Source organism: Metopolophium dirhodum, chromosome 4 (genome assembly GCF_019925205.1).
Source record: "Metopolophium dirhodum isolate CAU chromosome 4, ASM1992520v1, whole genome shotgun sequence".
Lineage (NCBI taxonomy): Eukaryota > Metazoa > Arthropoda > Insecta > Hemiptera > Aphididae > Metopolophium > Metopolophium dirhodum.
Window position 1 is genome coordinate 6,030,078 of NC_083563.1, and position 72,089 is coordinate 6,102,166.

General features: G+C 31.3%; 2 protein-coding genes across 11 annotated transcripts; one reads left to right on the forward strand and one right to left on the reverse strand.

Moving 5' to 3' along the window:
- The first annotated feature begins 11,548 nt into the window (after positions 1 to 11,548).
- Positions 11,549 to 16,516, forward strand: LOC132943766 (carboxypeptidase Q-like). Of its 3 annotated transcripts, none has more exons than XM_061012857.1 (7): positions 11,549 to 11,706; positions 12,207 to 12,585; positions 14,190 to 14,340; positions 14,494 to 14,743; positions 15,007 to 15,247; positions 15,758 to 15,940; positions 16,073 to 16,516. In XM_061012857.1, the coding sequence occupies exons 2-7, from the start codon at positions 12,224 to 12,226 to the stop codon at positions 16,326 to 16,328; spliced, it is 1,443 nt and encodes a 480-aa protein (XP_060868840.1). In that variant the 5' UTR covers positions 11,549 to 11,706; positions 12,207 to 12,223; the 3' UTR covers positions 16,329 to 16,516. The 3 variants fall into 3 exon arrangements, with proteins under 3 accessions (XP_060868840.1, XP_060868839.1, XP_060868841.1); XM_061012856.1 differs by having other exon boundaries at positions 11,552 to 11,706; positions 12,140 to 12,585; XM_061012858.1 differs by lacking the exon at positions 11,549 to 11,706 and adding an exon at positions 12,134 to 12,147.
- A 4,449-nt stretch (positions 16,517 to 20,965) lies between these two features.
- Positions 20,966 to 34,285, reverse strand: LOC132943007 (glyoxylate reductase/hydroxypyruvate reductase-like). Of its 8 annotated transcripts, XM_061011761.1 has the most exons (9): positions 34,154 to 34,272; positions 34,028 to 34,074; positions 30,745 to 30,829; positions 30,487 to 30,623; positions 28,227 to 28,416; positions 26,976 to 27,127; positions 26,737 to 26,901; positions 24,752 to 24,877; positions 20,966 to 21,198 (listed from the first exon to the last, which is right to left on the reverse strand). In XM_061011761.1, the coding sequence occupies exons 3-9, from the start codon at positions 30,813 to 30,815 to the stop codon at positions 21,074 to 21,076; spliced, it is 966 nt and encodes a 321-aa protein (XP_060867744.1). In that variant the 5' UTR covers positions 30,816 to 30,829; positions 34,028 to 34,074; positions 34,154 to 34,272; the 3' UTR covers positions 20,966 to 21,073. The 8 variants fall into 8 exon arrangements, with proteins under 8 accessions (XP_060867744.1, XP_060867745.1, XP_060867747.1 ...); XM_061011762.1 differs by lacking the exon at positions 34,028 to 34,074 and having other exon boundaries at positions 34,154 to 34,285; XM_061011764.1 differs by lacking the exon at positions 34,028 to 34,074 and having other exon boundaries at positions 34,158 to 34,251.
- Positions 34,286 to 72,089: the final 37,804 nt, after the last annotated feature.

A 72,089-nucleotide genomic window follows, 5' to 3' on the forward strand; every position in this document is an offset into this window, starting at 1 on the left:
GTTTAAGAAGGGTTTTTGTTGATTACACATATAATATTATAAGATCAATGGTATCGACAGTTCTTATATTTTATTATTATATATTTATTATAATATATATTATTATATCCACGTCCTAAAATTTAATCATAAATCAACAAACCTGATTCGTCGTCTGTGGTTGTGTAACATCTTGTCAAACATTTTTTTCTTTTATACTCAGTGCAACGCCAAATTATTTTTTCTTCACTCTTTCGGTGTATACTGAATAAATATCCTTCAAATATTAGTAAATTATTGCCTTTTTGGCTTTTAACAAATTCTAGCATTTTATAATTAAATAAAAATTGTTACTTAAAAAATTTGATTTAAGACTGTTAAATGCTCACGACACGCACTGTAGGACGTAGGTAATGATATAAAATGACACTATAATACCATTATCAAAATAACGAATACCTATTACTAGATTAGATAAAGTGCGATTATTACTTCTAATCGCAACAGCTATTATATTATATTTTGTCGGGGATATTTTGTCGGGGATATTTTGACCGGGATATTTTTACCGGGATATTTTGTCGTGGAACCAAATAATATAGGTGCGTTGCAAAAAAAATAAGTATTATTTATTAAACAGTTTACCTATTTCATATAATACTCATAATAAAACAAACCTATATAAGTTATTTCAAATAGTATAATATGGCCATATCTTTATACAATTTAATTGCTAGACTTTAATTAGATACATAAGGTTTTATTTTGCTATTGTATTAATATTGTAATATTTAGAATCTGTTGCAGTTTATTTTGTATACTACACTAAATTTATGATTACCAAATTTGACTCACCTAAAAACTGTAATATATTATGTACCCACTACATAGTATAGGTATTTCATATTTAATATTTAACCACATAATCGAGCACAATAAATATTGCACAATAAATGTAGACAATAAAAGCAGTAGCTGTGTATATAAATTTGTTATTTACCTTTTAATTATCTGTTTATTAATTTGATTTTATGCTCTTTACTATGTAGTAGGTACATAATATATTGCAGTTTTTAGGTGAGTCAGATTTGATAATCATAAATTTAAATTTAAATTGTATAATGATATTGCTATACTATTTGATATTACTTATGTAGGTAGGTATTGTATATTTAATCGTGAGCAAAAATATTATATTAAATATATAATACCTTTACTACGTAGTAGGTACTTAATATTTTACAGTTTTTAGGTGAGTCAAATTGGTAAACAAAAATTTAGTGTAGCATACAAAATATACCTACCCGTAGTATAGTCATATCGACCAATCGATTAATAATAATATATTGTAATACACTCTGCGTTGAAGTATTCGAAAGTTTCCGTCATATCCATCGTCGACTCGAGCTAGGATATTATTATATAATTTAACTAACCCAACCACCGTATCAACTCTTAACATTTATACATTTATTTTTTAAATATGCATGTGCATACAGTACCTTCTGTGGCTATATCGTGTATCAAATATATAAATACCGATACGAGTAGCTCATGGCGTCACCGAGACCGAGTAGGCAAAAGTCTGTAAAATATAAAATCGAACGCTTCGACGCATATATATATGCCTGTGTATAGTAATAACGACGCCGTCCGCTCTCGCTGTCAATAAATTTAGCGGGGAACGCGGAGAAGTCATCAACGGGGAGGTCCGACGTCTTCAATAGGAGTAAAACTCGAATCTCATTTGATTTATTCAAAAATATTTTATTTACCTGAACCCAGGGTTACGTACTAAATGGTGTGTTATTTTTCTATTAAAAAGACGTTATGCAAATTTTAAGTTCTAAATAATCTATTTAACTGTGTTGTCTTAAGTATTATATTTAATTGATTTATCATCAAATTTAAACATACAAATATTATCTATCCAATATTATCTCAACTGCACATTATTATGTATATTATAGTACAAATGTGTAGGTACTGTATACTCAATGAATGATTTAATGATTATACTTATACACAATTATTATTGACACATCACGTAGACGCTTTATTCATAATATTATGTTAGATACCTACGTGGTACGCATATAATGCTACGTATTTAATTAATAAATTTAATTAAAAAATAAATACAAATATAATTAACAGCTCAAGTCAATAATTATATAGTCGTTAAATCTGTAAAAATTGATTTATACACTCGACGATACGAAAAAAAGCAACGACAGTTTTTTGTGTTCACAATTTTTTTTTTATTTATCAAACAAAAACAATATGAAATATATATAATAATATATTGAATTTAATTTCAAAAACGGAAACAATTTTGGAAACGGTTGCCGTTATTATTTATAATTTTGTATGTTCAAAAAAAAGGTAGAACAAAAAAGAAAAAGCCGAAATTTATAGAGTGAATATTATTAATTGAGATATAAGTAAAGGAAATTTAATTTCAAAAACGGAAACAATTTTGGAAACAGTTGCCGTTGTTATTTACAATTTTGTATGTTCAAAAAAAAAGGTAGAACAAAAAAGAAAAAGCCGAAATTTATAGAGTGAATATTATTAATTGAGATATAAGTAAAGGAAATTTAATTTCAAAAACGGAAACAATTTTGGAAACAGTTGCCGTTGTTATTTACAATTTTGTATGTTCAAAAAAAAGGTAGAACAAAAAAGAAAAAGCCGAAATTTATAAAGTGAACATTATTAATCGAGATATAAGTAAAAGAAATTTAATGAGAAAAAAAAATACGACGGACAGGAGTGAGGAGACGCAAATAACTAGGAGGGGAGGGTACGGAATGGCGATTTGGTGCAGATATGCAATCTTGTGGCCACTGGTCACCTCTGCACGTTCCCACGACCGGTCCCCCAGGTTGACGGGTGTCACGGGCGCGTTTGCTCGGACGCGTGACGACCTTGCCCAGCTGGCGAGGCCAGACCGAGACGGCCACGGGAGCGATGACGGTTGACGGCGACGAGCGGCGGCTATAGTGCGCGATGTCGTGCGCGTCGACGGTTGACGGTGACGACTCTGACGACAGACGGCGAAGACCAATAGACACGTGGAGAGAGTGAACAGAGATTTTGTGCTGCGGAACAGTCTGCGACGCGGCCGACTTGGGATTACCGCGGGACGAAAAGGCGAGAGTCATCGGATCCTTGACTCCCGGTAATTTTCGCCCTGGCGTCGTCCCTTCAGCCGCGTCTTCGTCCGATGACCGCCGCCGGACCATATGAAACAGTTAAACTAAACCAACGTAACCTAACTTAACCTAACTACCCTAAGTTCCCTCGGGTCCGGCGCCGCTCACGTCCGTGTTCCTAACACATAAAATCTCTATACCACTCACCCCGTGCCGAAGTCTCCGCCGTTGCCGTCGAAACGAGTCGTCATCGCCGTCGTCATCGTCGGTATGCCGTCGGGGCGGAATCGTTGCCCACGTCGGTACCTATGCTATAGCCGCCGCGTCGTCGTCGTTGTCGTCCGTCGCTCCACGTGACCGTAACTGCAGCCGGGCGCCCGCCAAGCCGCCAGAGGGTCTCGCGCGTCAACTACGGCCGAGCGCGCTACGCCCGTAAACCCGTCGTGCTGGGGGGGTGGTCGGAGAACGTGCGCGGGTGACTTACCGCCGCGCACCTTCCGTGCTCTTTTCCGTATCCTCCCCTCATTTGCGTCGCCGTCATCCTGTCCGTCGTCTTCGGCCCAAGTGGGCTGTGCTAGTTGTGTTAGCTTCGGACGGTCTTACTGCACCCGCAGCAGAACAACACGCGAAAAACGCGTTTAACACTTTTCCACGTCGACTTTTTACGTGGAGAAACGCGTTCTTCGCGTTCTACTGCGGGTTCTTCCTTGCCGTTCAGCTCACCGATACTATCATCTATCACAGCTAATTCGTTGGCCGGCCCCTCAATGTCTTCATACAATACATCTTCTTCGTCCACGTCGTCGAGAGGTCCGTCCTCGGTAGTCGGAGCTGGGTCGACGGTTTCCAACTCCAAGGACGGCGCATCGCCTCCCGACTTCGCATAACTGCAGGCTGATAAATCTTTTGAAGTGTCGTATTCTTCGACTGTGTAGCCGAGTGGTGCTGTCTCGGGGATCGGAGCTGCAGGCTCAGATTCCGCGAGAGACAGCGCATCGCCACTCGGCAGTTCACTGTGCAAGACACTCGACTCCTCAAAATCTTCTTCGTTCTCGTCGTCCATTCCGGTTGCCTCTTCTAGTGGAGCCACTGGAGCATCGTCCTGAACCGAAGTGGTTTCTCCAGGCTCGGACCCTGAGGACTGCACGTCGCCACTGGAGGCCATATCCGTAACAATGGAAGACAGAAGATATTGAACTAGTCGTAAGAGATTTTCGTCGTCGACTTCATTTTCATAACGGCGATCCATTATACCAACTACAATTAGTTGGAGTATTTCGTGAAATGCATCTTGTATATCGTTGCTGTTACTATTGTTGAAAGCCATTTTTTATTTGAACGTAGATATTTGTGTCAGATATAATTGAGAATTGCTAATGAGCTAAATACAAGTCTCTAAACACAGAGACCGGTCAATTCGAAAATCTCCCAGGCGACGACGTGTACCTATATATTATTATATAGCCAGATAGTACGTTCTATTACTTATTTATCTCAAAAGAAGTTGTTATTGATATCAGGAAGACAGAAGTACAGGAGACATTAGAATCAAAAAAAATCAGTAGAATTTTGTTGATGACAAATGACTATACAATTTTTTTTTCATATTTAAGGCATAGTAAAAATGATATTTATTGATATTTAATGTACCTACTTTACATTGTTACTGTGGGAGGGGTTAGCCGTGGATAACAACTTTGCAGTGAAATTTTCAATCGGCCACTCCTAAAAAATCTTGAGAACGCCAGTGGACTCCAACCTTAATCAGAAAGACATATGATACCTATACCTACAATTACACACTTCTATAGATAATCATATCTTGATAATGCATCAAACATCATTCATCATTAGAATTTAGAACATTTAGCACATTCAAGACCATCACTGTTCATTCATCCATCCCTAAGTAGTTTATCATCTCCTTCTTCCTCTCCCTGTCTATCACTGTCTCGAAAATATTATACTTAGATAGATAATAGCAACTCAATATCTTGTAAAATACAATAATGTACACGATCGTAGTTATATTCTTCTCTCCCACCACACCCCGGAGAATACCGCAACCCTGTGCCCGGCGATTTATGTGTCACGGTGGCGCGTCTCCCATCCATTACTATATTTTATTATATCCACGGCCGTACAACAAGTACACACATTATTATAATACATATAACACAAGTCTGCGGGCGCTTTCGGTGTACACAATCGTTTCCGTTCCGCTACACGACCGAAGTTTATAGATATTATAATATAGTATAATATGTAAAAAAAAAACCACAAACAGACGTCTGCGGAATACGATGCAATTACGTTCATTCGTATTTTCCTGTTGCCGTATTTTATAAAATTATATTATATAGTGATCTCGACCCGTCTCCGTGTTATTATTATTATTATTATTATTGTTATTATTACTATTACTGTTTGTATAAAATGCAGTGCAATCGCATCGACTTGTTCGCGGCGAACGATTACACGCCGACCAGAGCCATAAACAACAGCAGCCGCCGCGGATCACTGATTTCCGTCTTGTATAATCTCATATTATACATCATATGGTACTTACGTCGTCGTCGTCATCCTATATTGCACTTGCACAAATCGAACCCTCCCCTCGGTTTCTCGACCATCAGGGAATGCCTCGGCCGTCTATTTAATATTATATCCATGTGCATTAACCGCGATTACTTGCTATTAGTGGGCACACATTGTAATCATACCAATTTGTCCTATTAACACAGAAATCCATGTTTAAAACATTTCACGGTGACTTTTAAAACACATTAGAATATTACACATATGTTCATATAATTAATTCATGCGTGATCCAAAAACGCAAACAAACCATTAAACCAATAATCATAATAAATACGTCTATGAGTTATATATATATATATTACGTCTTTCTTAATTTTTACAAATTTATAACAATATAATATTTAGCAATTTAAGTACATATGTGTTCTGGCATAGAGTAAAGTATAGGTACAAGTTGGAATTTCACGGTAAGTAGGTTATGATAAGGTATATATATATTTTATTGGCCTTATGTGTCTGTATGTGACTCAATAATATTCAATCTCAGCCCACAGGGATTTAGGAATATAGAAAAAGGGTGATTTATTTATTCAAAATATGCACATGTTACTTATTTGTTATTTTTTAATTATTAATATAATAAATTAATTAAATAATCGGCATTACAACGGTTTGTAACCCTCAACCACATTGCATATTTCACATACATATTTTATACATAGGTGTATAAGACATAAAATGTTATCGATATCAAATGGTTGGACAATTTTGTTCTGAAAAATTGAAATTGCATATTATGTACTGCACGACAATCCGTTCTTATGATTATAAACTCATACCCCAGTCGGAGAATTGGAATGTGCCTATCATATTATTATCATTGTTGTAAGCGTTGTAAATTGTGAAAATGTTAAAATGAGAGAGAGACAATTTGATTTCTTACTTTATCCGCCAATCTCGAGCTTGAGATGATCATAAATTATGATATAATTATTCATAATGTATATATCCTTGTGCAATACAAACTATACAGTATGTAATAATGTAATATAAGTATGTTTTTCGTTCACAGTTTACAGCGTCATCAGGTTCTACAACCGGCGGTGTTTGTTAGGTATATTGTCTCGAATTTTTGAAAAAAAAAGGCAAAAAACGCGCGCGACGGCGGCGGACGTAAAACGCGTCGTCTCGGCCGCGGAGGGCTAGCCGGGAAAAAAGTACGGCCGCGCGCGGCCAGTAAATTTAGAGGGGAACGCGAATAAGGTCCGAGCGGGGACACGGAAAGTCCTCGGACGGAGTAAAGACGAAAAATCTGAAGAAATTTTGAAAATTTTGAAAAAAAATCGTGAAAAGTGATAAGGAGCGTTGATAACGCAGCGACGGCTCCGCCGCCGCCGGGAGACCGCCCGTCGAATTTTTTCATTGGAGGGTTTCTGTACTTACTAACTTTTTTTAATTTACAGGAAACTTTGCAAAATACAACCGATCTGACCGATCTGTGAAAAGAAATAGAGTCCAATAACAACTACAGTTACAACATTAAATCCATTTTCGCTCAAGTTAGTTACTACTCGAATATATTTTATATAAGATAATTAACTATGATGCAAATAAATTATGTAGTAAAATTGTATTATTATATATAATTGTATACGAAACGGGTTCAAGCAAAGAATTCAAAGAAATTATAGCTTATACGTCTACCGCGGTACACGATAATGACGACATCGAGACAGGTAGGTGCCTAGTTATTATACCTTTAGTGTGAAAACCAGTACCAAATCTATCAGCATAATTTCCTTAGTGTTTGGCTCATAACGATAGTGTTAATACCTAAATGTATTTTGATATCTTATTTTAATCGTTTACAATGTCATAGGCATTTTCAGTATTCAACAACTGGAGAAATAATGACGATATTTTTTGTCAGCAAACTCGGTAAACGATTTCTTACGTTGTCGGCGTTATTAATTTGCTCAATTTGTTATATAATGATCGGTTTAATTGGTGTGTACTGGTCAAACTCAATACCTTTAACTGCTTGGTTGGTGTTAATATTCTTTTTAACTACAATTTTCTTAGCATCGTTTGGAATAATGCCTATTGCATGGGTACTTCTAAGTGAAATATTTCCAATGAAGTGAGCATAAAAAAAATATTTCTTTTTGATTATAGGTACCTAACCTATTTTAATTCAAAAACTTAAATTGTTTTTAATACATTTCAAGAGTAGAAACATCACCTGCAGCGCTGGTGCGGCATTTGGTTACTTATTATCTTTCTTCATGATCAAATATTATCTTGATTTCTCAAACTTTGTGAACTTTTACAATACATTTACTTTATTATTTGGAATTTCGGGTTTATTTGGTACTGTATATTTTTATTTTTATCTACCAGAAACTGAAAACAAAACATTACAAGATACATCTGAATTTTTCAAATAGAATGTGTAGTACAAAATATTGCCATAGTATACTTAAATAAAAATCACAGGACAGTTAATTACGACGATCCACACAGAAGGTGGGGTGATTCAATTTACATAATATATATACGCATTAGGTATATACAATGTATATTATACATACATAATATTTATTATACACTGCACATGGCACAATATGCAACAGATAAAATACAATACCGACTACGTCTCCACTCACCACGTCCACCCGATGTACGATCGGACGCTCTACAAAATTACACAAATTATGCTTTACCAGTGGTGCTTACGTTGCTCCGTACAGTATAAAATCATAAACGCATCGGGATACCTTAACGTTTCGTTTAACCGATGCACATCAATAACAAAGGGATTACACCAAAATCGTCCAATATAAGGATCATACAAAATCTACTCAGCAACAGTGTTTTCCAGAAGAAGATCCGACGCACTACGCCCGCGTCAGTCTACACCTGCACGATGCACTTTTTCACTGTTCAAAGGAGTTATTATTATATCGCCGTTCGTATAGACATATTATTATATATTGTATATTTCATCATCCAAGCATTTGGCGTGACTATTTAATTAATTATCTTGCATTTTTAACTAAATCCATTTTGTTAATTATTTATTCACCTCACGCTCTATCTATTCACCCTTAGGGCCTTAGAATATTATAATAGCCACGACCTTAGACACAATAAAATAGTTCATATAATAACTAGTGTTTCGTCTAGTCGTACGTTTCTAATATTTTTAACCTGTATAAATAATTAAGTCTTATGTTTACAGTTAATTTTTAGTTATTTTAAATGTTTGTACCTATTCATCGAAATTGTGATTTTTGTTTTGTATGACATAGGAACTTTATATGCCTTTGTTCATATTTAATTGTATATATTTATAAGGTAGCTTAAATTTTCATAGGCTGATATAGGTAAATGTATTCAATAAAAAATAGTATTTAATTTTAAAATTATATTGTGTTTCAAGTTGGAGGTTGAAGTCAATTTTGAATTATAAATAGAAAAGACTACAATAAAATACAAGGGTAATTTTTATATTTTCTCTGTTTTAGTGTTAGTAAATTTGGGAAAAAATTTAGATTCTAAGAAAATAGCATTTTTATAACGCAAAAAACTATTTTTTTTTTTTTTTTTTTTTTTTATTGGGTAACCCGCGGCAACATAGGCCATTGGGTGTGGGGAGGGCACTGTAGGTTTTTTATATTGGGTAGGTTGGTACACGTGTGTGTTGTGTTTTGCAGAATTTCTAATGGGGCACCCGTAGGTTTCTGCCGTGCCCCGGGGGGGGGGGGGGGGGATGGCGGCATTTGTTCTCCGGACACCGTGACTTGCACGGAGAAAAATGCCACCCAGTGGTCGAGGATCGAACTCGGACCGGCTGTGCCGAATCCGTCGCGTTAGACCGCTCGGCCACCTCGTCCCCCCTCAAAAAACTATTTAAAAAGAAAACATCTATGATTTATAAGATAATTTCTATTTACAATGATTTATAAATTATAAATATAGAAAACCTTATAAAAACCCTAATTAAATTTCATATTTCCATTTTATTTTTATGTGTATATATATAATATATATTATATGTTTTAATAAGTTGTTTGTGGGAATGAAATCATTAATTTGGATTGACTGTATTTAGGATTTTGTATTAATTGATTATATTAATCCACCGTAGGTGGAATTAAGTAAAAACGACAAACTTGGTCGTAGAACAATCTAGAACATCATATGCCGAATATTAAATAACGCATTGAACAAAGTTTGAGTCATATACAGTTTGTACATTTAACGGGTAACGAAGTGCACGGGATCAGCTAGTAATAATAATAATAATAATATTGATAATAATTTTATTGTAATTTGTAAACCTAATATTTTAATATTTTTGTATGAATTTTAATAGTATACATCCTACTAAGACATCAAGATGTAGAAGTACAAAAATTATATTAATTTAGTCCGTAACTTGTTTTGCTACATGTTCTTATTTTTGCGTGCCGTACTTCTTTAGAATATAATTTTAAAATTCTAAATTATGCATTCAGCAACTTTGATTTGTATGTAAATACCTACCTATTAAAAACAAAATATGTATTTTTCAACATTTGGATTTTTTTTAGAAATGTTATGCACTCTGTCGTACAGGACGAGTATACTCATGACCGTTAACCACTCACAGATAGCGCAGGTTAGACCATATGGCATATATTAGACACTTATTTAATAATTAGTGTGTGCAGTATACTTAAAATAGGTATAATAAATACGTTGTGCAGAAAATTCAATTTACTAACAATTCCATCAATAGACATTTTTATAATAATTAAAGAAAAAAAACCATTATGTTTGTTTAAGACCAAAAATAATACCTTTAAATAAAAGGTTTTATTTTAAATTTAGGTTTTTTTTTTAATACCTTTTATTGATGTAAAAGAAAATTATACATTATTTTTTTTTAATAAACTCAAACGTTTTAATATTTTATAACATAGTATATTAATATATTATAAATTATTATATAGGTGCTTTTATAGGTACCTAAATAAATATTATTTAATATTATTAATATAATATAATAGGTATAATGTTACCCATTACAATAATTGATAAACTAGACAGATCAATTTGTGCTATTTTTACATTTTAAATTGGGTGAATCTGCCACAAGTCTATAATATTATAGTATAAACAATGACATTATTATTGTGATGGAAAATGACCCCCCTCGCTCCACTCAGAATCTGAAAAAAAAAATAAAAAATTGAAAATGTCCGTAGACAGCTCAAAATGAGTCAAAATATTTTGAAAATGTTATCAAGTATAGGAATTCTAATACATAGGTACTAATTACAATTTACATATTATATTACGGATACTTGCTACTAGATACTGCGGATAGTTGATTGAATAAATATTACAAGGTCAAGAATTATCAAAATTCCGAGGTTGACCTGAATTTTAAAATAGTCTTTGAAAAACGAGATTATAACGTATTTTAAAAATGTGTCAACATTTTTTTTTTTTAGGAAGATAATATAATATGTATATTAGGTATTAAAAATTCAGATAATCGTCATTTGGTGTTAATCTTTTCACATATGTAATAGACGGATATACAAAATTATATTATTTACAATAGTCGTGTAGTTGATATTTTTTAAAATTCGGCAGCAAGTCAGCCGAGCCATATCCGATGTGCGTGTGCGTGTTTATTATTGAAATGTTGATAATAATAATGATATAACATCGTCATCGCATAATGATTCACCGTTACATTCGCATTATAATTTTTGATAGGCGTACCTCTATACGTACTATGATCTCGTTTATCTGCTCAGCGAGATGTACGTACGGGAACGAGTCGTCGCCCTTTGTTGAAAAAAATTATAATACATCGACTGCAGTGTTGATGATGTTGTGTCGGCGCAGTAACATAACAACCGCCGTCCGGTCCGGTGCTTCGAGTTTTCCGTTTTTGATTCCGTCGCGGACCGCGCGTAAAACGCTACGGGTAGTCGACGGACCGCGGACGCGCCCGATTATAACACTACAGGTAGGTGGTAGTAGTTATATAGTTAGGCAGCTCAGTCGTAGGTAGGCGCAGGCATGTATACTAATAACATGGGCGTAACACGATAGCACACTAATTAATAAAAATAATGATTGTTTTACATTAAATTAATCACCATGTATAAACATATTAAACGTGTATCGAAGTATTAAACTGATTATAATACCGTGTATATTATTCTATATAGGTAGTATAATTCATACAATATTACTGCAATGTGGTAGGAATATAATATACAAATAGATACGTACATAGTAATATCATATTATAGTCCTATTATTAATTATTATTATAGTTTAGGGAATTTATCAAACTATAATATTAATTTAAGCCAACAACATTTCGCAATTATTGCGATAGGTTTTCTCAAATTTAAAATGGTAAAAAATGCGAAATCGTGCTGTGTTCGTTGCAGGTAAAAAGGTAATAAGTGTGCAATCGTATTGGACCGAATATTATATTATTGTACTTCGCGTTAGCAGCAAACGGCGGAATCCACATGACTTCTCGTCGTTTCCGGTATTCCTGTCCGATCGCCGCGGTGGTTGTCTTGTTACTGGCCCTGCTCATCCCGCCGCTGACGGCAGCGTCTTCCGGTAAATGCCGACTAGTCCGTTCTCTCCGCGATGAGATCGCCAGCTATCGTCCCGTTGTGGAACGCGTGCTCTCGTACGTCCAGGATAAGAACGGTTACAAGGGCAGGACATGGGCCGCCTTATCCGAGTTCACAGATACGTTCGGCTCACGGTTGGCCGGCACGTCAAACCTCGAGAACTCCATCGACTACATGATGAACTCACTGAGGGCCGAAAACTTGGACAATGTGCACGCCGAACGCGTCATGTTCACGGGATGGCAAAGGTATACACTATTACACTATACATAATATACACTATACATCGTGTAATATATCAAACGGTTTTGGGCTCATAATAATATTATACTGCTGTAGCAGCTAATATGGCCTTGCACGTGTTTGCCTAAAATCAACCCTTTTTACCCAAACTCAAAAAAGAGTGATTTGGTTTTCGCTCAAAGAAATATTATTCATAGAAAATTAAAAAAACATTTTGGTTACCACTGTCCACTAATGTCGTAATAAAAAAAAACTTAATTACAGTTAATATTATTATATAACTTTAAAAAAAATGTCAATACAAAATCACCGTCTATCATGAAATGATATTTATTATACAATAAACGGGATACCTATAAAACGGGTTCAAGAGACTAAAGATCTTGGATTTATATACACACTGACTTTATCCTTTAGATCTCATATAGATTATGTTTCCTGTAAGGCTTTAACAATTTTAAGATTTATTCGTCGACATTCCACTGAATTCAATTCAGCACGCCTTGCTTAGTCGCTCTATATTGTTCCCTTATTAGATCAATCTTGGATTATGGATCGATAGTTTGGAATCCATACCTTCAGGTCAAGATCAAACTTGTCGAAAGAGTTCAATCTCGCTTCCTTGGCCTTGCTGGTTTTTTACTAAAAATTGATCACCCCCAGCACGATTACACGCCAGTCATGAGAAAATTAAAACCCTGTTTTCTTAAAAATATACGAGAAAGAGCTGACCAACTATTGTTGTTCAACTTGCTTCATGGTAGGGTGGATGCATCCAGACTCCTGAAACGCATTAGTTTACATGTACCAAGTGTTCAGACCAGATCACATGAGCCATTTTTCCTCCCCACATTAAGGTATTACTTTTCGATGAACGATCCCTTAGTCAGAGCCATGCGCTCGTTAAATAATAATAATATTGATCTTTGGCCTTAATCAAACATGTTTTTTTTCTGTCAATCTTAATTATTACCTAACCTATGCATACCTTGTTGTTATAACCAATTATATATACATTGTCATTTTTGTTTATACCTATGTAAAAAGCCATTTGGCGTATATTTATAAAAATAAAATAAAATAAAAAAAATGGTTGAATATTATTCTTAATAAAGTCCAAACCGAAATGCATGTTAAAATTAGTTGGAATTAGTTAAAAAAATGTTATGAACATTTTGAAAGAATCAAAACGATAAATAAATCATTTTAAAATTACACAATATAAATAGAAAAAAATTCAGATAATTCACATTCGGGTGTTAATAGTTCACAATATAATTTGAAATGTTACCTACATAAATATTATATAATAATAAGATGGGAAGAATTAATAATAATAATTACACATATTCTAAGTATATAAAATAGGTATGTAAAACTGGAATAAATTCAAACTATTTGCCCATCAATTTACATTTTGGTACCTAGTCAATATTATAGCTGTAAAGTGTACACAAACATAAATAAATTGGTACTATGTAGGTACATAATATAACATAACAATATATTTATTATTACACAAAACAATAATTATTGTCAAACATTAATAATTATACTCGGCAATAATAATTGTATATTATAATATTATACTGTTCGATTACGGTTTTAGACGTAAGGAAAACGCTGCGTTAGTGAAACCTAGGTTCAAGAACCTGGCGATGTTGGGGCTGGGTGGCAGTGTCAGCACGGCCCCGGAAGGAATCAGGGCTGAAGTAGTGGTGGTCACCTCGTTCGACGATCTCTCCAATAAATCGTCACAGGTATTATCTATAAGTCATGACCTATATATTATAATATTATCTTTATTAACTGACGAAACGCTGTCTCTACGCGTGTTTATTAATTTAATATATGTAAAAAATAATCTTAAAATATATATTATAAAGTACGCATCTTCATAATACATCTGTCAGGTCAGCGGAAAAATCGTCGTGTACAATCAACCGTACGTGTCGTACTCTGAAACTGTGGTGTACAGGTCGATGGGAGCGAGTGAGGCGTCCAAGTACGGTGCCGTGGCCACATTGATCCGATCCATCACTCCGTTCTCGTTGAACACACCGCACGCCGGCCATCAGAGTTACAGCGAAGGCGTGAAAAAGATACCGACGGCCTGCATCACGGTCGAGGACGCCGAACTCTTGTACAGGATGTACAACCGAGGTCAGGACGCGTCATATATTATTATAAATGGGTGGCCATTATTGACGGGAAACTTGTTTTAGGGGTAGGGGGTTGATTAGGTTAGGAAAAAAATCTCGTAGGATTTAAAAAAGGATTTCTTGAAAGCTTAGAATCAATCCAGAATCGTTTAGTGGAGTTAAAATTTTGTTTCTATAAAACACCATGCATGTATAATAATTAATAGCTGTATGCATATATAATAATAATAATATATCATATCACTTTTAACGTATGTGGTATAGGCACCAAATTGGAGATTTTTTTGAAAATGGACTCAAAGTTCTTTACCAACGCTACATCCAGGAACACTGTTGCCGAAATCAAAGGCACGACAGAACCCGATAAAATAGTGTTGGTATCGGGACACCTGGACAGTTGGGACGTGGGTCAAGGTGCGATGGACGACGGTGGCGGTGCGTTTATAAGCTGGAATAGTCTCGTCGTACTGAAAAATCTCGAACTTCGACCTAAGAGATCTATAAGGTAGGTAGTATATTACACGTAAGTAGCTTAAAAAACATAACAGTATATGATAATATAGATTATGGATTCATGTTGGATTTTATGCTATTTTTTTGTATTTTTCTCGCTTTATTCCATAGTCTAAAATCTAAATATTACCCAAATTCAAATATCCGTTTTATAAATATTAAATTGGATTTAGGCATAGTATATAGGTATTTACGAATTCATATAAAACAATTAATTAGGGATATTTCATTTTGATACTTTTTTTTTCTGAAATTTGAATTTGTAGGAATAGATACTGACAAAACGTCGGACAAAAATATGTGCAAGGTTGATTCAGATACTCATATTTTGTATACTGCGTAATAATGTATTATTAATATTTTGATTCCTGATAAATTACGAATTATTTGCTCAATAGTATTAAACGTCATATGTGTCGGGTATTTTATACATCTATACAATATTATCTATATTATAATTTACAATGGATACTGATGGTGATTTGTATCTCTTTGCATACAGATGTTTATTGTGGACAGCTGAAGAAGAAGGATATATAGGGGCCTATGCGTACTTAAAAGGACATAAATCAGAACTTGAAAAATTTAATTTGGTCATTGAATCGGATGAAGGGACGTTTCAACCGTATGGAATTGAGTTTCATGGTTCTGAAACATCAGCGTGCATTATGGTTGAAGTGGCCAAGTAACTATCAATATAATATTGAGGATGTTTATTTATTTTTTATTTTTTGTCAGTAAAATACAATGGTGTTAAAATAAAAATGATATTAATTATGCATAAACTGATTAATTTTTATTGATTTAATAATTTCAGATTATTTGACTCCATCAATGCGACTACCATGCAATCCAGCAAATACAACGTTGGTTCGGATATCGAAGTATTTGAAAACATTAATATACCCGGTTTGAGTTTGTTGAATAGAAACGAAAAATACTTTTGGTACCATCATACAGAAGCCGATACGATGGCCGTCGAGGATCCAGATTCGTTAGACTTAAACACTGCAATGTTTGCGGTTATATCGTACATCATTGCTGATTTATCCGTAGAACTGCCAAAATCATAAACATCATAAAATATTTATATTACTTATGTCTAACGTCTGTAAAATTAAAACAATTTTCTACGAATAGCTTAGGCAACGTTAGGGCTTAAATCATATTAGCCATTAGGCATGTATGATAATATATTATATAAATGTTGTACTAAAATCATTAAAGGTCTTAAAAATATTAAAACATATTTTCAAATGTATTTTGTTTACTATTATTTCAGTTAGTTCTAATTCAACCGATGGAATATGTTCTTGTATTATACCAAATAGTGAATTGTATAATTTACGTTGTATGCATAAATTGAATATTATTCATATTATTATGATGATTAAAATAAAAAATTCTGCTCGATTGTAAAACCATTAAGGATTAATTTCACAATACCATTGTAAAAACTCATTTTTTACATTCTTAATCGTTTTGAAAAATTAACAAAATATGTTTAATTACACTGTGTTATAAAACTATGGACAGCGAAGTGTGGGACTTCTGAGGGACTAGACCCTACAGAAATCTTAAAAGCTTTCCTCCCAAATTGAAACTGTATAAGTGAACCATGTACCTAAATAGTAATTGGGGTGCAGGTTGATATTCTTTGGAATATACTGATATTCCTAGGCCCTACCAGATTTTTAACCATATACTTACGCCTTTGACATTGGGTATTTGGGTCATTCAGACAAATATTATCATAATTTTTTCTTGCGGCCGTTTGTTAGTAAGTACCTATAAAAAATACGCATGGCCAATAGTAAAAAATATGCCCGATGGTCAATGTGTGGTAGCCAAAATCGTCATAAATTAAAATTGAGTTATAGCCTAGTGAGTTGACAATTAATATAAAATATAATAATATGTAAACGATAGTTATTTGTATTTTCCAACGGAGATTGCTTCTATGAAATATTATCATCGCGCCCTCACATCAGTCTGTGTACAATATAACAATAATAATAATATTATGTTATCGTGAAAACACGACCATGACATTTTGGCATTCGAAACACATGCAACGTATTGAAAACAATTAGGCCAAAACCCAAGTTCCGAGGGAACAATGCCAAGTATGTCATTTCTTTTGTGTAAATTATTTTATGTTGAATTGAATGAATAATTAATTTGAACGAACAATATTTAGTATCTGTCACCGTGATTCAATAATCATTATTCATTACCTATACCACGAGAAGACGTCGCACAGTGTTCCAGAAAGGATTTTTAGCAGGACAAAATTATTTATTTATAAAACTATTTTACTTTTCCGATACTTATAGTTCATTTTCAAATTCAGTTTTTACCTTGTGCATTCATAAAGTCCTTAAACCAAATTTTTGAATTCCAACGATACGTTATATATTTTTTTTATTTAAAAAAATTATCTGAATAGTATAATTAATATACAATTTTTTACATATTATATAAATCAGAATCACTGGAACTGACAGGTTCTCCGTTAGATGTAGCTGCTTCGTCTTCTTCTTTCTTTGTATCTAAGTCACATATAATTGTTGACGAATTTGTAAAATATAATAGTTTTTAAATATAATAAATTCTATGTTGCAACTAGAGGACAAGTTAAGCTAATAGATAACACTAACTTCAAACCTCTACTACAACTACTTTTTTTTCGTATCCTTAATAATTAAAAAAAAAAAAAAATGTTTTTTACACATTTAAATATTTTTATATATATATATGACTTAAATTGTACATGCAAAACTAAGTGAAAAAAATATATACATACCGTCCACTAGTGTATCCATGATACTGAAGAAAAATATACGAATTAACTTCATTCAACGAACGACGCTAACCATACAATAACTACCTATAGGTTAGGTTATATCTATATATAGAGTCAAACAATTTAGCTTGTTATTGAAAACCTTATCTCAGACTATTAGTATAATCAGTACACTATTATAACTGTATGCAATAGCGTACCAAATTACTGAACCGTGATTATAGTTGTAGTTCGACAGAACTTTTTTATTCTGAATCTGATAAGTTTACGTAACTCTACGTAGCTAAGTATGAAAAGGTTCTATCGTCAATCGTCATGTTATTCAATGTTGGTTAGTATTAAAAGGTTTCATCAATAATACGATAAAAATATTAATGACAATATAATATCGTACAATATTTTTGTAAAAGTAGGTATCAACTTTTTTCTTAGCCTATAAATAGCTCAAAAAGAGTTTACATATTTCGAAAGCTGTATGGTTTATGGAAAATGATAATATAAACATCCAACTGATTTTGTCAACAATGGATTTGCGTAAAAACTAAAAACCCCTGTTTTTCCTTATTTTTTTTTTTTTGGACTACTTTTGTAAACTATACTGTGAATTTTCAATTTTGACCTCTCAAAAGTACCAACTAGATTCATTTTCCTATCTGAAAAAATGTTGAAATTAAAAATCGAAGCATTATTTCTAACAGGAAAAAATATTTACAGACAGAAAAAAAACACTCATCGTTGTAAAATCAATACAATCATTGCTTCGCTCAGAATCTAAAAAAAGGTAGGAAAGTGGAAACCGTTTTTGTAAGGTGAAACTTACATTAGGTGTCATGTATGTCACTGTAATGGATGTGTTAAAATTGAATTCAATAAAATTATATCATTATACAGAAAAAACGATTCTAAATAAATTTATATTGCTATTAAAGTAATTTATTTTTCTAAAAGTGATACAGTAGTACATTTGTACTTACCAAAAATATTGAATTTGAAAATGGCATTGATTGTATAAAATATAATAATATAATAAAACGTTAAATATTTCAAGAACTGTAGTTCTATAGTTATATAGTCCACAAATAATATTTTTAAATTACACAAAAACAAATTAAATATATATATAGGAAATTAGGAAATAATAAAATAATCATTTAGTCATAATTAAAATTTGAATGAATTTCATCAAATTTCTAACCTTAAACGTGTATATTATAAAAAAGTGACTAATATAATATCATCGAATTTTTTTAGTTAGTATGTAAAAAATCATAATATGTAGAAATTATCAAGCTTTAAGACCAAACGAAAATTTTTTATCGACATTTAACGAAGAATAAACAAAAGAAAATATTATGTAAATTGTTCATAAATAGCTCAAAAAGCGTCAACAATTTTATCATGTACAGAAAATGCTAATACATTTATGTAGATAAACATTTGGTGAAAATTTCAAGTAACTACATAGTTATTCGTTTTTAAGAAAAAATTATTTCGATTTTGTTAAAAAAAACTGGTTTTGCGTAAACAATTTTACGCAACCTCAAAGTTGAAAATCTAAATATTTTTTCTACTACTTTTCATGTAAGTATAATACAGACACAAAAAAATAAAATAAAATAAAATCACGTCATTGTAAAATTAATACATTCATTGTTCCGCAGTCCACTCAGAATCTAAAATGGAAGAAATTATAAACAATTATGACTTGTGAATAAAGTTATGAGTCATATTAAATATTATTAATATCATCACTCAGTACGATTGAATTCGTCATATATTAATTGTATAGATTATATTAAAACTCTATTTTTATATCTATATTGACCTAAAGAAAAATCAATAATTGATGTTGGTTAAATAATATTTTTTTAGCGCTATACACGCTTTCACAATTATTATTTTCTATTTATATAACGCTCTGCATAAATCGAAAACCGTTTATTTGTTATTTTAAATATATTTTGTAGTAGGTAGCTATAGAATAACATTGATTTAATACAAACAGAGAGAACTTTTAAAATGGTCATTGTTAAAAGTTTTTACCTGAGAGTCATTATATATTTTATGAATATGTATTATATGTATACGAAATGTTTTGACAAAAAAAAAGTAGGTAATAAAAGATTTTGTTTAACAATGTTCATCCTAATAAACAATACCCATGATAAAGTGTTTGTTTTACGGGTGTGTTCCAAATGAAATAACAAAAGTAAATACTGTAAGTTAAAAATGTAATAAAAAATTATAATGAATTGGGATGTGAAAGAGGAATAAAAAGATTATGTACATATATACCTATTATAAAGTATAAACCATTGTATATTTTAATCTGTTTTATATTGCAAAGAGATTTATAGACCAAATTCAAAATGTTTAAACTGTAGGTATACAATTTAGTGATGTATAGTCTGAATGTATCTTAATACACCATGATTTTAGTATATTTTTGTTCTCGAATACTATAGTATATTTATTACATTTACATAATTTTATATAACTTTATTTTATATTTCTCTAATAAGAAATAACTTCTTCTTTTTCCCAGCTCTTACAGTCCATGTAGGATCTTGACAGCGCCAACCACTGCTCTCTAGTCTCTAACTATTTGTGCCTTCAAACCATTGTAGTAAATTTCGTCAATCAGATTGTTAGATAGTAAATTAGTTCATCATTATTTAGGTGTAAGATTTGGAATTGGTGAACAACACTTCACTGATACTTATAGCTTTTGAACGGCATCATTTTATTGGCAGTAAATTGTATTTCTTCATTAAAATCTTCTACAATGTTTATTGTTTATACTTAAAACATTGAGACGTAAGAACTGAGGTAAAAACTATCGTAGTGAATCAAATTTTCAGGAATCTTTCAAATATGTACTTGAAATAAAAAAAAACAAGTTGCTGATTTATTGTATAGTATTTATTTTTATTTACATATTTTTATGCACATTATCAGTATGCATGCATGCTGTAAATTATTGTATTGGACTATTTTTTTTAAAATATACTATCATAGTTTTACTTGACAGGGCATCGGTTGATTATTGAATACTGCAAAAATATTATCGATAGTTAGCTGTGCTTTTTCCATAGCAGCTTCAATAGTGTTTCTTCCAGCAATATGAGGTAGGATGACTAAAAAATAAAAACACAAATTGAAAATAATAATTACACATAGGTACCAACACATATAATATAATATATTTTTTTTTGTAGAAGTTATAGTTTTTAACTATATGCACTAACGTTTTTATGGTACCTATATCTTTAAATAAAAGTAAAAATATCAAATACTAAAATAAAACATCAGATACCTGAACATCATTCGAAATACTAATGATAATTCATTATACATATACTTTATTATTTTAAGTACATATATGTAGGCAGGGTTAGAGCGTAATATAAATGCATGATATGTAAGGCGTATACATACGACTCTACGTATCAGCTGAATCACTCGAAACTGTCGTTTCTGGGTCTAGCAAAGACGCTCAAACACGTGGTTTTATAAGCCCAATAAAATGTAATTTGAAAAGATAATAATAGTTATAAAAATTGTAAAAATATTAAGTTTTATTTTATACAGGCTAACTCTAACTATTTTAATATAGCCAAATTAAGTTCGAAATTTCAAAATTCCCCAATGAATCAAAGGTTAAAAAATTAAATATTCAATATCTTTATTTTCGTTAAAATATATTTATGTTGTTTCAACTTTAACCTTATGATAAAAATGTATCAACATATTTTTATTGAAATTATTTAAAATGAAGGTTTGTTACAAAACATCACTAAAATTAAAATATATACTTGTAAAATTGAAGTATACAAAAAATTGCGTAACAGAATATTTTAGTTTTATTCATAAACTGACAAGGTTGTACAATTTATTTTGAATTAAAAACGTACATTACTGTTACAGTCACCCAAAATTAAAGTCCAATTATGCAGAAGCATACACAAATCAGAACTGAGCACTGAATCTGGATCACTCCATATTCGAATTACCTATCCCGATTGAAACAAAAGCGTTAAATTAAACGATATAAATTACCAATTCGGATTATGATATAAATTCCGACTGTAATTAGTAATTACCAATACAGATAATGCTATAAATCTGGATTATGATTAACAATCCTAATAATAATGTCATTTTTATTTTATTATTTATTTAATTTTTAATGATTTATTAACAAAGAATATTTTCCTACTATTTCATAAATATTTTTAGATTCTGAGCGGAGCAAAAGCCATAGCAACGAATACATAATTGTTATAATATTAATTTAAATCGTTTTTCATATACAATGATATTATAACATTGAAATCAAGTTTAATACAATACATTGACCCACTTGTACTGTACAGCAGATCGACATCCACTTACCCGTTTTTTTTAATTTAATATTTAAATATGTATAAAATAATATATATTATATATTAATAAATATAGAATGACGTGCACATTCATCTTTTACAATTCTTTAATTAAACATTTTAAATGTTACATCCTACAAGTTCAGTACGTCCTATATAGTTTCTAGTGTTCCTTAAAAGGATGACTCTTCAGTGGCGTAAACTGAGTGGTGCAAAGGTATATTTTTCACCACCAGAAAATCATTGAAATATATGATATATATGATATATAAACAGGTACAAAATAGTAATTTTACTAATTTTAGATATTATCTATTAAATTATTACTCTATCTATATTCTAAAATATAGTTCAACCACTATTGATAATTAGATTATTATATTCTATGGTAACCACTAACCACAGAATTCTGTATTTTACTATGGCAGTATCACAGAGTATGACGTTATTCTATGGTACAAGTATATTATCATCAACATTGTACCGCCTAAATAGTGTGTTATCACTGGATCAATGTTCATTCAATTCACAAAAGTCAAATGTCAGATGACAGCAAGACGTCGTATTGAATCAAATTTTAAAATTCTCAATAGTTTTAATAAGCGCCGGGAAAAACAACATAAAAATTAAGGAAAATGGGAATTTTTACACTAAATCGGTTTTCGACGAAATCAATTTTGGGTTTTGGCGTAACTCTAATACAAATAAACGTATATACATGACATTTTCACTGGTTGTTTACAATCGGATTTTCTATACATGACAAAATTTTCAAAATATTTTGATTTGTTTTAAATTATTTTTGAACATTTTCAGTTTATATTTCAGTCAAATATTAAAAATCCTTGGTCACAGTTTATTTTTATAAGCATTTAAAGTTCAAATCTTGACAAAATACGGACAAATTACGAAAATTAGCTAATTATTTTGAGTTGAGAAATCATAAAAATTTTTCTTTTTCAATTTAAGATTTGAAAATGTAATACAAGATTATCCATAAGTTTATCTACCTTTATCAAAAAAAAAAATGTCTACAAGAAAGTCAAATTACATTTTTATGAGGGTTTGAAATTCATATTTTTACAACATTCGATATTCACTCGATTTCTCGTGTAACGATTTTCTTATTTTGTTGTAATTAAAAAACGTATGACTGTAGATACTTGAAAATTTCACTGAATGCTTATATCAGCATTTTCTATACACGATACAATTTTGAAAATAATTTGATTTTTTTTGAGCTGTTTACGGACATTGTCAGTTCTCAATTTTTTCAGTTTTTTTTTGTATAAATATCAATTAAATTGTATTTGTCGGGTAGAAAAGCTTGAAAATTGTATGCAAGGCTCCTGATATACTGTTACAATAGCAGTTGAAAAATATTGAAAATACATAGGCACAATTTTTATTTATAATGATTTAAAGTTCGAATTTTGACAAAATGTATCAAATTTAAAATGTATTAATTATTTTGTAGTTAAAAATCTATAAAATGTTCAACTTTTATAGCTAAGGATTGAAAATTTTAATCAAGGTTCCACGTAAATAGGTAATTATATAAATTACTTTATTCACAATAATATCATCAAATATACTTGGTAATATCATAGGCTGGCTGACGTTTTTGCTCAGAATCGTTTTTCTTATACAATGATATTATATCATTGAGTTCAAATTTAAAACCATCCATTACAGTGACCCACTTCTAATATACAGGCGTACAGGAGAGCGACACCCATTAGCCCACCTTTTTTTTTATTAATATTATAATAATAAATTAAAGAAAAAATAATTAATAAATAATTAATAATAATTATAATTATAATTAATAAATTATTTAAAGAAATATATAGTTTTTTATTGGGAAAGATTTTATTTAGGAAGTTGGATTATTGATGTGTTGGAAATTATAGGTCTAGAATATGTCTCTGTGCCACCAGAAATTTGACTCAATTTACGCCACTGTATATAGAGATAGAAACTTTCTGGTTTCTACATTTTACCTCTAGTCCATTTTATTCTAAATGTCTAATTAATGGATTGGATCCAATAATCCGGATGATACGGATTGAATCCAAAATTTTGATGGTTAAATTGTAATCCGGATAGCGAATTGGTCAAAATATTGTTCAATGCTAATACAAATAAATTAAAACCTTAATTTATAATAGTTTACAAAATGGACCATAGGACCGACGGTTATAGCCAATATTATATAGAACACAATTTCTCCCTAATGTCTCCTTAGTCGTTGATATAAATAATTATTTATCACAATTAAAACTCACTGCAAAGAAATTCTTACCAACGTTATCCATTGTCATCAAAGGATGGTCCAGTGGAAGAGGTTCTGGAGTCGTTACGTCTAATCCGGCTCCACGAATACGTTTGATCCGTAAAGCATCGACCAAATCATCTTGGTTGATTAATTCTATAAAATAACGTGAATTAACTCTACAGTATTAGTACCCACCACCTTAATTTTAACATTTAAGTTTGTATTTATAGATGAACAGTAGAAAATTGGTATTTGGATATCGGACATATTATTTGTTTTGACTTATTTAAATAATTGTTGATACTTGTTCATTATGTCTATATTATTAACCTAGATAGCCTAATAACAAATAAACCAAATGGTAAATACGAGCATGGATATTACTGATATATTATGCTGTACCGTTAGAACAATCTAGATACTGGAATTCGGGTACCTAATGGAGTGTAAGCAAATCTGGATTTGTGCGACCAAATATTAGCTATTTAATTTTTATACACGAAACCAAAATAGAAATTGGTTTGTATAACACAAAGGTTTATCAAAAAAATGTATAGGTTTGTTAGGTATGTCACAAACTTACAACTAGAATAAAATACAATTTTATTTTTTAACATAACTACTACAGAATGACATGACTCATTAATTCAATCATCAAAATATGGGTGTTGTTGCATATTTGCAACAATCTTTTTTTCGTTTATTATGGCTATAATATTGCGTAATTATAATATATGTGGAGCACTCTACTGGATTAAATAATATCTATTTTTTTATTTCAATAACAGTGGCATGTTGATTTTATCAAGTATACACAGTTTTAAAATAATATTATTGATAATAACGTGATAAACAAAATCATTGATAATGGCGAAATAAACGATTTTTTCAAAAATGTTTTTAATTACATTTAAGTAGTAAAAAAAATTCTATTCACAGTAAGTAACTATGTATTTTACTATTTCAATAATTTTATTAACTGGCTAAACGGTATTATTGATATGTTGATCATTATTAGATTGTTGCATTTATGCAACATTGCGCATAAGTGTATAATATTTCTTATTTATTTTATTTTATAACAGGATGTGTTACAACTTTTTATATTGAAAATTTTTTATTACTATTTACATATTTTTATAATTTTAATTGAAAAGTGTATTGTTATGTTGAAAAAAACCTGTTATTTAAAAATTGAAACTCATTTATGATTTGAATTTCAATATTTCTATTATAACTAAATATTTGTTTTGATTGTATAGGTACATTTTACAATCACTTTTTTATTATTTATTTTGAAATTTGATATCAAATAGTTTATGTTTTTTGTTATTATGATTTATTCTTATAATGAATAAAAATATATCCAAGATGGATGAACTCATTTATGATTTTAATTTTAATATTACTATTATAACTAAATATTTGTTTTGATTGTATAGGTACATTGTACAATCACTTTTTTATTATATATTTTGAAATATTGTAATTTTTATATCTAATATTATATGTTTTTTGTTATTATGATTTATTCTTATAATTAATAAAAATATATCCAAGATGGAATGAATATAGTTGTATTAAAAATATTTATGACTTTGGTGCGCAATGTTGCATATTTGCAACAAACTGAAAATTCGTTTTCTACAAAAAACTATTAGTCCAAGATTTTTTTAATTATTTTTCCTTAACTCCTTGAAGATAAATTAGTTTATAACATTTTAATTGATAAAAAAAAAAAATATCACGCATTGAAGGGTTAACATATTAATATCAGAATGAAATTGAGTTCACGTTTCAAACTTCAATTTTTTTATTTTTTATCAGAGACCAGTAACACGCATCATTCAAATTTTATTATAGTTATTTCCGGGTTCTTGTGCATAATTAATATATTGATACCAACACGATAATATTATGCTTATAAATTATAATGATAATATTATAGGTTCCTGCTTCGTACTAATGTTATATATTACTATTTACTTATTTCTGTAAATAACTATACTTACTGCCGCGACCCACATTGATTATCACAGCGTTCGGCTTCATGAGTGCCAGTCGATCCTTATTTATGATATACATAGTTTCGGGCACCAAAACCGTGGCCAAAATAATGTAATCGCTGCGTCCAACTAAATCGTTGATCGACACCAATTGTCCTCCGAGGCATTCCACTGATGGCACATACAAATAAAAAAGTAACCATTGAAACCGAACAGTATTTTAAAATAGAAATTGTTTCACTTACCCTCGGGCTTTGGTTTACGACTTGTGTACAGCAGTTCACTCAATTTGAACCCGCTCAGCATTTTTGCCACCGCAATACCAATGTTTCCGCAGCCAATTATGCCGACTACGGAATTCGTTAGGCCAGTACCGAGTGATGTTGGCAATTTACCTCTAAAATCGTACGAATGCTTATCATTGTTATAAATGTATTATTATTTATTATTATACACTGCAACAACTACTACACTACTGGTACCTAATATTGCATGCCTACAGGTTTAAATCAAGTTTAAATTGAATTTTAAATTGTACTTTTTGTTTGTATTACATTAATTGCTGGTTGTATTATTGGAGGAATCGATGACTAACTATAAAGTTTTTTTGATAACGGTAGACAAACTTATGAATAATCTTGTATTACATTTTCAAATCTTAGATTTAAAAAGAAACATTTTTATGAATTCTCAACTCAAAATAAATTTGGTAATTTTCGTAATTTTCGTGATTTTCATGATTTTTCCGTATTTTGTCAAGATTTGAACTTTATAAATAAAAAACTGTGGCTAAGGATTTTTAATATTTTTCAAATATCAATGTAACAATACAGTAGGAGCCTTGTATTCAATTTTCAAGCTTTTTTACCTAACAAATAAAGTTTTATTGACATTCATTAAAAAAAATACTAATAAAATTGGAAACTGAAAATGTTCCTAAACAGTTCAAAACAAATTAAAATATTTTGAAAATTTTATCATGTATAGAAAATTTAAATATAAACAACCACTGAAAATTTCAAGTATATACGTTAATTTTTTTAAAGTTACACCAAAAACCAAAATCGATTTTGTGAAAAACCGAGTTTGCGTAAAAATTTTCATTTTTCCTTAATTTGCATGTGGTTTTTCCCTTCGCTTTTAAAAACTATAGGGAATTAAAAATGTTGACTCCCCAATGCACTATCAATATTCACTTTTCCATCGAACAAGATAGTGAAGTTGAAAATCGAAGCATTATTTCGACTACTTATCGTGTACACAGACAGAAAAAAAAATTAAGAAATTAAAAAAAAAAAATTACATTATTGTAAAATCAATACATATTCATCGTTCCACTCAGAATCTAAAATCAAAACTTTTCTTTCAACAAAAATGGTTTACAATTTCTTTTTCTAAGAACAATGATATTTAATATATTTTCTATTTGTAATCGTTCAATATTATTTACTAGGTAAGTAAAAATTAAAAGTATACTACTGATGTTTGAATCGTACGATTTCATCTGTTGGTTTGCATCGAGAACATTTCTTGCCGTAGCGATTAACAGACCAACTGTGAGTTCTGCGACTCTATCTGTAGTGGCATGTACAGTGTTTCCTAACACAATTCCTCGTTTCTTCAGAGCATTTGTGTCTACGCATTCGTAACCCATAGATGTTGAACTGATAACCCTGAGACTAGGACCTACAATGTACAATACATTTTATCATTAATATTTAATATATTTCTTTCGGACATTATAATATTATGTAGATTTATGTTGCTGATTTTGTTTTGTTATAGTAATATTTAAAAATTATAACCACTGATAAGTTTTTACTAAATATTCATAATAGCATATTTTACTAGATATGAAATAACTTTTGAAATATTTTGGATAATGTTGTGCTATTTACAGAAACCTATTTAAAATGTACATTTTTTTTTAATTTTTGTTTTTTGTTTTTTGTTTTTTACATGATAAAATATTAGTTTATCAGATAAAAAGCTTCGAAATTTAATACGAAGTTCCTAATAAGTTTTTCTTACGGAAATAAAAAAAACATAAAAAATAACAACAATTTTCTTTTTAAAACGTTTAAGTACACATTTTTAAGAAATTAGACAAAAATATTATGTAAATAATTTTGAAATTAAAAATTCATACATTTTAGATTCTGAGCGGAGCAATGAATGTACTATAGATTTTACATTGATGTGGGTTTTTTTTTAATACTTATGTCTGTCATCATAACGAATTAAGATATACAGGATACGAAACGAACTTGTGATAAGTGAAACCCGCATCTTCTCTCGTTGCGGCTAGACTACTAGCGCTTTATAAGATTGTTCTGTGTTAACCGGGAGAATAAGGAACTAATAGCTCATTATTCTCCCGGTTAACACTGTAATCCTATAAAGCGCTAGTAGTCTAGCCGCAATGTAAGAAGGTACGGGTTTCAGAAAAACATTGATAAGACCTTTCCGTTTCGTATCCTGTATATCTTAATTCGTGGTCATCACTCATCACCGTTTGGGCCAGTAAAACGCCTTCGATTTTCTTGAACAGTATCTTGTTCGATGGGAAATTGAATCTAGTTGGTGCATTCAGAAAGTCAAAATTTAACTTAACCAATTGTTTTCAAACAAGGTCACACTGTGGAAGCCAGATCGGAAAACACCAATAGGACGACCAAGACAGCGGTGGAGTTACCGTGTTAAAGTAGATCTGAAACTCCCAGGAATCCGGGATGGAGAAACAAGAGCATTGGCATAGTGGAAGCGGCCATGGGTCTAAATTACCCGGAATAAGCCTTAAAAAAAAAAAAAAAAAATGTTTTTAAAAGCACAGGGAAAAACAAAATAAATTTAGGAAAAACGGGAATGGTTTTCGACAAAACCAATTTTGATTTTTGATGTAACTTTAAAACAAATTACTGTAACATTTTATAAATTTTTAACTAGAAAATCATTTTTATAGCTAAGAGTTTAACATTTAAAACAAGGTTTCACGTAAATAGTTTATTCTGTAACCAAAAAATCTAAAGAATATAAAAAATTACTTTTTTTTAATAGTTATTTTATATTCAAATTTGGACGAAATTACATATTAAATAACCAAGAATAACAAACCATCTCCGGTCAGAATCGTTTTTCGTGTAGGTACATAATATTATATCATTGAATTGAAATTGAAGACCATCCATTATACAGTGGTCCAATTGTAACTTACTGTACATCAGAGCGACATCCACTTACCCGCTTTTTTTTAGATTGGACATTTAATTTAAGATCTTACATAAGTTGTTCTTATAGTTATATTAATAGGTATATTCTTATAGGTAAATTATATATAAATATTATTTTTTATAATCAGCCAAAGTTCATATTTTGATAAAAGTCGTCAACACCGCACGAAAATTTGGAAATTATTTTGTACTTTTCTAGTTAATAACTTATATAATTTTCATTTTTAATTGTTAAAGCTTTGACAAATTAAGACAATTTTTCACTACATTTTGTATGTAATATAATAGTGTAACTTATTACTTTTACCAATTTAAAATACACATTACATACAATTAATAATGCACATGCAATGCAATAATTACATGCAATTAATACATTATATATAATATAATGTACCTATTAGTTTTATTGTATGGCAATAGGTGCCTACATTAGGTTACTCTTTTGAACGATTAGTTCTTGTGAAATATTAAAATATTAAATAATTATATATTATTTTTTTTTTGTTCAGAGTATTTAATTTACCTGCTGTTTCGATCAAATGTTCGTCTACAGGTATTTTACACCCAGATATAACCAATCCAAAGGTACCGGGAATGTTACCTAATAGATCTTCATAAGTGGTACCGACCATGGGTTTGTTGATTATTTTTACGTTAAACCTATAATTGATTTATATATTGTATATCAGATTTAATGATTACAATATACATAATAACGTTGTGTAAATAATAAATACAACAACATACAAACATGGTTTAAATTAAATATAATATACGTTACGTTTTCATCAATTGGGCAATGATTGCTGGTGGAAAATCATTGTGCGCCAATAAAATCTTGGGTCTCGACATATTTGTGCTGAAATCTATAAAATTCACATATATATTAATTTGGCTGCTACTTTTAAATGTAATTGTATCGTTATTCTCAAATTTATCATATACGTATAAATTACAAAATAAACACAAGGTCACTGGTAACAGTAAATTATATTCACATTCGTCAATCGTAATTAAAATATGTGAACAGAAAGCAAGTTAGAGAATTATTTACCGCATCATAGCGTGTTATAATTTTTTTTTAAAGTGTACTTAATATTCATGCATGTAAGTACTCAAGTACATACTTTTAATCATGATATATAATTAATTATTTAAACAAGCTGACATTGTACAAAATTCATTAGATACAATAATTACTTAATCATAACGAAACAAATATTATTAGTTTCAACAATTTAATCATAGTGTACGTCATATTATTGACGAAATTCTTATCTACACAAATTATTAATTAAATGTTGGTACTGTTATGCAATTGTATCTAATAAAAAGAGTATAAACCTAATTTTAGGTTAGAAATAAAATCATTAAATATAATCATACTTTATAGTTTATAGATAGATACCTATATTTAATAAGTATATAGAAACTTAATAAATTAATACCTATAGCTATTATGAACTAGGTATGCATTTTTTTCACTCTAATCCTTATTTATGTACCTAATAAATGTATGGATATACCAGCTAGTAATAACTAAAGTGCATAGATCAATACTTTTATACTTACTTGAAAATCAACAGTAAAAAACCTGAAATCTTTTATATTTAAAAAATGTAAAATTCACCTATTTAATGTGTGTTATCTAAATTTAATTTAGTTGATTTTGTGATACTATATCACCTTAAAACGCCTATTGGCAAAATAAATTAACACCGGAAGCGCTGTTGACGCCAGTCGTACGGATGGTTAGGCGCTATCCCCCCTTACATTGTAGTCGGGATACAAATTACTATTAACAGCTTGTATATTATTATATTTTCCCACCATTTCGTATACGTTTTGCTTTAAGTTAAGTATATTTGAATGTATTTGATAATATTAGTAGAAATCGTACTTATACCAGCGTATATAGTTAGCTATACCAGCGTATAAAGTTTCAATACCAAAATTAGTTTATTAAAAAAAGTAAAATAACCAATATAAAACTATATCTATTTACCCATCCCGAATCAGTAGGTACACATTTTGGTAAATAAACAAAATAAATATTTTTCTTTGAATTCTGTAATCGTTAAGCCAATCACAATCTATCCCCTCCTCGTTGAGCTGTATAAAGTCAATAAATATATGAAAAACCTAAAAATCCACTCCCTAAAATTCCAGAATCATTAGTCATAAGTCATAACTCATAACCTTTTAGATCAGTTCCAATGCTCCACAATGCTGATTGTCTAATTTGAGGGTGGTTTCAACCTTCAGGTAGCAATTTGAGTCTAGTTTGTACCTACTTCAGGGAGCAAAATATTAAAAGTTCTAAGTATTTTCAACATAATCGGAAATAACATTAACAAAAAAACATGGGAAAATGGGTATTTACATACACAAAACCAGATTTTGTTTTATTGTTGTAATTCAAATATTAATTTTTCATCAAATCTTTATTTAAAATCTCAAAAATACAAAAGCAAAATTTTTTTAATAAACACACCAAGTTCAAAATTTTACATTTGATATACTTAAAATAATGGTTATTTTGTCGTGATTCAAAAAATATTTTTCGTATTTTATATAGTGATTTGAAACTTTTTATAAGTGCGTATATGTTTTACATACACATTAAAATTTTCAAAATACTAAGATTTGTTTTTGGCAAAAAAATATAAAAATTGCTTTATAAATGACATTATTATCTAATTTACTTATTTTACTAGTATTATTCATCTTGATCTTGATCTTGAAAGCAATGAGATATCATATACATGCTCAAAATGATCTACGGTTTGGTCGTAACACAGATTTGTACCGACTGAAGGAGCGCTCGACTTCCACCGAGGTAATGGGTGCAAATTTCATATTTGCAATGTCCAAAGCAGTGAGTTCAACCGGCAATATTACCCCATTCATTTCGCAATGTGTATCTCTAATTAATTTTAGACTGTCCAAACCAGGATTTTTATGTATAATACACTGTGCATTTTTTCTTTTACTGCAACTCCCAAGGGTCCTTGTACTTGTTCTATGCATTTTTCAACTTCTTCTGTAAGTCCTAAACTTTTAACTAAAGTCATTTTTCTTGTTTCTAGTTGTTTTATTGTATCTTCTAAAAATCCGAAATTAACAGATATATAAATTAAATTATTTTTAATATCATATATATTTAATAAATGTTTCGCTTTTTGAATAAAAACTGCTGAAGTAGAATCCAACGTTGATACAAAATCTTTTATTTTTTCAAAGTTTTCGCAATAGTATTTGACTGAATTCTCAACCATGTCCCCAATCTAGTAATTATTGGTTCTGGTGGAATTTTCGAAATATGTAGGAAAAAATAGAATTATTGAGAATAATGTAAAAATATGTACTTATGACAAAATATGTAAAATAAAATATAGTTCATTACATTGGAAATTGCTTGAAACGAATTTATCACTTACCTAAATTAATTTATCAAGTCACAGTAAAAATACATATTTACATATAAATCCGAGCCCTACTTATAGTAATACATATAATATGATATAAATATATAATAAAATATCCTTAGTATGGATTACAAGCTGACTGAATGACTTCACTCAGAATCGTTTTTCATCGTACTCAATGATTTATCATTAAAATCATATTTAATACATCCAATAAGGTTTTTTTTGAACACTTGAAAATCAATCAGGTAACGAAGTTTTTTTTTTATTTTTGCATGTCAATTATTTTTCTTAATAATCCGTAAAAATACATCAATTTACTTATTCAAAATAATAACAGAATACGGGAATACTTAGACAAAAAAGATTTTATTTTTTGCTGTAAGTCGATAATTTACATTCGAGATTTGACATTTTCAACAAATATAATATATATAAGCATTTTCTAAACATAATAATATAATCGTTGGCTCCATGTTGTGCTGTTCATATTATTAATATATATATTTAAAATACTTGGGCTTAGTATCATTACCGGAAGCAATACCTATATAATAGTCTATAATATTGCGTTGTATTGTATAATATTGATATAACGATTAGGCTCACGATCAATAATAATATTATTACACTCACATTATCCACAGACTAGTCCGTCCGGCTTATTGTTTCGAGAAGTACCTCTATAAGATTGTGGTGTTGCGTTATTATTACTATGATTATTATTATTATTATTATTACGTTTGTGTTTATAAAACGTACCTACTGTTCCACGGTGCAACACATCAGCTGAAGTGTCTCGTTGGTCATTAATTTCAGCTCGTCACGGTTCGTTCGGCGGTCATCCGTCATTACGTTTCTATTCCCCAACACGATAGAACGATCACTAAGCGTGAAATATTTCACAACTTCAAAGTACTCGAAATTATTATTAATATATATAAATGTGTGTTTGTGTGTGTATCGTGCGACTACGCGGTGTGCGGCCCTCTCCGACCGTGTCTGTCGTCGTTTATAGCCGCTGCAGAGCCACCGGACAAGGAAACCGCGTTTGAGTGTTTGACGGCGTATTACGAGTTTTTTTTTTAACTCTTTTATTGCTACCTACCCAATATTATGTCTATCTATTATTCAACTGACGAAATTCGAGTTTACCGCTTTTGAAAATAATTATGATATTGTACTGCCAATACGTTTGTACTTGGATTTTGCACGCGTACCTATATGTTCATATTGGTAGTGCCAGTGCACACAATTTACAACGATTGTGACAACGTTCCCTTATATCAAGAGTGAATAGTGTGTGTTGAGGATATTATGATTAGGGTGTGTATATACTATTTACTATTTTCTAAACATAGCATTTTAGACGATTATGAAGCTAACAAGAAAAAAATAAAAGTTCAGACAGGTCAAATTAAAATCAGCTTATGTATAAAAATATAATATAAGGTACAATTATATAGTCAATAATGTACCACATAATAATAATTGCTGCATCGTGTGTATGTAAAACATAATTTCACTAAATTTTCGTTAACGAACCTGTGAATATTTTTAGGTTAAATATCTCAACTTTAATGTTTTTTTCATAAGATCTGCTTTCAATTGTTAAGAGAAGAAATCGATCCCAGTCAATTTAGCCTAACAAAGATTTAAACTATAGGTATAGTTATATTTTTAAAGTGGTTTTGCCACCACACTCATATTTAAAGTGGCAAATCCTCGTATTATATAGTGTTCTATTATACATTTGACTATACCTATACATATAGTTCGGCACCTATGAGTTGGCGTGATTGGGTGAAATGCAATGTAACTATTTACACATTTATCTAATTCGCGTGGGCTAGAAGGGGAGCGGTATTATAAGAGTCAAGGAGTCCAACGACGAAATCTCCTTCCCCGCAACGGTTATGAGTATTGGTAGGCACTACACAGCTGGAGCATGTGAAGTAGATAAATATATTACAGAAACATAACACGAAAACCACGTGTTAAGGGACGTTTTTTTTTCTGCGGCCTGGGGTGGAGTTAATATTGACACGTAATAGGCGCTGACACGATTTATACAAATAACAGGATGATAATATAATATTATTACTATTATAATATTATATCGTCGTCGTCGAACGGGAGCAGCTACTGTTGCACGGCCGTCGCGCTGTAAAAGGCGGGTGACGGTCTCGAGCGCTCACGCACACACACAATATTATTATACATTATACACACGAGCCTCGTCGTGTAATAGTGTCGGAGCGGTGTCAGTGGCGGCGGAGGGGAAGTGGCGGCGGCGGCGGCGGAGTGCTTTTGATGCTGTCAAGCCAGTTGGCAGATGCTGAAAAGAAGGTTTGACAGGTGATTTATCATAATGTTTTGAAGTCAGCGTGACGTGGCCCCGGGGCTCTCTGTACTCATTTGTCACTGTCGCCACCGCCGCCACTACAGTATGTGCCACCGCCACCACTACTACTACAACAACTACTACTACTACTACTACTACTACTACCACTACCATACTTCCATTACTACTTCCACACTGCACTGTCCGTGACGACTATAAGCTACGAATGTGTGTGTGTGTGTGTGGAGAGAGAGGCCCCCCCCCCAAACGCAAGACGGACGGACGGACGAGCGCGCCGTTGCGTACGAGAGCGGCTCGTTAACTCATTTTTAATGACATGTCAGACAGGTTGTTTTTATAACCGGACCGCCTCGGAGAGACGGCGGCGGTTGCGTATAATACGCGCCGAGGCTCTGTGCACGCGCGCGTGAGCGTGTGTATGTGTGTGAGTGTGTGTGAATGTGTGTGAGTGTGTGTGCGCGTGTTCGTCTATCAGTGCGAGGGTGTGCGCGCGCAGCTTCGTCTTCACACTAATTTTTCTTTTCCCATACGATACGTCGTGTATAATAATAATATAATATTATTATGTATTACGAGTATTATACATTTATACGACTCACGTCGCACATATTGTTGCAATTGAATTCAATTTGTATTTTCCCTGCGATTTTATCTCGTCGAGAGTATACTTGTACGATAGGTATGTCATTGGACCACGTTAGTGCGGCACTGTGTATTATTATAGATACCATAGTAATAATAATAATAATAATAATAATAATAATAATAATAATAATGATAATATAATACATATTATCATATTTATATATAATGTGTTTTTTCAACTATAAGATCTTCGTTAAATATTATTATATTTTCATGAAACTTGGTAGTTAATCGCACAAAATATTACAAGTTGTTTAATCTAAATTCTAATTTATTATAATAATATTATACTACTGTTTGTTAATTGTTTTTTATTAAGAAGACACTACACCCGCATGCGCTGTCTCCGTGTTACAAATGCGTAACTGCGTCCTGTTTGTATTTTAGATTCTGAGTGAGTGTATTAATTTCACAGTTATGTGTGTTTTTTTATCTATAAGACTATATACACGATTTACAATAGATAAATGCTTCGATCTTCAACTTTGAGGGTGGTTTCTAATACAACATTTTATCTAGTTGGTACTTTTCGGAGGTCAATATTGAAAATTCACAGTACCTCTTTTTCAAAAGAATCGGGAAAAACATAAAACAATTAAGAAACAACTGTGATATTTATGCAAAAGATATTCTTATTTTGTTCTAACTCAAAAAATAATAACCAATAATTTGTAAAATTAAATGTTGTTATTAGTCTTTTGACTTTTCTATACATATATTATAATTTTCAAAATATTTTTGATCTTTTTAAGCTCCTTGTAGTCTTTGAAATAGTTTTAGTTATCTTAATAATATATTTTATAACTACGATAAAAATGTATTCCTAGTAGTTCACACCTATTCAAATAAAAAATCTAAAAAATATATAAGGCATAAGCACAATCTCTTTTATATATTATAGACATTTGAATTTTAAATCTAGACAAAATTATAGATATTTAAACGAAGAATAAGAATTTCAACTATAAAATAATTTTTATTTTATAAATTTCGATAGTGATAAATGACCATCAAGCCATGAGATAATAGTAATTTATTTTATGATAGAAAGATTTTCAGTGATTTGATAATTTTTTTATACGATTAACTGAAGAGTTATAATTTCGGGGTTTAAACCAAATTAGCCCTTAACACTTGGACACTCAATCATATAATTACAATCGAGATATAATATTATTAATATCAATAATTTATAAATACTTTAGAATAAGATAAAAATTTAACTACACTTTTAATAAAGTAGGTACCTACCTAAGTATTGAATTATATTCCTACAAGCTGTAAATATTATAAACAGCAATGGATTACATACACTATATTTGACTACACTAAAACCAAGTTTATCACATATTAATTTCTCGACTTGAAAATATAAATAGGTTTATTGAATACACTATAATATTTTATTATTTGTCTTACATTTATTTTATATTATGTCTAGAATAAGTGTACTAACTAACTGAAAAATTATATTGAAAAACTAAATGCATTTCTAAGAGTTTAGTTTAATTTGTAGAGCCGTAGAGGATAAGAGTTAAAATAAATAATAAACATAGTATATTGTAAAATTAAATATTTTGTTAATTTAGTTATGGAATAGTTTTATTTGGATGAGCATTTTAGTTCTTACCAAATGTTGTAAATATAGATCATTTTGGCACGTTTACATCATAATTTTATTCAACACTACAATAATAAATAATATTGCACTGTGAATACAGTAAACAATACAGTTAGTAAAATGATAGGTGTACAATCGTTAATGACAGTCTGATGACAATTTTATTTCTTAAGTTCAAGATTTTATTTAGATTATAATTATTCCTATTTGATATTTATTAAGTTAATCATCAGCCTTAGCCCTTAATTAATGTAAAAAATTTCCTTATTTCCCTTATTGTATTTTGTAGCAAATTAAATTTATATTATTCAAGCCTGCAGTAAGCACTAAACTACTTTATTCTGGGGGAAGAGGCTACAGCCGACCTAATAAAACTATTAATTTAAATTTTAAAATAACCCATAGGGGGCTTATATCTAAATAAATAACGGATATTTTTAGGGGGCTAAATCGTAGTCTGAGGGGACTAAGCCCCCTAGCTTCTCCTTAGTTGCGCCACTGTATGTACCACAGACTAAAAAATGAAATAGTTTAGTAGGTAGGTATCTAAATTATAGGTTCTATTAATGTTTTTAGTGATTAACAATAATTGTACTTAATTTTACGTCTATACGTGACATATACGTTGATATATGTGTAAGATACAGTATAAACTATTTAAATTAATTTTTTTTTAGCATCTATCATTTTTTTTCCCCAAGATGATGATTTAATCCCGGTGAATGATTTACCTAAGTATTAACTGTTAAAGTAAGTGTACAAATAATAAAACTGAGCATTGAAAAACTAAAAGATGGTGTTCTTGATTTTAGAAAATGATAGAAGTTTTTTTAAAACACTTAAAAACTTAAATTAATCATCGTTATAAAATAGAAATTGCTATTTATTGCTTACATTGTTATTAAATAATGGAAACACGAAATAGGGATTAAAATGTTGAACGGTATCATAAAAAAGTACAGAATATAGTACAGACAATTATTTATGTTGTATTTTTGAAATATTCCGATACATAATATTATATTATGCTACATTAAACACCAAAAGCACATTTATTAAGTAGGCAGTCATCTATTTTAGACTCACATAAAAAACTTATTTAAAATTAATAGCTCAATTTTTTATTTAAAAATAAAATAAATAACACCTACATTATTAAAAATTATCTTAGATGATATTTTGTCGGAAAAAGTATTTTGGTTTCTAATATATAAATTACGGAGTTATTAGAGCAAGAGAATATGTTTTAAAAAATATGCAAAATCAAGTTGTGATAAAAATGTATTATTAACAGTACCCAGTGAATCCACTGACACTTGAGTGAGGTTAATTATTGACAAAAGACCTTAATTTGCCACCGATGAAAATTATTAATAGATATTATATGAATAGATATAAAATAATTTTAAGTGAATGAGAGCAATCACATAAAATTTAATAAGTCTTAACTTATTGGTGATTTGTATTGAAGTATAGGTTAGGTATTTCTAACCTTTTGTGAACAGACGTACCTATAATTATTGTGAATATATATCAATGTGGCCTACACAGAACGCTTTAATAAAAACATTGTTCGCATTGTAACATTAATTTCCAACACTGTGTTAGACTAATTATTAATTAAAATTGTGTTCACCAAGTGTTCACTTTCACATTGTTTTTTTTTTTATTTTGTAAATATTTAAATAACGGTGAAATAAATATAACTTCCAATTTCAGTTATTGAGTATTCACAAACCTTTACTTATTTCAGTATTTGAATGAAACAGAATTTTTTTTTTTTTTGCTTCGTATAGTAATATAGTATAATATTTAAACTTCATAATATTATATTGTTTACAATATAACTCTGTTAACAATCATTTAATCAAAATATTTCATTGTCTGCAGAGTTGTAGAGTGAGGAATACATTTAATGAATATATATTTTAAATTATAAAAATAATATCGTATCGTATATGCTTATTCGTTATTATTCATAAGTGAATTGTTCCAACTTATAAATTATATACAAAATAATAGAACAACATATTATATGAAATTATATTACTGTGAATAGACGAATAGTCTCTTATTGACTATATGTATTTGTTTTTGTGATTATTTCTATAAAGTTAGTGTTTCGATAAAAACAAATGCATAATTAACAACATTTCCTAAGTAATAAAACATCGTATTTTAATTTTCTCAGAAATTTTCAAAGATTTACGTTTTTACTGCCACGTTTTATTCGAATATTTAGAAACACGATTAAACTCGTTATACATAATACGCTAGCTTTATTACATTGTAATAGGTATAGAAAAGTGCGTTTAAGCACAATGTTATAATGCATTTTAATGAAACGTGTGGTCGAATAGACGACGTTAATATGCCGTCGTATAAATCGCTTTACATTTCGATGCACGTCTGAACCAGACCATCGAACTAAACGTTAATACTCCTTGGCGTGTGACGTATGCATAGGTAAACAATCGCGTCTCATCGTATACCACGTATAACCATATTGACGGCTGAGGGGATATTATTTATTTATTATTATTTTATTTTTTTTTTTGTACGAGTACCTACCTACTCGAACTATATATGCGGAGAGGAAAAAAACCGGTCAGCTATTCTAACACGCGTATTATGACCGGCAAAGTGAGGGAAAAAATGAAGAAAAAACAACATACACACAATACCACTGCTGGACCTCGTGCATTCGTCCGGTGTGTATTATTATATTATACTTTCCTGAAGCAGCGCATCAAGAGGACCTGACGAGGAAACATCTGTCCGTCATTTAACGCCTGTGTAAACACGACGAGGAAACGGATCGAATTCTAGCGTGAGAAAATTGCGTTTATAACACGTACGTCATATTATATATTTCGGGACTTGGACGGCTTCTCCGGACGATAGACACAGTCGGTCAGCGACGGCGAGTTGGGTTAGCTAAGGTGGTGGTATCTGAATCAGCAAAAGGCGCGTACGGCGAATGCCATCGAGTCTATGGGCGAGAGCGCACCCTGCTGCATATACCTATAATAGGTATACGTTGCACCGGTGTCGTCGCGGTTGGCAGCATGGTAATGGTAATATCCGTCTTTTCCATCTTATTGTTAGGTCCTTGAAGAATATCGTCTTAGCTAGCTAAACATCTCGTCACTAATTATTTTCCCTATAATATGTACATAATAACGACCCATCAACTGTTCGTGAAATCCGCGTAAATATGAGACGGTGACATTCAGCAAAACCAATTGACATGTTCGTATTTTAATTAAACGTAATAATAATAAAATATTTTTTATCAAAAGTACCTACCTACACACGCTGCGTTTGTACTTCACAGGGATTCGAGCTTACAGTTTATTCGTTGTCGCATCGCTGTACCACAAGCCGGATGAATCGGATTGTCTCACGGTGACGACCTATATTTATTATTATTATATTATAAATAACAATGGCCGACGGGTTACAGGACTCGTTCTGAATATTTAATATTATATTTCAGAGACGTGAATGTAATTACATAACATCGTGCGCAGTCTGCAAAGGTCGATTAATTAAGCCGATTTCGGTAACTCGATGATATACAAAGGGCGAGAAATCTAGCGGAAACCCAAACGGCTGCCATATAATAGTGCCCATGTGTATATATATATATATAATGCACACGTTGGGTATAAGTCTAGTTTAGACGGTTCGTCTGTGCTCAAAGGATTATAGGACGTGAAGACCACGCTTCGGGACGGCTAAATATACCTATGTATTATAATCGTCGTAATTTTTTTTCTTCGCTCCTATATATTATTTCATTTTATTCTCACTCTCTTTCTCCCTCTACGTTTACTGCACCGCTCCTCGTTCGGAAGCCGATTATTATGCACTTCAAGTACTATAGGTTGTCGGACGGTCATTCAACATGCTGACTCGAGTGCACTTACGCTTATATAATAACAATAATATTAATAATACATAGTGTCATATCCATATGCTAGTTTATTAATATATAGTATATTATACTGCTAGACTCAGTGGCGTGGTGAACATTTATAAACCATGATGCCCGGCATATATTTCAGTATCTATACCCACTCTTTATACATTTAATATAATATATTTAGAGTGCGTATAATTATTATGTGACTGTAAATATTTTAATTTTTGTTTTATGGTATTGGTTACCATAATGTATCCAACCATCCCACCCCCTAAAATAAATTCCAACATGACACTTAGGCATCATAAAACCCCGTTCACCATGCCACGCCACTTCGCCACTACTGCTAGTATATTAATATATACATAGTGGAAAACTGATTCGGTTAATATTGTATATTAAAATATTTAAGTTACCAGACGTCTAGTAATCGAAACAGATACCTACATTATAAAGTTTAAATACTTTGCGATCCCATTTTCAGATACACCGACGAGGTACTGTCGAAATGTTTATTTCGACATTGTTCACCGAATCGCAGCAAACTGAACCTATTTCGTAAAAAAAAGTAATACTCATCGTAACATAATATATACCTATACTTTGTTTTATTTTATTTTTATTGAAATAACAATTGACGGCTTTAATTAACTGTTATAAATCGTTATAGTCGGCATTGTTGTTGTTCGCTTGATATTGTTTGATTATATTTGAGTGATTTTAATGTTAACTGAAATTTTAATCATTGAATATCTCGAACTAAATAAAAACAAAAACCGTATTAACGAATTTCACAACCGGTTTTGGATTTGTAAAATTGGGTCATAAAATTATATTCGGACGACAAATTTATTCAAACTGAATAGAGTGCAGCGTCTCTAAAACCATTGTGTGTGTACAGATTTATAATGTTATTTGTTTTTAATTGTTTCAATTCAAATAGCTCAGTCACGTTTTTTATGTATGAAGATTAATCGCTAATATATCGATTAAATTACTTTACCCTTTCGGCTTTCACAGACACTGCGGGAATGAATTTTAAATGATGTAAACTGGGTCTTCACTAGAATATAAATGTATTAAGTATAACAATAGAAAACCCTTTAACCTTCAATGAGATGATCAATGAGAGAAAGGAGCGGCGTTGTAGAAATATTGTACCATATTGCTTTGTTCGGTTTCCTATTGTTGTTGCGATGTTTGAATGTACTTTGTATGACTTTAATTCCCTTGGGTGGAATATAATAATTCAGTTTTAAAAATGAATCATTACGTTAACCTAAATAATATAATTGTAAGTTTTATTAACTACCTTATTATTTTATATAATATAGCATATTTTTGTATTATAATAATATATCATTTGACGTTATAATTATAATAATTTGGTACAATAGTACGACGCGAGTAAAAAACTGTCAAATTCCCATTTTACTGTGAGGGATTTTTAAAATCCCATTAAAAATGTTTAGATTAAGTAGTATTTTTATTGTGCAATCAGTTGTAAACCAAAAAAAAAAAAAACATTTTCCCCTCTTGTAGATATTATTTGATAGGTATTGGTATATTATAATATTATAAGTATAGGTACCTAATCAGTAATAATAGGTCTGTATAGTTTGGAAATGTGCTGTGGCCTATAAGCCTATTCCTAATAAAGTTGTATTATTACCTACCTACCTACTTATAGTTATAATAATATGTTTTCGGTTCAGAGTTTATACAGATGTATAATATTATTATTGCGCATAGATGGATAACATTTTTACACCGTGATTTATAACGGTTTCGGGTTTCCCATCAGCTGCTGTTGGCTTATAGATTATTATTATCATCACATATCATCTACCGAGATTTTTGAACGAGATACATGTACCTATATTATACATAGGCTGTGTGTCTGATTGTGCGGAATCGAGTGTTAACTGCACGTCAAAAACTGCACGTCTATGACGCTTAAAGTCTATATCTCACATAATGCATAATACGAAAAGGCTAAAACTCGAATCGAAAACTGCGGTGTTCGTCAAACGATAAAATATAATAATAAATATAACAGACGTTTTTCGATGACGTCGCCTGTGTAGATCGTCTGCACGGCCCCGATGAGTAGGTTAGCGCTCGCTGTCCCCCATGGAAATCGTTCTTGATCTCTCGACGTCCAGGTCCGCGATGACTATAATAAACGACGATCTATCGTCGCAAGATCCACGGTGAAGTTCAGTGCGTGAGTATAATAATATTATGATAATATGGCGCAAACCGAAAACGGAAGAGGCTACCGTGTGAGATGGGGACATTGCGCTCGGGAAACTTGATCGACGCAAAAATCGTTTTAACTTTAAACCTATAGCTCCACCCGTGCGTTTGACTTTTGATAAAATATATTCGTTTCGTTTCCTTCCCTTGCTCCCAGTCGTCTGCACACCTTCATCGCCACACCTACACCGCTCGACCGTGCATAAGCCGGTAATGGCTGGAGAATCGGCGGCGGCGGCGGCTCATGAGGTGATATCAATGGGAACGGTTATAAATCACGAGTAGCGTTTGTCGCTGTCAAACTACGGCCGGCGGCGGGTGTGCCGGAGTGTAGGTGAAAAACACGTGACACCAGACACACACACAACGAGTAGGCGGTGGATACGTCGCGAGTGAGTGAGAATATCATAATATACACGCGTGTGCGGGATTGGCAGCGGGGAAAGAGAGAGCAATGGATAGAGATGTATAGATAGATAGATAGAGTGCGTGAGAGAGAGGGTGTAAGAGAGAGTGAGAGAGATATAGATGGAGAGGGCGTGAGAGTGAGAGGAAGAGACTGAGAGAGAGAGAGTGAGAGAGAGAAGAGATGAGAAATGATAAATTGCCAATGGCATAATAGTATGCGGGAGCCGTATTTCATCACCGCCACTGCGGGAACCGTATTTCATCGTCGCCACTGCGGGGGAGTATAGAAAACCCATCGTGGCAGGGAGGTAGACAAGCATTTCCCCGCGTGTCGGAAGGAAGCAGAAAGGGGTGACGCGGCGGCGGCGGACAGCAACAGCCAATTACGTTGAGTAGCTCGTTCATCAAATCCCATAACGAAATTTGCGTGCACGGCGGCGGATGACCGAGTACGACGTCCTGAATTATTTTCAAATAATATATTATACGACTCGCGCTTTTGTTCGACTCGAAAACGAAAAAAAAAAAATAAACAAAATCGTAATTTTACACACAGCTGTCAAAAAAGTTTTTTACGGGTTTTTTTTAAAGGTTGAAGTCGTGAATGTTGGTCGCGTACGTGTCTGTTCGCTACCCATTGTTTTCGCGTTTAAAACATAATATACTATTTTCGCTGTCCTTTATGATAGTGCACACATGCTCCCCCGGACGGCGAGGTCTTAATAAAGTACAGGGTTTTTTGGTTGCTATTTATTTTATATTAATAAAGTATTATCACAGTATACTCGACATTTAATTTTCATAAATAATAAATTACAATATAATATTTATCACCGCATTTGTTATTTTAACCGAGTGTGATGACGCGCTATTATTATATAAGGCATTTGTGACTCTAATAATATATTGTAATATATTTTTGATGTTTAGGTAGTTGTAAACGTCCAAATTTAACGACTCATTGTTTATATTTAAATAGGTATTTAATTTATTATATAAAATAAAAAAAAAATCATAAATACTGTCAATATATAGTGACTGCAAGACACATGCTAACTTTTCACATGTTCTGTTCAAATTCGTGACACGTATTTTCTTAATAATGTCTGTCTCTAAACCACCATGCTTATATTTATATACATATTATAAATTATATACGTATTTTAAAAGTGCTATACGCTCTAATTGACCCGTCTTAAATCCGTTCAGAGATACGACATTTCCAATCCACCGAGTCTTCCATCCGTCAACGATGTTTAGAGGGTGCGAAAATATATTGATTCGGACGTTTTTCACCCGTCGTAGACGCCGGAGGGGAGGACAGACAGATGTGGCTGACAAGTCGCATTAATTATCAAACCGTAGGCGCATTAGAGAGAGGGGCTCTGTTGGTGCAACAGACACTGGCTTAATTGTCATTGGATGTCAAACGATATCAAGCGCACAGACACTTAGAATAAATAACGCATATTTTGGATAATGACATTTTTTTCCACCATAAGTTTCTGAATTTAAAATCCGTTACTTGAATAATTGTAAATTAAAGTAGATTTTTACACGCATTGCAAGGGTTACTATAAATTAAAAATACGTGCCACGCGAGTTACGACTGGACTTATGAAATTCTGATAAGTTACTCTTCGAGATGACAACTTATAAACGATTTCTTTTATAATGTTAAATGTATGATACTATACTACCTAGTTTTTGTCATACATTTTAATCGATACGTGTAATAATACCCACACCGACCACTCTATATTTGCATAATAATCAATGATTAGATACATTTGTTTATTATTCATATTTAAAACGTATTATTTAATATCAATTTAATATGCTTTTCAAGTTTTTTCTTCCTTTTCTAACGGACGATAATTTATACATCCCTAAAGTATAATAATATATAATATTATTTAGTATATATAACATTAATTATTAATTATATTATTTAAGTATGTAGGTAAGTATTATACGGTTTCGTTCAAGTACAACGGGTTTTAAGTCATCATTATTTTGCTCAATTACGGACATTATGGATGAAACAAATAATAATACATTGCTCATGTACCTATATATTATTTTTTAAATAAATAAATGTTGAAACATACAAATTTATGTTCTATATACTCATTGGTAATCATAAGGTATTTGTTGTAATTTATAATAATTAAGGAATATTATTCTATTTTGGATACATATTATAATATCATGTATTTGTGTAATACATAGTCTTAATTAGTTCATGGATGAAATAGTTTTTGGCGTGTTGTTATGTCATAAATTATAACAAAAACATGTTATTAAAAGTATGTATAATCTGATTTTTTTTTTATTTAATTAGTATATTCTAACGGAAATGAATATAATAATTATTATTACTTGTTACGTTCATGGCTATAATATATTGTACCACAAATATTTGTGTGCTGAAAATTAATTATTCCCAGGGTATACGGTCATAATATTATTATGTACTGTGAGTAAGGATAAATACCCATATACGTGACGTGATAACTTAAATAAACCGTTTCTAAGTAGACCCATATTGTTTCATGAGTCATGACGTGTGATAAGTAAATTAAAATTGAACGCGGATACCTATGCGGCTATATGCGCTTAACATGTCATTTAATGTCAGTTTACCGTAATACCGTATTATCGCCATCGTTTGATATTTCACAAATGGTCAGTTCGTTAATTTAATTTTTAGCCGTCGCATGACGGTTCGCCGTATCAATTTTCGATAACTACAGGAGTTATACTCCGCGGGCACAGAGCTTAATCACTTATATAAGATATGACGGTGGAACGGGGTGGTGTTCCCACTGCGATAACATTATAAGAGCTGCAGAGGTGGAAGGTTTTTTACGAATAATAACGCTGAAAAAATCTTTCTCTGCTCTCTTTCACGTCCCATTGAGTAAGTTTTCCTCGGGGGCTCGTTTCAACGGACGAACTGGCGGGCTGTCACGGATGTGCTCGAATTCGGATATATATATATATATGCGCGGACCACCGACCGTTTCTTCTAAAGAGAGGTCTGTTCATAGAATTTACTGGCCCGAGTGGACTAATGCGCGGAAAAGCCATCTGTTGTGTGAAACTATAGATGGTACCTAAGGGAGTAGATTACACGGATACCGTTTTATAGGTCTCCGGCCATAGCGGGCGCGCCGCAAAAGAAATCAATATAAAGTGTATACGCATTACAATAGTCGGATAACCTGTGCGACGATCCGCATATACTTTATCCGATCATAAAATATATTTTGTATAATAATACCGGTATATACCATTGATAGTAATAACGTCGTTTATAAGCCAATACTATAATACGATGATGTTCACATAAAATACATTATATTATGTTGTGTTGCACGCGGGGCTTATCCATATTCGATTTTTATATTCGATATTTCTTTCAACGAATGTGATGTTTTTTAGTTCCCTCCTGTAATCGGATTAAGACAAGCTCTGAAATCGTATTCTCGAACGTGAACAATTTTAATCGTCGTACACAGTTGGTGTTTTTTAGTCGAAACTATAGTAGGTATATCGTACATGGTAGGTATATGTATACTGTATATACTTAAATAGTCGTACCTATATATTATATAGAAACACATACGAAAAGGTTTGATTTGAATGCGTCCTATTCAGTATATAATATCATAGGTATATAAATTTGATGTTATATATACATAATATGTGCAGTTTTCTTGGTGATTTTAAATGCTGATCAAAATGTTTATACGAAAGGTACACAGAATCAAGTTCTCAAAGAACATATTTACAACAATATAATAATACAACTACACAAGTATTTGTCGTAACTCGTAACTATATAATACATATTAATACATCGGGGAAACATATGGAAACGATGACGAATCTGATACGAAATAACGTATTATCTTAAGTTCTTAACTTGTAAGTTATAACCAGGGTTGGGATTTTGTACCATTTGTATATTATATTTCATATCATAACATGGAGGATCTAAATTAAAAATTTTTTTTTGGATATTTTGTAATTTATTTTTTGATGTTCGTGCTATTTCGTATCTTAGATAAGTACCCAATTTTTAATTAAAATTCGTTATATTTTATGAATGAACAATAATGTAATTAAAATGTTTTTAACTCAATACTACACAATTCGTTAGCCAAAAATAAAATTTTGTTTTAAAAAATATTTTTAAACAATTTTGCCTATATAATCTGTCGTCGGATATACTAATTTGCTGCACGCGTATAGAAAAAAAGTTTTATTATTTTAATATAGATATCTATATAAACCTACTACCTCGTTGGTTAAAATTTGTGTGGAAATTTGATTTAATAAAATATTTATAATTTATAATATTTTATATATTTTTCTTTTTTATGTTATAAATAATTATTAAAGAGTAATCATTTTTAAAAAAACTATAAAAATGTTTGCTATTTTGTCGTTTTTATTGCATATTAGTGCAATTTCAAGCCCGGCACATTATATCTTATATGAGATAGAAATCCAATTTTTAAATATAAATTTGTTTCATGCCATTCTGATTCCAAATAAACCAATTTATTTTTGATTTATCGGCTTTTTTTTTTTATTATTTATTTATTGCTTTTTGGAAATCATTCCAGCTGTGGTATTTTATTATGTTTATTATACTAAATAGCAATAACAATAATTTTAATTTAATTAATATAAAAACCGTTCGATTTCTATATATAAAAACATTTTGTTAGACAATAGAGTCAGTTTCACAACTGTTAATCTAGCAAAACACATTATTTTTTTAATTTAAATAAATTTTGCGATTTTTCTTATTCAATTTTATACCTAGTTCAAGTTAATTTTTAGTCATGCTTCTTTTTGCTTTTTTCAAACAATTGTATGCGTTTTTGTTATTGACTGTGCTTTTAAATCCGAGCCCTGCTAATAACTAATATATACTCGGTAGTTCGTGGCAAATTCGCGATTTATTATAGCATATTATATACGTACTTAATGTTGCGTAATTATAGGATAATTTATAGTATGCAATATAAGGGCTGTCAAGAGCCACGCAATATATCCGATGACGTCTCGAGAAAACATATAATAAATTGACAGTGGCGTATAACCGGCTGCTTAAGCTATAGCCTAGGGCAGCAGAAAAATATAATGCTCGACATTTTTTTAATCTTATATCGGGTGGTAGGTAGACGTCGTTTTTAATTTATATATTTTAACTTGATATAGTTCTATTTTTTTTATAATAGACAAACAATAACACGTTATTTTAACTCACCAGTCTAATAGTTGCTGCAGGTGTATATAGTTTAGATTTTAAATTTAATATTTACCTAAGCGATATTTTTATGGCATACATATAATATTATGTAATAATATTTATAGTTACACGTCATGTGTGTATATTAATAAATAATAATACAATATATGAATAATTTTAGATAATTTTTTGATCTCGTCGAAGGTTAAAAACTCATCGGAAGTATAACGAAACGCGCGTCTCAGTCACACGGCGCACATCATAATATAATATTATAGTATTATACTGTATATAATATAATATACTATATATAACGCGAAAAGACTACATAATATAAAGCACATCGTCGTCTTCTTTCGGTCTGCACCGCATGCCAATAATTTAAAATATAACACACACACACACACACACACGCACACACACACACACACACACACACACATATATATTATAGTATTATTATTCGGACTTATTGGCTCGTGAAAAGCAAACGAAAAACGACGGGCGCACACGTCGGGCCAGATATCTTCCGGGTCGCGGCGCACATGGACGTTGTCGATTCGAATTTTGCGTAACCCCGATAGCCCCTCGAATTATAGGTCATGCGAAACGAAGCGTTGGAGTAAAGAGTACCTACATATAGTGCCTTCATCACGCTGGACCGTATTGTTATATACATAATATACGTAATATACGCGATTAATATATTATTTTATAAGTTATAATATTATCATGTTATATTTTATATATTTATATAATGTACCTATAGGTATAAAATGTTGCATAAATGATATGGTATACGATTGTACGCGAAGCCACTGCAACCGATTTTCTTGCACTCGATTTCGTACACTTGTCCGATTAAAATTTAAATATTATTACAATATATAATATCGATGAATTTTAATTGTTTACTGTTTTGAATTTTTCACGGCGATAAGTGGCGCTCGTTTAAAATTCGAAACTGTATAATATACATATATATTTATATGTATTATATACGTATGCGGTGGGGTGTAGACGGCCCTATCATCGTATAGTCGTTACAAAGCACATTGTTCGGGCCGTGATGATGTTCCGGGAGGGGGACGGGCGGAGGTGGTTGTAAAGTACCGACGATCCCATTAAAATTGGGGTTGTCTCGCAGTGTGATTAATGTTAAATATGATTTATTAACAGCCTCTGGGAGGGCGCAGCGCATAATCCCTGTCAACAAAATTAGCCCGACGGATGAGAAAATATGACGTACTATAATTTCTGGTTTTTTTTAGTATATATATATATAATTTATATACGCAGTTATTATTTTTTTTTCCATCAAAAACCGAAAATGCTTAATCTTCCTCTGCTACGGGTGTGACTGCGAATTTTCACTTAAAGCACGAGAGATGCAAGAGATTTATTCCACTTGCGTTATCGGCGTCACTTGCACAGGAGAATAATAATTTATTGAAAATTGAATAAACAAGAAATTAAAAATGATATCGTTAAGATGACGGTACAAATTGTTGACATTATGTACAGGACTATCAAAACCTATAGCGTTAAATCGTTAGTGAAGTGTATCAAACCTAAGCAGTACATTTGACATCCAAAACAATGATTAGAAATAGGTGCAATAAATTATTTGTTTTTTCATTTTTTATTTTTTATTTCGTTATTTCTTATGCTGTTCAAGGCAATTGAAACGTTTGGTTGTTAGAAAGGATGACAAAAACTAGACCTTCGAATGTCATCAAAATAAAACCAACAAAAATATCTAAAGTCATTTAATTGGTTGGTACTTATAGCCAGAGGTACCTACGTTGTTAGTTCGTCAGTAAATTATTTCAAATACAGTAAGAAAACTATATGATAATGTGGATATTAAAAATACGTTACAGGACTAAATCTGCTTATCGTGTTGCCTCTATTCATAGACAAATTACATAACATCGAGTTTTTGGAGGATACTATAAACTGGGCTCGATCAAACAGTTTTTTTTTTCATAATTGTATTTTAAAATGAGTTGAAAATACTTAAAATTATGTATATGTACACTAATATTAACAATAAATACATTTTCAAAAGAATCCGGTAGGAAGGTACCTACGTAGATTTACCATGTTATTCGTGTGAAACTGTGTAAGACATAGACAAAGCTACTACAGTACAAAGTGGACGACAGCTGTTTAAAAATACTAATTCATTGGGTTTTAATAAAATGCAAAGTATTAGTAAATTAAATGTATTCATTATAAGGGGGAAAAATACGAAAAGCTACTGTATGTACTAAGTTGGTACTTAAAAAAAATTTAAATCGAGTTTGTCAAATTAAAACGTTCATAAATCATTGGCCAATTTAAAATATTAGGTAATCAATGCATGCATTATTAATGTATTTTCTAACTTTTGAAATATATTTTATATGCATTTATTAATTTTTAATTATATGCTTACAACATTAGTTTAGCATACATTATTTTTATATTACAACTGACAATCACTAATGAATGTTTACTTGTATATGTTACACGTTTTGAGTGTAGGCACCTATACCTTTAAAAAAAAAAAGTAACCGGCTGCCAATACGACATTATGTTATTTTATCGATTCAAAAAATAATTACTACTTGGAATAAAGTTCCCAACAAAACGTGTTCGATATGTTCAACGTTAAAAGCAATTTTGCACATGCAGTTGCAGTATGGCAGGCGTGACGAATATAATATAATATGTAACAGCAGGAGTCGGTGCAAAAGTGTTACATAATATAGTTTATTGATTTATCAACACTGAAAGCTAAACGAAAATAAAAAACCAAAAATCCAAAAATCAAAACCAGAGAAGTTGACGGTCGCACACAACAACAATATCGGAAACCTGCAGCGACACAGCCCTATGGCCCCGCGACCATAATTTAAAAAATAAAACATGTAGGTATATACACTATACCCGCCCGCTGCAGTTACATTTATATCATATTATTATTAAACGGTCGATAATTTTTTCACCGGTATTTTATTTTTTAATAAATGATATTATACTATCGCAGCTGCAGTCTGACATATACAGTACTATATTTTTCACTTGTACTAGTCCGCCGTGTCGTTTAATCCTCCGCAGTCATAATAATATATAGAATTTAATTATGTCAGAAAATGTATATGTACACACACAATATCATAATATATAGTGCATAGTGGTCATAAATGTAAAAGCTCCGCCAGTCGAGAGCGTGTACACGCATTCACACACACACATAATATTATTACACACATATGCCGTATACTAGTATCTAGGTACGTTTGAAATTTAATTCCGTCAGTATATAGGTACTGGAAAAAAATTACGATGGTAAACGACTACGCGGTGTGTCAAACCCGGCGAAATGCTCTCGCGCTCGCCTGCTAAAAGCCTGTCGGCAAAAGTGACGCGCCTTCTCCTCTCCTGTCCACCGATCCGTGAGTCACGGGTATATCCTGCGCCCCCGTGCAACAATAATAGCTGTCTGCGCGGCTACCCCCCCCCCCCCTTCGTACAATCCTTTCCTCTATAATATATATATACCTATTATATACATCTCTTTTCCGGCCCGAGCACATACTATATGCACCGCGAGTGTAAGCACACAATTTATAATATATATATACACACACACACACACGACGACGTTGTCACGCACGCAACCGATTATTATAATTATGCACATAACTACACATCGATTCGTAATTATAACTGACGGCGCTCCGGACAAAGAGGGATGGAGGTTATTGTGAGACAGGCAGACTTTGGATGGCAGGGTCCGTGTGTAGCCGACGAAAAATGTGCTCCCCAAAAATATAAAATATTATGCTCATACCATCATCGTAGCCTCGAAAAATGTATGATTTTATTATACTGCTATTAATTTATTTGAAAATACGACGTGTTTGTTGAATAAGATGCGATTTCACGGGAAGTTTCATGATTCCTGTCATATACTTAAGACGTAAATATCAATCGTACACATAAATAATTGTTGTTGATTTATTTTTCGAAAAAGTGTTATTTCAGAACTTTGGTCGTCTGCCATCTAAATTGAGTTCGCAGTGAATTCAAGCTCATGCCCCATCGGCCCATCAACACGACTATGGATTTCATATATTTCGTGGATACGATATAATATTATTATTTATAAGTAAGGAAGTCCGATCACTGGATGGTTTCTTCCCTCACCCTTTTTTATGTTCAAACTTGTTCTAGCACATATTCTTATTATATACCATAACAAGAAAATATTATTAGTGGGCAGGCACTGGTATTTGTGGTCACCCAACCACACATTTTTAAGTAGGTATTACTGTTTTTTTATCAACAAAAATATATTTTTGGGATGACTACAACTTGTTTTTCCTGACCGAATGTGTGGCCAAATGTAGATTATTGCTTTATATGCTTTGTTTATTGCTAAAGAAGAAATTAGAAACGCAAATCAACAATAAAATAACAATTAATTAAATTAATATTAAGCGACATGAAATCCATAAATCGGTTTATTTTCCTGGATACGTAATAAAATCAAATGTCAAGCAATATGATGGTTTCGATACTAACTACAATGAAATACGTTTCATATTATTCTTATCTCAGACCGCTCTTAAGTTTAACGATTTCAATAATTTATTGTACAATAATTAAACAATGAATTCAATAAATATGTACATGTTTTGATTTTATTTTTAAATTATTTGTAATTGATATTTTTTTTAAATAATTCATACAGAAAGTCTAATGTCCCTTGCCTCAAAACATATTTATGAATTATGGTCCATAGATTTTCCTTGCAGAGGAAAAATATCAAGTACCATGGTACGTTAACAAATGTCTCGATATTTTTTATCTTAGTAGGTCTTTAGGGCTTAAACCAATATATATTTGTAGTCTTCTATGTACATTACCTGGAAGTGATAATTGTTTAATTAATGGATTACCATAAGAGTTTAAATTGGCATGAAATTTAGATAAATTTAATTTGGGTATTTGATTAACTAGGAGTAGGCATTTTTAGGCCTTTATGAAGATTTTAGTAGGTGAAATACCGAGGAAAGGGTGTTATTTGTCGCAAGCCGATATAGATCGAAACGACCGAAGCGTTTTATAGTTCAACTTACGAGAGATGGTATGCACAAATGACGCATTACGCGACTGAATACAAAGATACATTTTGCTTGAATCGGGCGCCACCTGTCGTATCAAATTTCACTGCGTGAGTATAATAAAATGAATACACTCATTGATAATACTATACAATATTGCGACAGTGTTTTTGATGCGAATTGTGATTACGGCGATAGTGGATCGGAGTGGTACAGCAATTTCTTTTTTCACTCAACACCTTCGTCAATGCGCACGCAGTTTACACCCCCCCCCCCCCCCCCCCCTCACCACACTTTGTCCGACTGATTTCAAAATACCACCAAATAATTTTCGATATGATCTCGTTAGAACGAAACGACCGCAAAGTCGGAATGTTAAATCGATTGGAAAGTGTTTTCAACTCCGTGCTGGGATGTTTTAGCGTGTACATAATATCTGCTCGTATATTTGTCCCTGGCTTCCCACCGCCAAGCGATTCTGCAGTAACCACGGTTAGAAACACGAAGTAGACCCTCGGCGTACACGTGGTCGTGGTAACGTATACAATATACATATTATAATATTATTCTAGGACTCGAACTAGCTGAAGCGGTGCCAAGTAATTTGAACGAGTAACCCATTTTGGCTAGCAAGCGTTGGAAAACGACAAAACACTGCGTCATGGTTTGAAAATGGTAAAATAATAATAATAGTACCTATACAGAATAATATATTATACATAGAAGTGCATTTTATACGCACCCAGCCGCATTCACTTTTTTTATTTAACGTGCATAATATTACCACGTACTTTTGTAAAATAATAATATTAAAATATAAAAAAAGCGGCAAAACTATGCAATTTATAATTCCTACCATATTTATCACGATTTGGGACCGAGGCGGATAAAAGTGTTCAACAAATCGATAAGGCGTGTGGTAAAGCAAAAGAAACCGGATATCGGAAAAGCATAATAATATACATTATAGGTACTCATAACTACCCAATAATATAAGGTTGAAAATAACGTTTCTGGGGCTCGGTCGCGTCACGCGGGGGGGGGGGAGACCGTGACGAGTCATAAAAATAAAACATCCCATCACGTTCACACGTTTGCTGTTATTAACGACACGTATTACAGACAGGCCGCGGGTCTCATCGTGTAATGACGTGTATAGGTATATCATTATGTTATATTATATTATTGTTATTATAGTTGTATCGGCCATTGAGTAAAGCGAAACCGACGTGCCACATGACGAATCGAAATTATAATGTATAGACTTTGGGCGAAACAATATAATATTTTATCATTTTATCTGCAGGGGGTACCTTCTCGGGATAAATGAAATATTCTCGGCACATTTTTTTTTTTTTTTTACGACATCGAATAGACATCATAAATTGTCGGCTGCGGAAAACTGTTTGAAAACATGTGCACTTGATTATTATAATATTATGTAAATGTAAAAGTCGAAATTAATGGTTTTTGATTTATACCAGAATAAGAACCTATATCCGGTCTGAAGCATGGTTTAGCAGCAGTTCTAGCTTCGGTGGTAAATGTCGCGATCTTCCGGCAATATATAAAATATCTTAATAAAATGCATAATACTTGGATTTAGAATAACCGTATTCAAGACACGGCATCTTTATTATAACGACTCACGGCCGAAAAACTTGTACTGCAGTGACGAGACGAGACATGCTATATAGACTATATAAGTGTACACAGTGGCGTAGACAAGGGGGAGCCGTGTTGGGTCAGATCCCCCCATTGGCTTTTTATTATCTTTGTAAAAAGTTTTGAGAGGGTGGGAGATTTTCCAATTTTCCTCTCCCATTTAGATATGTCGTTTTTTTTTTTTTTTTGATCTTCCCCCCTCCCCCCCTTTCAGAAATCATGTCTACGCCACTGGGTGTACAGCATAGACGCAAACAGTGGGCTAAATCTGGGGTCCATACCGGACTCTCATAAGATTTTCCTGATATCAAAAAAAACCCTAAAAAAAAAAATTCATAAATGTGTAAAATCTTCAGTTAGGTATTTTGGGGAGAATATACAACCGTTTTGATATCAAATTATAAATCGAACCACCAATCAAATTGCCCATATTATACATAATATTACGTACGCATATCTCATGTCATCGTACGAAAGTCGAAACGTCTGCAGCGCGTCGTGATACCTCTAATTATATCAGCAGTAAGTACCTACACACAATACTACACGCGCATCGCATGTACAATTTTGAGTACAAAAACATTTTTACAGTCCTGCTCCTTCGCTATATTTTGGTTTTTTTTTTCCCTCTTTCGACAATAATAATAATAATAATGATAATATTATATGAATAATGCATTGGACGACGTAACCTGTTATTCCATCCCCTCCACTACTGCAACCCCGTGCGAACGAGAGATGGTAATTGATGAAATCCGATATTAATTCGCAGCTGTCATCCTCGGTACGAGATAAGCCCGGTTGATGGATGCCCGGATAAAGACCCCAGTGTGTTGGGGCTCAGCGAGCGTGTTTGTGTACGTGCGTGCGCGCCGAGTTTTCTGCACACACAACGGGGTTTTGAATTACTACCTGTCAACTACTGTAAAGCACTCATCCCTCTTTGCGGGTGCGAGACCGAGATATTATAACGCATGCGATGTTTGACACCTCCAATAACACGACACGACACGAAACGACGACGACGACTGTTGTGCTCCGACACCCTGCACGCGCGCTCGCGGGGCTGTTGACAATTATTATTATATTATTTGAAAACCCCCAAACACTGTATATACAGATTAGCCGACATCAAAATATAATATAATAATAATATAACAATAACATAATAACGTTTATAATACGTGATTTTCTTGACGATTATCGGATCGCGCATTGTAGCATATTCATATTATTATTTTTAATTTGGAGCAAACCGTATAACGCCGACCCGAGAATAATCGAATTTCACCGAGCGCGCATTGTGTGCGATAATAATAATATTATTATTGTACAAACGTTTTACGGTATCCAATTGCTGCTGCTGCTGCTGCTGCTGCTGTACATAACTGCAGCCACGTTAGTAGTTGGTGCCTAATACAATATGATATATAATATGATATTTTTATTATCGCTTTTATTATCGCGGGCGTAATATTAACCCATTGTGCTTAATAGCAAATCTGCTGCAATACTAGGCGTTGTGCAGCTATTACCCATAATAATATAATATGTGTACCTATAAATGCTGCTGTAGAAAATTACCAGGTTCACAGCTCGTTGTAATATTATTATTATTGTTATTGTGTTTCCCGTGTATGTACAATATTATTATGGTGGCATTAATCCTGTGACGTTAAAAAACATAGGTACCTATCATAATATCAATATGTTATGGGTAGGTACCTGCATCTGTATAGCTTTCGAATAATGTTATGTTCTCATCGTTATGTATACTCGGTAGTGATGATAGAACTCGTTTACATAATATAGGAAATTACTTTTGGTGATATATAACAATATTATAATATGTATTACATTAATAATATATTAATATATTATGTACATGGAACATACGCGTATATATTATATTATATATATACAACATATATAAGTGTTATGTACTTACCTATAATAATTTATAAAATAGCTACAGTGGTGCGTCGGTTACGACAAATATTTGTGAATTCATTTTTAAAAGCAATTCCGTCGAGTGCAGCTCGGTAATGTACGTGTTGAATACAACGCGTTTGGCGAATAATAATAATAATATCTATTTAGTATTTTTATGATCATGAATTTGTTTTTATAATTACCACTTCAATTTTTAACGCGTTTGTCGTTTTCTCGGGCAGATTGTGCCTGCGTGGCTACTGTTGGTTTGCGTCATATAGGTATATACTCACACAACTCAAACCAATCACACCAACAGACGGCAACTCGTATACTAAATAGTCTATAACTACATTATACGGACAGCCTTACAGGTAGGTTACCTGCCTACTATTATAAAATTATGGTATTATGTGATTGTTAACACTTGACTTAAAAATTAAAGTAAAATTAATAATTATACATCTGTTAACATAAGTAATGAGTTATGTACAATACTTTAATAGTAAACAACATTTTGCAATTGATTACATAGGTACCTATCTTAAATACAATAATGAAATTAAAAATTAAGTAGGTAATCAAACAAATATGAACCTCAATTAAAATGGAATTTTAAGTAGGTAAGTACCTAAAATTGAAATGGATAAGTTCTACTAAGATAAATATCAAATTATGTTACTAACACTTACATAATTTGGTCTATAATGGAAATATCACTATTTTTATATGTTCATAAATACAAATTAGGTAGGTACCTAATAGTAAAGTATTAATAAAATATCATACTTATTATAATTATAAATAACTACTTTTCATTTGTGAATGTGTTAAATAGCGATATTTCTATAGATTAAGTTGTGTATTTTTTATTAACATGATTCGATATTTATCATATATTGAAACTTATCAATTCCGATTTATATTAGAACACCTGTTTAAAATGACATTTTGATTGGAGTTCATATTTGATTTTTAATGTACATATTTTATTAATGTTTGTTATTCAATTAAACTGTTTAATAAATTAAACAATTTAACATTCGTAGCTACTTAAATGTTAGTGTTAGTGTGCTGTATTAGTTATTAATTCATTAATTTTATGAACAAATGCATCATCGTTCTACATAATGTATAGTAATAAGTATAGTGGCTATAATTATACAGCCAGTATAGTTATGATAAGATTCCTGAAGTCAGAATTTATTCGAAGCGATCCAAAATTATGCACTAAAAATAAGGTACCTACAGTATATTTTCTATTTTTTTTCAAAAAAATAGTGTTTGAAAAATTGTAGGTACATTATTGATAATCTTTTCACTGTTAATGTACTTGTGCAACAATAGTTTGAAAATAACGCGAGAAAAAAAAACATATTTCATTTTCGTATATTTTGTTGGAAATGGTTATCTGTATTCTGTACATTGTAATAATTTTAGTTGATATATATTTTAATATTCGTAATAATGTAATTAATAATTAATGGATCATAATTTATAAAAAATAATTAAGTACCTAATTTAAATATTTACCTACCTATCTTTAGTTACACACAATGTTTTTTTATGCTATTTTCATAAAATAAATATAAAAATGTATAGAGTGCATTCGTAGAGTAAAAAAAAAGTGTTAATCTAATCTGTTGACTGAAACAACGAAAAAAACGTACCTACATTTCCCTATATAGCCGTCACCTTCCCTTAAAATCATTTTTTTTTAAATATAGTTCGACTGTTACCCGCGGTTGTAAACTTGTAACCACGTTTTGTAAAAGCGAAATGTTCGTTTGCAGACCAATGATTGATTGACTAAACCGTTTTAGAAATGGGGGGTGGCTGGGGAAAAGTTTCTAATTTGATAGAACCGCCGCCGCTTCATTATACCGTGACGGACGACGAGACGAAGACATGGTTGGGACATCTCCAACCGCGCACGCACAATGCCGCTGCAATCCGGGGATTTCAACTGTGACGTAATAAAATGATCATTACGTCTAGAGCTGTTCGTATCACATGTCTAGGGCGTACCTAATTAAAAAAAAAAAAAGAATAAAAAACACCAATGAAAAGAATAACCGTCGTAGGTTTACCTCGCGCCACAACCGATGGCATATAATATGTTATTATATGCGTATAATATACCGAACACACGGAATAATAATACTGCGAGCTATAATACTATAATGTTATTATAATATATAGCATTATATAGAATATACGTATAATTACAGTACATTGTGTTCCTGGCCCCGTATTGTTTTTTTTTACCTCTTGGCTCTTGGTCTTATTGTCATCGCGTCCCGGCGGTAGCGGCGGCGCGCAGCAAGTTTGCTGAATGATTAATGGTAATTATTGTAATTATAATTTCATGCAGTGTATATATGTTTTATTTTTTTATTTTTTTTACTTATTTATACCCGTTACACACGCGAACCCGCAGTGCCAAAGCGACAGTTATTAAAAGTTGGGTCGTTAAACTCGTCGTCATCGTAGGCATATTATAATATATTATTATCAAACGATTATGTCGCGAGACGTTTCCCTCCTGCAGCCCCAAGGTAGAATTTGTCCATCAAAAGCTCGTCCAACTAGACCAAAACGAATTTAGAAGGAAAAAAAATAAATAGAATTAAACGTCTGCGTTATAGTTCCCAACCGTGTGCATAGAAAAAAAAACGATCCCAGGATTGCTGTACATAGTGTATTATACATATTTATATTATGAAGTCAAAAATGAAAAGCTTAAAACGACCCGACGTCAAACTATATAAAGACCGTGTCAAAAACCGATTTGTATTTCATTTTGACAGCGGGTGTGCAGTGCGAAAGTTTTGCTCAAAAGCGGTGAGCATTTGTATTATTACAATAATATTATTATTATGGAAAGACGCGCACTGTTTTGGTTCGATCGGCAATACGACTGCCAACGATTTGTATTAAAATAATGTTGTAGTTTGGTAAAATAAACTCATATCATAATATGTAATTTATTATATATATACAATAATATTATGTAGAGAGAGATAAATTGTTATTTGTAATATATAGGTATGGCACTTCTACAGAACTATATACCCCATATAAGAGTATGTACCGATTATTTTTATTATTTTATGTGTATATTACTTTACATTATAGATAAACATAGTATACTATAAATTTAATATACATATACATGTATTAAGGTGTGGAACTGTTTTCGCCAAAAATCGACCTTTTGGTTTTCACCCAAAGAAATATTATTCATAGTGTTAACAAAAAACATTTTAGTTACCACTGTATTTTTTTTTATTGAAAGTGTTATTTAATCTTTTAGAATTTAGTAAAAATATTAGTATATTAATAAAAATCCAAATTATTTGTCCAAAGTTATGGCATATGGATTTAATAGAATTTTGTTGATTCTTTCGAAATTTTTTTAACTAATTTTAACATGAATTTCGGTTTAAACTTAATTTTTAACTATGCCACGATATAAACGATGATTTTGTATTGACATTTTTATTAAAATTATATAATAACATTTGATATAAGTTTTTTTTACGACATTAGTGGACAGTGGTAACTAATATGTATTTCGTTTACTACGAAAAATGGTCGAAAACCAAATCACTCTTTTTTGAGTTTGGGTAAAAAAGGTCATATGGGTGAAAACCAAAAGGTTGATTTTGGGCAAAAACATGTACTGCCGTATTGTACATAGAATTTATTATTAAAATCTATATAATTAATTAATCCAATGTTAATTTGTTTTTAATTTTTTACTATAGATAGGTACGATATAATTATATATAGTTCAAAATGAATTATTACAATGACATTAAAATTTGAATTAATACACACGTCACACGTATAACACGTATAGGCATTATATTCATTCAATCTTACTTACATTTTGGATTTTACACAGGTGGTTTGTTTTTTTCTTAGTTTAAAATTTGTTGTGCTATTTTTAGTTCATCCAGCTTGAAAATACTATATACTATGACGAGAGTTAGTAGCACTTATGATGGATGGCAATAACAAAAAGACAAATGTATTTAATCAAAAATCCAAAACTTTGGAATTAACATTAGAAATATGATCCAGAATAGACTTTTTTTCGCAGTTGTCGTTGCAACTGTTATGCACCTAAACTTTAATCAATAAAACAATAGTTATTATTATAATAGTTTAATGTTATTTTACTATGATCGCATGTCTCGACAAAAGCGTCTCCCCACGGACCCCACGTATAGCGTTCCTCTAGCTGGCTACTGTAATCTTAATTTTTAAACCTTATACTAATATAGTAATATAATAGCTATAAACTCTATGGTTTTAATACGTCATGTATACCGAAATATAACCGACGATATTATACTGTAAAATATACGAACAAATTTAAAATGCATACGGATCATTTAACAAAAATTGTTGTTGGATGACCTACGGTGAATAAATTTACACTAAATTAGTTTAATGACATACAATATTACAATAATCAACAACGGTACCATATAACGCTTATTATATTACCATATAATATTATACATCACACCGTGTGTCATTATTGTTTTATTAGCTATATATATATAGCTATATATAGTACGACTGCGTATTATTTTTTTGCATTGTATTATTCAAATAGAAAAAAAAATAGTAGTACCTAATAACTCTGACATTTATAATTATTATTGTATTTTTTTTTTGTCCCTAGAGCAAATAATTTATAATAATAATGAACCCCAGTAGTTGCAATGCGATAAATATTCAAATAAAATAGATCATTTTTAAATTGACATTTCCTGTAGATATATATGAAAAGACGACGTTCATAATATGTGATGTGAAGTACACACACTGGGTCTAAAATTAACCTAAGCGTATTTGCATATCGTATTATGAAAGCGAATGATTATAGTAGGTACATATTTTAAATACACAATGTTTTAATGGCTTATTGCATATGTTTCATTAAATAGTAAATAAACAAGAAAATAAATTGGTACAAGGCAACGCCAAACAATATGTGGGATACTTAATTATCGATTATTTGCTAGTACCTACAGTATTATAACGTAAACGGTGTTTATGGATGATATTTCTATAAAATATTTAGGAGGTTTAAGATACAAAATGTCTACAGATAATATTCATTTTAGAACTCATTTATTTCGAAACGTGTAAGTATTTGAATAATAAATGACGTTAGTATATGGATAATATGCGAATATATTTTGAAAAAAAATGAAATATTTAGAAGAAAAAAAATACTGCAATAATTTACAATTAAATATGCGCATTAGTTTGGTGTATCGTCATGATATTATTTTAAAATATATTTTATGCCTTGTCCGCAGAATTTATTAAATGTATACATAATTTACGAACCTGCAGCAGCTTAAAATATTATATAATATGACTTAAGCATATTATATTAATATGGGTAATATATTTTTATATTATTTTATAAAATATAAATATGTATTTTATAGATTTTTATGTTTTATACGAATAATTCAGAACTTTGTTCGCCGTCCAATATATTTAAATACTTGAACAATTTCACATACCTACTCAAATCAATAAATATGAGAAACATCTTAATGTGTTATTTCAAAATTGAGCGTCAGGAAATTATATTATTTTTAAAGCTTGAAGTGGATTATAATTATTAATTTATAAACAAATAGCTAATAAACAGAAAAATTGCATTATGCACGCAATTATATTGCTAGTTAGTTATGTACCTGGTTAAGTACTACAAACATTTATCAAATGAGTTTTAAATGGATTTTTTTGTTTTTATCAGTTTCGAAATAGCGAATTACCTAGGTTTCAACATTATTAGCACTTTTATACGTTAAAAACATAATATACTGTATACACATCATGCAAGTGTAATATATTATGTTCCGGATTATTGATGTGAATTATATGTCATGGAAAAATTGGAAAGTGGCCTTAAGTCTGTTATTTATGACCAAAGCAAACGTGTTTTGCAGTTAATTATGATTTCATGTGTATTTTGAACGGTTATTATTACTATGAGGATTTAGCTATTGATAAAATAATAAATAAATTATTAGCGAGTATACATCATTCTATATATGCATAATATACATATGTATATTTAAGTTTATTATTTTATTGCTTTTTTTTTTCAATTTCTATCGTACGAGCGCGTCCAATTTGTGTGTATGTGTGACTGTGTGTACATATTATACGAACGTGATGTGTATTATAATTACGTAGAAACTGTTAGAGACACGCCGAACCCATTTTGGAAATTTAACGACCCGAGGCGACGGACAAAAACGATACTATTCCCGTATATATATTGGGTCGTAAAAAAAATTTATAAACTGTGTTAAAAAAAAAAAAAAAACCATACTTATCCAAGCTCGTTTACGGCGTTTATTATGTATATTTTATGATAATTCAGTTATACGGGTGTCCGTTGGTCGTCGGTGCACCGATATACACGGTTGACTTTTACGACCAATAATTACGAACGGGGCGATAAATCCGGTCGACGTCGTGGAACGGGTCATAACTCAATTCGGATTTCTACACCTTTTTGGATGTGTATGTATACTTTTGTGTTGGCATTTTGTTCCGGTACGACCGACCAACTTTATTGGCTTCCAGATGTTTTGAAAGTATAGGTACACGCGTACATGCATGGCACATACAATAATTACTGTAGACTGAAATATATTATTATACACGTACACGCGTACTCCACATCCCTTAAAGAATTGACACCATAAATTCCATCTCTACTTTTATTTTTCCGTCAATGCAGTATCAGCTATTATACACGTGCACATTTTCATGACAAGGAAATCCAGGGCCGGGTTGGTATGTATCGGCCCGTCAAGATTTTCACTTCTAAGCGCCCCATTTATATATCGAGAGGCCCACAATTACGTCTATAGTTATTGCGAGTTTATAGGTGGCCAATCGTATTTTAAACGTGAATTTATTATCCCTTACACTCACACGACCGGCCCAAACATTAAGCGGAACATCGAGATTTTCTCGGTAGCTCGCCTATAACCAATCCGGCCCTTCAAGGAACGGGTTGACGGACAAGAAACGTGTAGACGCGAAGTCAACGACGATAGGGTCTATACGTATAGTAGTGGTGTATTTTTATGATTTATCCGTGATGACTGATGGTGTCTACGATTTTCGCAAAAAAGTTGATTTATCATCAATATAAATTACGACTATACCCCAACCGTATACGGCACTAATATTATGAAAATTCATTAATATTAAGCTATGTGCAGTTTTGAAGTGAAAATGGAAAATAAACTGCAGGAAGTTCATATAACTTGGTAAATTCTATGTCTTATTATATGTTGTATTTCTGTATACTCATAGATAAGTATAATTATTACACATTAATAATACATACTATACATAATATTATTGAAAAATTGGTATTTTTTACTTGAATTCCACATTTTTTTTTTTGTATATACATAGGCACACGTATATAACGAGTGAGACGTTCAATAATCAATCATGAATCGTCACTTAGCAATAGTATTAAGTGGGCGCATAATTGTTCACAATTTTAAATATCTAATTCTAAATAAATATACAAGTAGTTAATGCTAAGTGCTAGGTAACTAAAATATATATTACACTGGCTAGTTAATAATATAGCGATGCCACTGTAGATGCTAATGACGTTATGTGTAAGTTGTCTGGTAGTTATTAATGATTAATGTTGATTAATGTTGAATAAATTGATAACCATTAACTAAGTATTAAATAGAGTTATTTGGAGTCTGGACTGAAATCTAGTCTAATTTTATGATTTTATTTAATTTGTGCTATTTTTGTTGTAGTTGCATAACTCATATAATATTATCGGTACTGTTGTATGGGAGGAATAATATAACATAGGCAATAAAGATAACTTAATTATTTCGGTACCTAACGCATTTTCTACGAGTTATAACTTAAAATCTTTACTTATTCATTCGTTTTCATATAAACAAAAAAAAAAAATGTAATTTCAGCCGTAATTAGTCGGAAGTTACTTCAATTCGACACCTTTTAAGAACATTTTTTAATAGATATTATAAAAACTATTTAAAAAATAAAAATAAATCTTTTGTATGGTATACAGTAAAATATAGACCCCGTTAACTAACTATAGTATTTTGACGGGGTTCCAAACTTTTTCGTTTTCAACAGTAGATGTGGACTATAATACACAGAGCCACAACAACAGCATATATTATTATAATATATTACGTATGGAAATTTACGATGTTTTATTCCGTGGAAGCAATCATTATTTATTGCTAAATAACAATAACTATATAATATATAGTTTTTAAAAGTTGACTGCAAAATGCGTATAACATGTGGTAAACGGTAATAATAAATAAATTAGAAAAATATATACAACCTAACGCGAAATGAGTTTGTCGTTTCGTAAATCGATAAAATATAATGTACACACGCACACGCACAGCCAAGGGCGCATAAACGATTCGTCACGGGTTTCATTTTTTTTTTCAGTATTTATATATGTTTCATATACCAATTTAATGATATATTATGTTTTAATACCTAGGGTACAATAACAAAAATACATACCTACACAGATAATACTTTTAATAATTTATATACCTAATAATTTTATTGAATCGTTGCTCCATAGACTACAGCTGTAGGTATTATACCGGGTTGAATAATAATTGGGACACGTGCTAGCCTCTGACATAATATTTTATATAATATGCAATATATATTTCAATTTGAAATAGCTCGATACAATTTATTTTCACCCCAACTCGCTCAATTTAGAGGTTTATCAGCATTAGCGTACTATGCTACTCATGCCAGGCATTTCCAATACGCGGATTTATATAGACGGGATAATGATTTCCAAAGATCACTCGACGACAGGCTAAATGATAAGACTACGTACAAAACATACATTTTCGTATTTCACTTTTTTACAATTATCAATTTACTATACACACACACACACATTTTTAAAATGTATTGAAAAACAAATAAAAGTATAAAATTGTTGTAAATTGTAATAGAACCACTTAAATTTATTGTATGTAAGCCAATAATTAAAATGTTAATTTATTAGAAATCGAGGTTTGGAAAAAAAAATTTGAATTTATAATACATGTAGGTACTTTGTAATTGAGTTGAGGTTGATATTCAAATTATAAGAATAAATATCAACATGTCAAGTCAAAAATCAATGAGTTCTATATTAATCAAGCAAAATATTCTGTTAGGTGATTATAACGTTGAATATAATTAATAGTAATTAATAATTTATTAAAAGTTTGTCTTTACTCTTTATAAAATATGAATATAATTTAAATACTTAAATATATAATTTACTTCATTAATATTGTATTTGGTAAGTGTATAATTATTCATTATTTTTATTATTATTATGTGATGTGCAGATAGTTTATAATCATATTAATAACCATTGTCTTTTCTATATAAATATGATATTAATTTAAAAATAATAAAATAGGCCCAAATTAAAGTATTTTGACCTAGGTGCGAAATAGGTACTCTAATAAAATATAATTTTAAATTAGCCAAACTCGCAATCAAGCGTTATTGTTCCTAAATATTATATAACTACACACAAATCTCCACAACGATCAGAGGAGTAGGATTGTAAGATCATACGAGTTTTGACCGTATGGAGCATTTAAAGTTACCTTTAGTTTTACCCGAAGACATAGGTCTGACAAGTATTTTCAGTCTCTATTGAGTTTTCTGCGTTTGTCGAGTCACAATTGAACAAAAACAAATATAAATCTCCGCAGCAGAACCTCAGAACATGTTTTACAGAAACCTCGTCACAACATAATGGTCAACCTGGTCTCCTCTATAACGGCATGTGTGCAAACTAGATCGTGTTACACACGTCGGTGACAGCGTCAAGTATATCATTATTATTTATTATTATTACAATTTTTACCGGGCTTTTCGAAACACACCTCGTCCATCCGGCCCGTCGTGTTGACGTTTGCAACCCGAGCACCGACGTACTGTTGCGCGTTTTTCCGGCGGAGCCCATTAAGCCAGAAAACACGTGTTTGCGTGGACGTGCGTGTGTGTGTGTGTGTGTGTATTGCGTGACGGACCGAAAAGCTGTTCGGACAACTGACGCTAAAAGGATTGCTAATAATAACGACGACAAGCCCGCGGGGCAAGTGGACGCGACGGGTCTGTCGGCGGCGCGGGTAGGGAAATTAGCGCCACTCCAAAGCGCGTATCGCGTTTGATGTGACAGCGCGCCAGGACCCGTTTTACTGGAGGAATCGCCTTTAATTTTGTGTTTTCATTTTCAAAGTATATTTTTTCCCCATTTCTCTTTCCGTCACTCCACGTGACGACCCCGCTTCGTGCATTTCATGTGAATATCACGCGATAGAATATTATCATAATATATAATATAAGACGCGACGCAGACTGTGCGATGCCCAACTAAACGTCTAAACACAATACCTATATACATATTATTTAGATACGTACATTATGATGTGTGTGTCGTGTGAGTAAAAACTAAAAGGTTGTGTATTGAAAAACGAGCCAAATTCAATTTTCGTTTTTATTATCACTGACGCCGTTCAAAACCATATTCTCGTGAAATATACAGCACAACTATAAGATCCCATGACGTATTGCGTACAATCATAAACTTATTCGAAAATAAATAATATGGGTTATCTATTGTTAGGGTTTTACTGCGACAGATAATATTATAATATATTAAATATATGTATACTAGTAGTCAAGACAGTGTTATAGCGGTACTTCGTACATAGATTATAGGTCAGCGAATTTTCGTACACAGCAATCCGAGTATAGTACTGAATAGTACGTAAGTTTATTACACGGGGTTCATATTACTTAGTAGTAAAATAAAGAAAAATGCGTATTACGTTACGAAACTATTGTGTTGTTTTTATGCGAGTGTAATTCCAAACTGGATCACACAAAATATAATGTATATAAAATAAAAATATAAATATTAACATATAAAGTTAATGCACAACAATGCTTTGTCAAGAATGACGCCAGCGGCTGAACTTAGCGTGGGGGGCTGTCCTGCCTGCAGTTTCATATTTTCAACTAATAATAAAACAAAATAAAATCGTGCTATTGTATTTTGAAAGTATTCAATCAACTCGGTTTTAGTTTTAATTTTTGTTGTACAAGTGTAAAGTTCTGTATAGTCATGTGAAGATCTAAATACGGGCCTGGATGAACGTATAAACTGAAAGGATATCACTTATTCGCATACATAATATTAGTATATAGTTTCAACAGTTAAATACGTACCTACATGTGCGACGATTACAACGGCAGCATATATTATAGTTATACAGCTCGCAGCTATTATAAATCCTGCAGTGCAGATATTATAGTGGTTTACCGCCAACTCTGATCCTCTCGGCCGCGTTACACGACCGCAATCTCTGTGTTGACGAAGTCACATTGTTTGAATTAAATTTGGTTCTGTCGTGTGCATTGTGCACACACACACACACACACACACACGTGGTATAATATTCTCGGTCGAGCTGTTGATTTATCTCGTATATACGCGTGTATAATATTATTATAATATATACCTACGTCATTATATTATAATATACTATAATATGTGCCCGTACGAGTAGGGTGTGTACATACCGACTACAGATTTAATACGCCGCCTCCGGTAGAAATAAGTCAACCTGATAATAATATACTTATTTGTCTAACAAAAAGTAATTCGCCACTTGCAGGTCGATGTACAGTCTACACGCGCATTTGATTAGGTACGCGTGCACGAGATACGTTGGTCCGGACGAACGTAACATCTCTCTCTCTCTCTCTATATATATATATATATATGTATATATATATATGTATGTATAATATGTTTATAAATTTGTTCAGATGCTCGTTGAATTGTATATGAACTCGTTTACAACCTGTTAAAATCATGACGATAGTTCAATAAATTTCACAGGGAAATTGGAAACTAAAAACCTTATGTAGCAGTATAACTATAGTTGCAAGTTTTTGATCAAAGTAATTCAGAGTAATTATAATAATTGTAGTCATTTATTGTTATAGGGAGTAGGGACCTGCCGTATTATAAAATGTAACAATTCTTTAAACGTTTAAACTGCCTATTAAGGACTCAATTTATGCTAAAACAACAAATACAACAAATTGTTATAATACATTGTTAGCAGTCATAAAGAGTAAAAAAAAATTCCACGCGCAATACTCATAATTTATAATAAAAATATTACGTTTTATCTGTTAGCACTTAGGTAGGTATTTTATGTTGTAAAACTATCAATATTTCTTTTCTAATAATTTATCCACCCACTATAATAGTAAATAATAGTAAATGATTTGACTATATGCATTCGTATATACTCAATTATTTATTATGTAAGACAAATATTGTATTTTCAGTTTCCACATTAAATGAGTAATGGTTATTGCCCGACAAAATAGTGAAAGAAATAGCAAGCTTTAAAACCGATTTAATACATTATTTATGCACGTAGGTCGAGGTATACAGTATAATCAAATATATTATATTTTATATTTATGCAAATTGAATTACACTGAAATGCATTGCATATTTTATTCTTTTACTTATTTAGTGATATACATATATACATTCATATATAAATATATATATAGGTATGTATATCATAAAATATACCAAATTAAATTTGACAGTAGAAAAAATACTTGGCAAACATTTGACATCGATTTGTCATTGTAAATTAAATGATAATTATTATTTGATTGATTCAATACGCGAAGTAAAATATAAATAAATTATAGTCACTATATAGGTACCTAGGTATTAATTGCGATAACTTCAAATTTTTAATGGTTTTTAGTTTAAGATTTAAGAGCTCGGAAATACATATAGGTATCCCAAATAACCATACCTGGCAAAATATCACAATATTAGTTGGATATTATATTTTATCATTGAATAAATTCTAACCAACCAAATTTTCATTTTCAAGACAGAATAGTAACGTATCTAAATAAAATCGTCGAATGACTCAAACTACAAAATTTAGGTATCTACTTCATATGTAGTCATATTATGTAATAAATCATTAAACATCGATAAACTAAAATTGAAATATTTTGAATCTACGTCATGTTGGCGACTCTTAGCCACTTACCCACACTTAGTTTAGTCATTTATAAAAATATTATTATGTAACAAATAAATCAGCATTCGACTCATGGGTTTTAAAACAGCAACAAATTAAAATTTTCTACTGAGAAAAATAATTATTGCGTTGTAAATATCAACAATATAAGAAAAGCGATATTATTATGTTGTATCGAATTAATGAGCTTTTAACGTCGTTACAATGATATTATAGTTGTTTGACATAATATTATATTAGGTAAAGTACTCGCATCGTAATGTTCTATTCATAAATATATAATC

Bases quoted from the DNA above. Each gene is read 5' to 3' on its own strand.
- LOC132943766 (XM_061012857.1), top strand. From the start codon at position 12,224: ATGACTTCTCGTCGTTTCCGGTATTCCTGTCCGATCGCCGCGGTGGTT. The intron at 12,586-14,189 runs GTATACACTATT...TTACGGTTTTAG, and splicing joins ATGTTCACGGGATGGCAAAG to ACGTAAGGAAAACGCTGCGT. The intron at 15,248-15,757 runs GTAGGTAGTATA...CTTTGCATACAG, and splicing joins CGACCTAAGAGATCTATAAG to ATGTTTATTGTGGACAGCTG.
- LOC132943007 (XM_061011758.1), bottom strand. The intron at 28,417-30,486 runs GTAAATTAAATA...TGTACATTGTAG, and splicing joins ACATTTGATCGAAACAGCAG to GTCCTAGTCTCAGGGTTATC. The intron at 26,902-26,975 runs GTAAGTGAAACA...ATGTGCCATCAG, and splicing joins TCGTAAACCAAAGCCCGAGG to TGGAATGCCTCGGAGGACAA.